Source organism: Siphateles boraxobius, unplaced genomic scaffold (assembly GCF_051911475.1).
Source record: "Siphateles boraxobius isolate OS27281-9 unplaced genomic scaffold, OSU_SipBor_1 66, whole genome shotgun sequence".
Lineage (NCBI taxonomy): Eukaryota > Metazoa > Chordata > Actinopteri > Cypriniformes > Leuciscidae > Siphateles > Siphateles boraxobius.
Genome location: NW_027509193.1, coordinates 29,593,134 through 29,654,081, shown reverse-complemented (window position 1 = coordinate 29,654,081; position 60,948 = coordinate 29,593,134). Strand labels below are relative to the sequence as shown.

Here is a 60,948-nt window from a genome sequence, read left to right as displayed (position 1 = left end):
TTTTTTCTTTCCATTTTTACAGCCATGTTGCTGCTTAAATGCAACCAGGCACCATCAAAACTTCAAATTTAGAATTAGCCAGCCAGGCATAATTTGTTGAAAATAAATTCACCTTAAACTTCTGAAGGCACACTTCTGTTATATATCAACTTCCAAAACCGTTTAAAGTTGGACCTACAGGTGAACCTTTTGTTCACTGGAGGTCGCCGGTAGCTGTCTGCCTCTGCACTCCCATTGGTGGTCGCTGCTCGACTTTCATCGCTGTTGTTTCTTTTGCTCGGTCACTGGAAATTGCCAACTCCCCTTTAAATTAAATAATATCCTGTTGCATTGTTTAATCGCAATGTGAACGCTCATTAAACGTCAATCAGATATTAAAATGGCTGCGCATGAAATCAACCCATTGGCTGGAAGTCCCTCAAGAAACCAAACCAAAACCTTGGGTTTCAAGGTTTTAAAAATGTATTTTAAAATATTTTTTAGACATTAAATATTGTAGCTAACACGGGGCTAATACCGTATACCACTTTCCAAGGCAAATCAGTTGCGAGAGGTTTTACTTCACGTTTTACTTCAACGTTTATAAGTTGTATAAAAAAATGAAATACCTATTTGTTATAAATAGGCAAGTCGATCCTCGTAAGTCGTGAACGACATAATTCGCAAATCCAGTAGGCTATTTGTAGCGTATGAGTTGCGCATTCATTTACGCGCAACATGTAGGCTACTTTATGAGAGAATGGCAGGACTTAAAATTGATTGACACATTCTGCTCTCTCTCCTCTTAATTCTTTTGCTGCTTCCTTTCATGTGCCCATACTTGGGTCCCCTCCTCCTCTCTCATCATTACGCATTCAGTCTCACTCAGCGCTCCGTTCAACCGCAGCTCATTGCGATCCAGGCGCTCCACGCTCCCGAGTGCTCAAGAACGCCGTTGTTTAGGATAAGATACATTAGTAGACAAAACACAGTAGTGTTTATTGGAATGCCATACTTGATACGATAGAAATCTCCATATTCAATCATTTGCATACTTCAAAACCTCTATAGACTAACATTGGCGCTGAAGTATCATCAAACATGATCATATTGGATGGCGGTGATGTTTCTGATGGAGATATGCGTCCTGACACTTCATGACAAAAGACACCCAACTCTGTCTTTCAGCGTCCGTTCAGCCGTGGCAAAGAAGAGGAGAGAAGAGAAGAGTGCAGGATGAAAAGCACTGGCTTACTACTGGGTTACTTTTTGATGAAAGTTCTTGTGTGCGACGCGGAAGGAGAACCTGGGAAGAACCTGGATGGTCTGGTGACAGCGTCAGGGTCTAACGACTCTAGAGAAAACGGTCTATCTGAGACCCCTCATACGGAGGACAGGTGTCGGGGCTATTATGATGTGATGGGTCAGTGGGATCCTCCGTTCGTGTGTCGGACGGGTAGTTACCTGTACTGTTGCGGAACCTGTGGCTTCAGGTTCTGCTGCGAGTTTAAAAACTCCAGGTTAGATCAAACCACTTGCAAAAACTACGACACCCCGCCGTGGTCCATGACGGGCAGACCACCGCCGAAGATGATGGACCAACACGATCCGACTAAGGATAAAACGAATTTGATTGTTTATATCATATGCGGAGTAGTTGCTATCATGGCGCTGGTTGGGATATTCACCAAACTTGGCTTGGAGAAGGCACATCGACCTCACAGAGAGAACATGTCCAGGTAAGAGAGGTTGAATAGCCTAAGTTCAAGTTCAAACGCGGTTGCATATTGTCTTAGTGGTTGTTATTGAGCTGCGCAGTTTAGAGATGGAAAAAATCAAATTGGATTTCAAAAAATTATTCTTCCAAAAGCAAATTAGGCCTGAGCTGTCTTTTACATATGAATACACTCTGACTGCATCAAATATCATTATTAGTTATCCTAATTTTTATTATGTTGTAAATTTTAATCTGTATAGTTTATCCCATAGGAAAGAAAGGAAATCAAATGGGATTTAACCAAATAACCAGGGTAATATGCAATCTTCATTTTACAGCTTTACAATGACTGTATGCATTCGTGTCTTGTCCTTAAGAAGTTGTAAATTGCTTGTGTTGTTGTGGAGTGGAACAGTTTATTCCATGGGAAAGAAAAATACAAATGAGATCTTATTACCTCAACTGTTTCTTGTTAACAACAATGATATTAAACAGAGAGAAAACTGAGTTGTTTACATAAGTCGCTTGCTTGTTTCTACTTAAGAGTTTCAGAAGAGATCTGACACAATCACAAACTGTTCCAAAATATGCAATCAAATGTCTAAAGAAGGTACAAAGGGTCTAAAGAAGCATCCCAGTGACTGCTTGTACCTTTTAGAGTGTAGGTTTCATTATGAACTCAAATATTTATCACACTCTTCCTAAATTATCAGAGCTTTGCTATTTGAATTAATTTAATTAGCTCAACAATCAGACTGTAAATCAATTATCTCAGTTGTGTCTGTTTTTAATTTTGTCCTAAGGAGATTTACTTATTTTGTTTATAAGTTGATATCAATAATGAAATGTAATGCTTATGCCTTCAATGAGCAAAACTCTAAGCATGGCAGTTTTCCTCTGGGTTGTCATTCGGCATAGCTCAAGGCTTTCAAGGATTACACTGACACAACTCTATCTCTCACCGTGACCTTGTGCTAGTTTTTCTAAAACTTCTACTGACTTCATTGTCCTGTCTATCTATTTATCCTTCAGGCAGTCTGCAACACTGACATGAACTGTACAGAAGTGCAGAATATGCTCCTTTAGTTTCACAGACAGGTATTTGTTTAAGGTTCAAGGTTTAACAATTTAAGTGGTGGAATGTACACAGTAAATTTATTTTAAATCAAGATTGTTTTTATTATTATTTTGAAAAAAAACTAAGGACAAGACATGCTTTTCTTTGAAGACACAATATAATGTGTTGATAATCAGAGAGAGCTGAAAGCAGATGTACTACAAAATATACAGACTAGCATTCAGGTCTAATTCATCCGTTGATCAGCAAACATTCATCAACATCTCTGTAAGTCTCTAATTATCTCCATGGTGAGGCACAGGTTTTGTCTGAAAAAGCGTCTGCTCCAAACAAACAAACACACACATATACGCGTACTCATCTGAAACATCAGTAGAGAGGTGTCCGTGACATTAGTAGGATAATGGACACTGATCTGTCAAGAACATTCTATTTGTGCACTGACCTTTCATTCTATCTTTCACTCTATTTAGGCATGAACACAATAAAAACTCACATGGGCCATAGTATCCTATCCACCTCCCACAACTAGTCATTTACACCATTTTAATTGAGTGCCTTTTGAATGTGTCACCGTGCTGACTTGCACCATTTTAATGCTTTTCATGATGGTTTAATGTTTCTCCACAAAATAGTTATTATTATTATTATTATTAATATTTTTACCATTTCAAAGCATGATGTGAATTAATCTATCAGTTTTATGTACATAAGGTTGTTTAAAGACCCCAGGACACCCAAATGGGATTTTTATAGCTTTTAGATCATGTCTGTTAGGTAAAGCACATGCTACTATACTCTTAAATTCTGAGTAAAGCGGTCTTTTAGCATATATAGACAATTTAAATATTTGTTTTCTGGGAACACCGACTTAAAGGAATAGTTCATCCAAAAACAAAAATACGCAGCACATTTGAGCTCAAGCTAGAACCAGTGAGGTTCATTTTTCTGCTACATCGCACATTTCAGCTTCTGCAAGAATCAATGTGGTTCATTCTCGTGTACGCAGCACATTTGAGCTTAAGCAAGAACCAATGAGGTTAATTCTCGTGTACGCACCACATTTGAGCTTAAGCAAGAACCAATGAGGTTCATTCTCGTGTACGCAGCACATTTGAGCTTAAGTAAGAACCAATGAGGTTAATTCTCGTGTACGCACCACATTTGAGCTTAAGCAAGAACCAATGAGGTTCATTCTCGTGTACGCAGCACATTTGAGCTTAAGCAAGAACCAATGAGGTTCATTCTCGTGTACGCACCACATTTGAGCTTAAGCAAGAACCAATGAGGTTCATTCTCGTGTACGCACCACATTTGAGCTTAAGCAAGAACCAATGAGGTTCATTCTCGTGTTACGCAGCACGTTTGAACTTCTTCTGCAAGAACCAATGAGGTTCATTCTTGTGTTATGCAGCACGTTTGAGCTCCAGCAAGAACCAATGAGGTTCATTCTCTTGTTACTCAGCATGTTTGAGCTTCAGCAAGAACCAATGAGGTTCATTCTTGTGTTATGCAGCACGTTTGAGCATCAGCAAGAACCAATGAGGTTCATTCTTGTGTTATGCAGCACATTTGAGCTTCTGCAAGAACCAATGAGGTTCATTCTCGTGTATGCAGCACGTTTGAGCTCCAGCAAGAACCAATGAGGTTCATTCTCGTGTTACGCAGCACGTTTGAACTTCTTCTGCAAGAACCAATGAGGTTCATTCTTGTGTTATGCAGCACGTTTGAGCTCCAGCAAGAACCAATGAGGTTCATTCTCTTGTTACTCAGCATGTTTGAGCTTCAGCAAGAACCAATGAGGTTCATTCTTGTGTTATGCAGCACGTTTGAGCTTCAGCAAGAACCAATGAGGTTCATTCTTGTGTTATGCAGAACGTTTGAACTTCTGCAAGAACCAATGAGGTTCATTCTCGTGTGTGGAGAGGACAGAAAGCTCTCAGATTTCATCAAAAAGATCTTCATTTGTGTTCCAAAGATGAACGAAAGTCTTAAGTGACAGAATCTTCATTTTTGGGGGAACCATCCCTGTAAAAATATTTATAACTCATCTTGCACAAAGGGGCGTTATCTAAATTTGTATCCATTCAGATGCTCTCCAGAATGAGAACGTCAATCCCACTAATACAACTTCTCAGGATGTAGCAAATCAGATTAATGGAATCTTATATGAAACTATTATTAATGGCTATTAAAAAAATAACTGTATTCCTTTTTCAAAAGGAAATGCGTCAACACAGGAAAGAAAACGGATGCAAGTTATTTTATGGTGTATTTAATGTACCACACTATCCTTTCGGTCTAGCATAATTGATCGTTGTAATTCCTCTTTGTCAACATTTATTTAAAATTTACAGAACAAACTTTTTGATGAGGAAATGTCTGTCAAGAACAGTATAAATATCTATTGAATTACTATACATCAATTTACAGTGTTTCTTTGTAAGATGAGTAAACAAAGCCTTTCTCCATAGAGCCCTGGCCCAGGTGATGCGCCAGACAGCTCCAGGAGAACACCTGGAGAGGGAGGAGAGTTTGGCAGTGCATGGACAACACTACGAGAACATGCAGGCCAGAGCAACAGGAAACAACCTGCGTAAGTAAATCTGCTCCTTACCATCAGAGCTTATGAACAACAGGTCGAATCCATGTCACTTAACGCTCAGTTTAGCTCGTTCTGGAAAACACTCCACTGTGACAATCCAATAGTAGCAGATGCATATTCTTCACCCCAGAGAAAGCAGCTGTGAGGTCCTATGGCTATTCATCAGTAAATATCTTCGCCTGCTTGATTCGACTCCTACTGAGAACAGGGGAAGTGGTTAGAGAAGCCCATTTTTGTCATGTCCGGTGGGCTGCAGTAGCACTTGTGTGGATCTATAGTGATCATTTAACATGCTGCGATAGTAATTACCACAGGCTAAGTGGCTGACTAACACACAGAAAGCACACGCACTCTCTCTCACACACACAACTCTATCTCCCTCTCTCTCTTTTCACCTCACTCATGCTGTTATTTCATGCAAATAATACAAATGTGCAGGAAAATATGATAACTAGCGAATTATCACCTTAACATATCCAGTTTAATTTGGCAAGTGTGCTAAGTTCTTTAATAAAATTGATAGCTCTGGTCTGCTGATTGGTCAAAACAATATTTTATAAAACATAGTTCTGCTGATTAGCCAATATTGAATATTATAAAACTGATCGTTCTGAGGCTGGATGCTGATTGGTCAATACAATTTATTATAAAGTGCATTGTTTTGGTCCTGTATGCTGATTGATCAATATAACATATTATAAAACATAGTTCTGCTGATTGGTCAATACGGAATATTGTAAAATGGATATGTCTGGACCTGGAGGCTGATTGGTCAATAAGAAATATTACAAAACAGAGAGTTCTGGTGGATAATATTATTTGGTTAATACGACATCACATAAAATGTATAGTTTCAGTCCTGGATGCTGATTATTCAGTGTGGAATATTATAAAACGCATAGTTCTGGTCATGGATGCTGATTGATCAATACAACAAAATATAAAACATATAGTTTTGCTGATTGGTCAATTAAGAATATTATAAAATGGATATTTCTGGACCTGGATGCTGCTTGGTCAATAAGAAATATTAAAAAACAGATAGTTCTGGTCCTGGACGCTGATTGGTCAATACAATATAAAATGCATAGTTCTGGTCCTGGCTTCTGATTGGTCAATACGAAGTCCAAGACATGATATAGTCACAGCTATTATGTGAAACAGATGATCACCATATCAAAGCTCTTATTATTTAGCAGATTATTTTTGTTGCATTGCAACATTTGTCAGGGACTGTATCATAAGGATGGCACTGAAAGTTTTTGCATAGTAAAATAACGAAAATGGGTGTTCTTGATATTTCTAATATGTAGAAACCATTATTAAAGTAATAAGGCATTCGAGGCTGTACTGTATTGTGTATATGGTCACTACTGTATTCATTAGCTAGCAAGGCCTCTCATACTGTATCTAATTGCAGAAATACAACTTCCCTTAATTTAGCTGAGGCAAAAAATATTAAACAATTCAAAACGATGTAAATATGCCATTTGCAAAAAGATATTTGTGATGAAAAACAATCACAGTGAAGTTTCCTCCATAAATAATGATTAAAATGAAATTTTACAAGATAGGAAATCTAATTCAATAAACTTCAGCCCGCAGACAGCGCTGATTTACTAACATTGTCTCATGGCATGTCACAGTGTTGCCATGGTGCTGAAGGATTCCCGATCTGTGTCCCAGTTGTATTCTGGATGTTTAGATCAATATGCCTCGTGTCGAGTCAAACAGTCACACTTTATTTGATAGCCTTCTAATGAAAGTCAGAAAAGCAGTTGTAGCAGATGTCGTATGCTCTTTTTCTGTGTGTTTCACACAAACACTCCGATGTGCCTGGTAAAAAATGTTTATGTATCTTAATTGCTGAACAAAGTCTGGTTGGTTTTTATTTCACCCCATTGTAATTCAGCGGCCTGACAGCTGTTGCTTTAACAGTGGACAGGGAGAGTAAATTCGGAATTTTGATGGAAGGGAAAAGCTCTTTGTTGATTTTCGGCTGTTATCACAATACATAATGCACGCTTGATTTTTTCCATTGGTCTCTGCTCAATCTCCGAGATTGAAGAAAGGGATTTCGTGGAAAGAAAACAAACCGAGCACTTATAGATAGCTGTCAGCTCTGAAAAAGAGGGGGAGAGAGAGTGAAATCTGTAGTGCACACCCATGTTTTTTCTGCAACAACACTTGAGAGGCAATGGGGAGTGTATGTTAACAGGCTGGCTGAGTGATTGAGCTTTCCGCTGAAAGTGCAAGGGAGCATAGCGAAGCGTCATGCAGGTGCTGCTCCTCTAAAGAGCTGTCTCTACGAACGCTTGGGAGAAAGAACGTTATGAGAGAAGGGCCATCTGCAGGGAACTCAAGACGTGTCGCTGAACAAAGCAGGGAAAACATGCAAACCTCTGGCTTGCTCACATTCAAGGCTCTGCGGCCACAAACCCATTAAAGTGTTTACTTGAGGAGGGCTGACCGGGGCCATACTGGGACCAGGGGTTGACTTGGTCTTGTTGTGTTAAACAAGATTACACTCAAGAAGTAAAGCAGTGAAAATTCAAGAACCATGTCATTCACGAAAGGTAAGAAGAGTGAAGATAGTGTAGAAGGTTAGTGACAGAGATTTGTGTGTGTGTGTGTTCCTGACACTGTTCTGCTCATGTGGGTGACAAGTTTAGATATGACCCTAAATGTACACTACTGATCAAAAGTTTGGGGTCAGTAAGATTTTTAATGTTTTACAAAGATGTCTCTTATGCTCAGCAAAGCTGCAGTTATTTGATCAAAAATGCAGTACAAACAGCAATAGGCCTATTGAGAAATATTACAGTTAAAGCAGTGCCGTGCAGAGGTGTTCTGAAATGAGAAGGCAAAGTCCTCACAGTTTTTTTTTTTAATACATAAAATGTAAATTCATGTCCCAATTACACTTAATGTTGTCACAATTTCCTGGTTAAATAAACATTAAATAAATCAAACACATTTCTATTTTGTATTTTAAGATTACCAATGCTATTAATGTTATATTTATTAAAACCAAGTATAAATCTCATCAAGTTAGTTTCTTTAAGCAGTTTTACATTTATTGCAAAATAGTGTCTAGTAATAATTTAAACAACACATTTTATTTGTGAAATGATGTCCAGCTGTTCTTTTTATAGTTTACTTATTTTCAGATCATCAGCAATCAAGCTTGTAAACACTGTCTGTCACAGGCACAAATATGTCGCATTCTAATGTCACATTTTGTAATATTTGTGTTGTTAGTTAACATATATGCATATAATATTTTCTCATCCGATTTTTTTGAGGAGCCACTGCCTCCCTTGCCTCCTCGGAGGAAACACTCCTGAGTTTAAGATGATTGTTTTTACCTTAAGATACTATAAAAGTCCGATTGATTATGCTAATGTCCATAACCATTCTAAAATTACTTTACGGCGAATTTGCGCTTAATCATGCAATTAATTATGTTCATTAATGTTTTTTAAATTACATTTTGCATATCAATATTGAGTTAAAAATGGCGAAAGTAACTATTCACTAATCGTTTTTGTCTTCAGTTAGCAAGCTAATACCTTAGCCTACCAGCTTAGCAGCACAGTTCCGTCTGGTTAAGAAAACCTCTTTTGATTAGGATCACAATGGTGCTACATTTTTGCTATCAATGGAGAAAGATGCTTTTATACATATAATGTTTTAGATAAACTGTCAAGCTGTGGCTAACTGACGAATCTAGCCAAATCTGGACTCCCTGGTCATTGAGGCAACTGGTTGATTTAACTGAAAGATGGGACTTCCTTATTTGGCATATCTTTCTATGAATGGTCCATCTCCTCCTCCTCAAACTGTCTCACTGCCAAAAAATTCCTGTCACTCTCTACTGTATCTACCCAATAAAGAGGCAAAAGCCCCAAAATACCTTTATTCCACAACACACAGACTTAACATTACGCTTGATATCCGTATTGACAAACCTGAGTCATCTGGTGACTGGAAAAACATAATTAACATGAGTAAATCGGTCACTGAAATGCAATTCATAGTCCCAATCCAACAATCCGGGTCAACCAAGCACAAGAAACTCGGTTTGGCTTGAGTGCTTTATGTATTTGCTGTCCAACCACTATAATTTTCCATTACCATACAGATCAAACTTGCACAATTAGTCTGTGAAGCACAGAGTTCTGCTGTAAAGCTCAGGCCCAAACATTTACCAGCACATGCTGAGAGTCTGATTTTATTTAAACAGGTGACAGCAATAATATATAATTAATTCACCCCAGAGCCAGTGTTTGTACAGCACACTTTTACTCATGAGAATCTGCTTAAACTCAGAATCCGATGGGCAAAGAAACTATCGGTGACTCATTGCTATGCCAGTTAACCTAATCAACTTTCAGTCTTCTGTTTACACACCAGATCTGCTTACAATAGTTTTTAGAGAGCTTATAGGACTAAATAACTGTTAGAGGTGAAAAGTGGCATAAAATGAATGAAAATGCAATACCGCATGGAGTTCGTAAGACTGCAGCTGAGTTAAAAAGTCATAGCTGATGAATCTGTATTGTGCTTAGAGTAGAGAAACACAACAGAAGAATTTTTTACCTGGAGTGAATATTCCTGTCAAAAGTCCTTGAATTCAGCTGTGGTTTAGTTACACAGACAGCTTTACCTGGTTTGCTGCACAGCTTGTTTCCATGGAGATGGTTAAAGATTTTGCTGACCATTGTTTTTCTTCCCCATGCATGGAACAAAAAATACAGCTGAAAAATATGGCAAAATAAAGCATGATAATGGGATCAGATGGCTAAGATTTATGCCAGATGCATGTTGCAAGTGATTGCCCATTTAGCAAGATGGGAAATAATGAGCTGCTCATAAACTTGTCCACATATTTGCCTCAATATGACAGACACCCGTCACGTAGTTTCATCATGTCACAAACTTTGCTTCCAAAATATTTGCCAAAAATGTGTCAATAGGAGGGCAGTGAGGAAATGGTGAGGAGCTACAGTGTTCCCTTTCGAGGGAACTCGCGATGCGTCACTTGACGCTTTGGGAACGCCCCCAGCGTGCATGCGTCTGAGCATCAATGTCAACTAGTCCAATGGAAAGAATGAGCGTCACGGGCGGGTGACGTCATGACCAGGAAGGGATAAAGGCTCACCCGGTGAAACGCGGCATTAGCTTCTGTGTCTCAGCAAGCGATCTGTGTCATTTTGTCTCTGTCTATTTACTGTTGTCTGTTGCGGAAAAGGATGGAAACTAAGCAAGTGTACAAACAGTGTGTTTCTCCCTGCCCGCGTTATTTAACGGGTGGGGACACACACGAGCTTTGTGTCGTTTGTTTGGGAGTGGAGCATGCGGTCTCAGCCTTCGAGGGGGCTGAGTGCCAGCACTGTGAGATGTTACCGCTTCGCATGCTCCGCTCTCGCCTGTCACTCTTTGATAAAGTGAGTGGGCAGGCTCGCGATCCACAGGGATCAGGACCCGCGTCTGCTGAGGCGGCGCGGAGAATGCATTCCTGGGGATCGCAAAAGGATCTTTCGGAGGGGTTGGAGACGGGTCCGAGGGCTCTTTCTCCTTCCTTACCCGAGAGATCCAGTGCTCTCTCCCCGGTGTCGGAAGCACGCTCTGCGGTTTCTTTCGCCCGGGGAGAGAGCCCTCCACTACTTTGTTGCTCTTCCTCCGAGGAGGTTGATGTGATGAGTGTGGAGAGTGTAAGCACACACATGGGGGAAAGGGATTCACAATTTATTTCCCCAGCATATGATGAGCTGGTGGATGTTATGTCGCGGGCTGTAGAGAAGTTAAATATTGAATGGCCATCTGAGAATAAGGGCGCTCGTCCTAAAAGCAAATTAGATGAGCGCTTTTTATCTTCAACCACATTATCTCCACCACGAGGGCTTCCATTTTTTCCCGATTTACACAATGAGATTTCAAAATCGTGGGATAAACCATACTCATCACGTCTTTTCAGCCCTCATGTTAACACTTATTCGAGAATAAGAGGGCTGAAAGAGTATGGTTATGAGGCGATGCCCCAGGCGGAAGAGAATTTAGCCAGTTATCTTTCCCCTGGTCCCGCATCGTCTCTGAAAGCCTCGGCTTTGCCCACTAGACCGCTTAAAGCCACTTCGGTGTTAGTGGGCAAAGCTTATACGGCAGCAGGTCAAGCTGGAGCATGTCTGCATACTATGGCAGTGCTCCAGGCTTATCAAGCTGACCTGCTGGGGGATCTGGATAGTAGTGAGGGAGTCAGTCATGACGAGATTCGTGAACTTCGTCGGGCTACCGATCTTTCTCTCAGGGCTACTAAGGAGACCGCCAGAGCAATTGGGCGGTCTATGGCAGCCTTGGTAGCTACTGAGAGACATTTATGGTTGAATCTGTCTGAAATCAAAGAAAAAGATCGAGCTTTTTTATTAGATGCTCCGCTTGAACCTTCTGGTCTCTTCGGCGACGCAGTCCACGCGGTCGTCGAGAGATTTCAGGAGTCAAAAAAACAAGCGGACGTTTTTAAAAAGTTTATCCCTCGCCGGGTCCAGCCCCCTGGGGCTGCTGGGCGTGAGCAGCCCCAGCCGTCAAGCTCATCATATCGTGTGCATCAGAAAGAGAGTGTTGCGTCTCGTGCACCTCCACGTAGAGACTGGAGACAGACGCAACCCTCTCAACCGAAGTCTTCTAAGTCGAAGCCGGATCTGAGGACCGTTCTTCAGGCGAAGAAGACTTCGGTTCAAAAAAAAAAAAGGTCCTGATGTTCACGCATCAGGCCTGTGAGGACAGCCCCGACCGAAGTGGAGCGGTGTACACCTCATTTTACGGTGCCCGTTCCATTTCGGGGTCCTCACGAGACCGTTCTGCCAACCCTGCCACCCTCGGTGCTTCAGGGCGCAGCGGTCTCCAGCGAGTCGCTGATGCTATGCTGCGGCACAGCATCGGTTTCGCGCCCTCTGAGGGGGGCCTTAGAGCGGCCAGTTCAGGTAGTTCCTGCCATTATGTTTCAGGCTCCGGAATTGGCTGTCTCGATAACACCAGAGACCAGCCTCGAGAGGCTGGTTCCCTTAGTAAATTTTCTGGCAGCGTGGAAGCTTCTGCCGAATATTTCTCATTGGGTCCTGCAGATTGTAGAGAAAGGATACAGAATCCAGTTTGGTTCTCGTCCTCCTCGTTACAACGGGGTGCTGCCCACAGTGGTGCATCCCGAGCAGGCTCTGGTAATGGAGCAAGAGGTAAAGGCCCTGTTAGCAAAGGAAGCTATAGAACAGGTGTACTCACCCGACAGAGAGTCGGGTTTTTACAGCCGTTATTTCATTGTTCCAAAAAAGGATGGGGGGTTGCGTCCCATTTTAGATCTTCGTCTGTTGAATCGTTCAGTACAGAAACTCAAGTTCAAGATGCTGACACTCAAACAGATTGCGACTCAAATCAGATCCGAGGACTGGTTTGTCACGATAGATCTGAAGGACGCCTACTTCCATATCTCCATCCTCCCTCAGCACAGGAAGTTCCTAAGGTTTTCTTTCGGGGGCAAAGAATACCAATATCGGGTTCTTCCTTTCGGTCTAGCTTTATCACCCCGCACGTTCACGAAATGCGTGGATGCAGCTCTAGCCCCTCTCAGGCTTCAGGGCATACGTATTCTGAACTACATCGACGACTGGCTGGTTCTGGCGGAATCAGAGCAGTCGGCGGTTCGGCACCGAGGTGTCGTTCTCGCTCATATGCAGATGTTGGGGTTGAGGCTCAACGCCAAGAAGAGTGTTCTTTCTCCAGTACAGAGAACCACTTTCCTTGGTGTGGTATGGGATTCAGTGACGATGCGGGCCACTCTATCGCCCGTTCGTGTAGCTGCTATCCTGACAGCCACCAAAGAGCTAAAGCTAGGCCAGTCACGCACTGTGAAACAGTTCGAGAGACTGTTGGGTCTCTTGGCGGCAGCGTCCAACGTGATTCCTTTTGGCCTGCTGTACATGAGACCTTTACAGTGGTGGCTAAGGACCAGAGGGTTCTCCCCGAGGGGAAACCCACTTCGTATGATCAAGGTCACGCGGCGGTGCCTTCGTGCCTTAATTATATGGAGGAAACATTGGTTCTTAACCCAGGGTCCGGTATTGGGAGCTCTTTGCCATCGTGTTACGATCTCGACAGATGCTTCCCTCACCGGCTGGGGAGCGGTAATGGAAGGCCGCTCGGTTCAGGGTCTGTGGAAAAGTCATCATCTTTCGTGGCACATCAATTGCCTGGAGATGATGGCTGTCTTCAATGCGTTGAGACAGTTTCTCCCAGACCTGAGGGGCCATCATGTGCTTGTACGAACAGACAACACATCAGTGGTCTCTTATCTGAACCGTCAGGGGGGTCTGCGGTCGCGTCCGCTCTGCAAACTGGCGCACCAGATCCTCCTGTGGTCTCTGGGGAAGGTACTCTCCCTGAGGGCAGTGTATATTCCTGGGGACCAGAATGTGGGGGCAGACATCCTGTCGAGGCAGGAGCTGAGGCCAGGGGACTGGAGACTCCACCCCGAGGCGGTGGAGAAAATTTGGGAGTTTTACGGCCAAGCAGAGGTGGATCTGTTTGCGTCTCAGCACACGACGCACTGTCCACTTTGGTTCTCCCTTACTCACCCAGCCCCCCTGGGGCTGGATGCTATGGTGCAGACGTGGCCGAGGCTACGTCTGTACGCATTTCCCCCTGTTGCTCTGCTCCCAGGAGTTCTGGAACGAGTCCGCCAGTACGGAATAAGCCTACTGCTTGTAGCACCACGCTGGCCGAGTCGGATCTGGTTTGCGGACCTGATCCATCTCTTAGACGGTCCTCCCTTGGAGATCCCGATCAGGAGAGACCTTCTGTCTCAGGCCGGGGGCACAATATTTCACCCTCGGCCAGAGATTTGGAACCTGTGGGTTTGGCCTCTGAGGGGGCCCAACTCATAGAGAGTGGTCTCTCAGCTGAGGCTGCTGAGACCATCCTAAGCTCCAGAGCTCCAGCTACTAGGAAACTATATGCGCTGAAATGGAAAGTTTTTTCTGTATGGTGTCACCGACATCAGTGGGATCCGGTTAACTGTTCTGTGAACACAGTACTCGAGTTCTTGCAGGAGCGCTTTACGTCAGGTTTATGTCCTTCCACACTTAAGGTTTACGTGGCGGCCATTGCGGCTTACCACGCCCTGGTTGGGGGTACATCGTTGGGTCGAGACCCCCTGATTACACGTTTCCTTCGTGGCACACTGAGGCTGAGGCCTGCAACTCGCACTAGGGTGCCAGCTTGGGATTTGGCATTAGTACTAGAAGGCCTGTCTAGGGCTCCATTCGAGCCCTTAGATTCGGTTTCAGAGAAATTTCTTACCCTTAAGACTATCTTTCTGCTAGCTATTTCGTCCCTTAAGAGAGTTGGAGACCTTCAGGCCCTTTCGGTTTCCCCCACTTGCCTTGAGTTTGCACCGGGGATGGTCAAGGCATTCTTATATCCAAAACAGGGATACGTCCCTAAGGTGCCGACCTTGATTCCGAGGCCTATCGTGCTGCAGGCTTTCTGTCCTCCTCCTTTTACATCTGCGGACCAGGAAAGGCTGAACCTCTTGTGTCCAGTGCGAGCACTGGATACTTATGTTCATCGGACATCTTCTATGAGGAAGTCCGACCAGTTATTTATTTGCTTTGGATCACCTAAGAAGGGTCTTCCTGCTTCTAAACAGACGGTTAGCAAGTGGATAGTCGAGGCTATTTCACTTGCATACGAGTACTCTGACCATCCGTGTCCCTTGGTGGTCAGAGCTCACTCAACGAGGGGTATGGCGGCCTCTAAAGCCTTGTTATTTGGGGTTTCCCTCCAAGACGTTTGTGATGCGGCAGGCTGGTCCTCACCGCTCACATTCGTCAGGTTTTACAGTTTGGACCTGGATGCTGCCCCAGGTTCTCAGGTGCTTAGTGCTTAGTTCCAACAGACTGACACTCAGGTACTTGGAATCCTGGCGTTTTGGGTATTCTCGTTCCCAAAGCGTCAAGTGACGCATCGCGAGTTCCCTCGAAAGGGAACGTCTCAGGTTACTACTGTAACCATAGTTCCCTGAGAAAGGGAACGAGACGATGCGTCACCCTGCCATACTTCCTGCTTCCCTGTGATCGGCTTGCTTCGACTTTTTGAAGCTAATGCCGCGTTTCACCGGGTGAGCCTTTATCCCTTCCTGGTCATGACGTCACCCGCCCGTGACGCTCATTCTTTCCATTGGACTAGTTGACATTGATGCTCAGACGCATGCACGCTGGGGGCGTTCCCAAAGCGTCAAGTGACGCATCGTCTCGTTCCCTTTCTCAGGGAACTATGGTTACAGTAGTAACCTGAGACGTTTTTTTTGTATATGAAAAGTCTGAAACTAGGAACGCACAATATATCACTAGCATATTGCTTACATGTATATATTTATTGGCTGATATTGTATAGTTAATTGTGCTCACTAATGTCATAATCTAATGCTCACTTACAGGTATTCTTTAAAAACATTAATAATTCAACAACACTGTTAAATGTAAACTTTTGCAGATCTCAAAATATTTTTTTGGTAACACTTTACAACAAGGTTCATTAGTTAACGTTAGTTAATTACCTTAATTAACATTAACTTAGAATGAACAATACTTCTTCAGCATTTATTAATCTTAGTTCAACTTAATTTAAACATTTAACTAATACCTTATTAAAATCAATGGTTGTATTTGTTAACATTAGTTAATGTACTGTTAACTAATATGAACAAACAATGAACAGCTGTATTTTTATAAACTAACATTAGCAAAGATTAATACATACTGTAACAAAAGTATTGCTCATTGTTAACAAATGTTAACTAATGAACCTTATTGTAAAGTATTACAATTTTTTTTTATGCTGGGCATTATAATGTTGTGACTTTTAGCATTTAAAATGGTTTTCAGGTTAATGGTATGAAAATAATTATCAGCTTATTGAGCAGTATTTTAAAATCAATGCTTCTTTATCTGAGATCTATCGAAGCTTGTTTCATCCATGAAAAAAAAAATCTTTTTCTCAGAATTGTGAGATATAAACTCACAAATGCGAGTTAAAAAGTCAGAATTTTGGGATATAGCTTAAAAGTTTATATCTTGCAATTCTGACTTCTTTTTCTCAGAATTGTGTGATATACTTTTTTTCCCCACACAATTGCAAGTTTATATCTCGCAATGTTTTTAAAAAAAGTCAGAATTGTGCGATAAAAGGTCGCTATTACCTTATTATTAGTTTTTATTCCGTGGCAGAAACAAACTTACTGCACATAAAGATCACATTGCAAATCTGGAGTTGAACATTTTATTTAAACCCGTGAATAAGCAGCAGGTTTTGGGATTTTGATTTCATATTTATTTTTTTGTTAATTTTATAACAGAAATGGTTATAGTTTATAATGTAGAGAAAAATAATCAATTGCAAAAAGGACGCATTTTCGCTGGTGATCTCAGACCTCCTGACTCCATTCTATATCAAAGTACCATGGTATCACCATCATCTGACACCTTCGCTATACCACAATGCGGTAATTTGAATATTGCTGAGAAATGAGTGGCCATTTAATTCTTTAAATTCTGGTGACTGAGTGAGATGTATCAGGGGATGGTTTGAGAGCGCAGCTGAAATTACTGTTATTGATTTTAATGAATTTAGGCAAGGACGGGTAGAGCCCAGGCAGTCAGATCAATTATCGCATGTTAAACAGAGTTCCCTCTTCCCTCTTATGCCCCCCCACCAGAATAATTATCAGTTCATTTCCTGCCAGTCGACGTGCTGACAGGTAGGTGGCTATGAAAATCAGCGGCATCCAAGGGAAGGCTGCGATGACTGGCAAGCAATGGTGTGGACTTCTCAGATCGCATAGGCTCTAAGCTAACACATTATAATTAGAAAAAAACCTGCACACCATCAAAAACAAGCAAAACATATAAATAATCCTCGATTGGAGCTGTGACATGAATCGCGCGTCTGGCTCGTCGGAGGGAGCATGGAGCTCACACTGCTAAAGCAACTGTTGAAAAGATGAGAGCTGAGAAAGCCTGCTTTTTCATCGGGCCCAAATTGGCTCTTTGAGAGCTATGTCACAATAGGGGGTGGATTGCTTCAGACCTTCATACATCCCACCATCAGTCAAACACTCCCACAGCTTGAGCTGAAAACGGCCATACATGATTGTAGAGGAGCAGTTGCCCAATTCATGTTAAAGAGGTCACGTCACTGGAAATGCAATTTGATCTTTTAAGATCTGTTTGAAACTAAGACGCAAAAATGACTCATTCTAAAATCCGTCAGAATCCCAAAAACTTACATGAGACCATCCACGTTTACACGTCAGCATTGCCTATTCTTCAAGGCTTTGAAATAATGGATGATGTGTAGCACCTACAGCTCTGCATATACTTCTTATGAAGCCAAAGAGCGGCTGGTCAGAAAAGAGGATCTTTTTGGTTTATTTCTAACAAGATCCTTGGTCATTCCAGTCTTAAACTATCAGTTTGTTTGGTACGGAGCCACTCATGACATGCAGAGGAAAATATTGGTATCGTGGCCATGAATTAAGTATTTGTTCCCATGACTTATGTATTGCAGATTATTATACTGTAATATACAACTATATACTGCACATAGAACAGAAAACAAAAACAAAAAGATTGTTACCACATTTTATTAATTCATTATATTGTTAAATCGCACGTCATGTGCATAGTAGCATAGCTAATTAATACAGTATGGTATCTTTCATTTTAGTGCAGGTTATTTTGCAATCTTGTTACATTTGATGCAAAATTTGTAAAGGGAAAAAGTAAGTAAACTATTAGGAACTAATGGAAGACAAAAAGTTGAGTGCGGGGCAGTTGAATCAATAATTCTAATTAATTTCCCATTGCTCAATAAGACTATACACACAATATTCTGTGCCTTTGCAGATTAATTATGTAGGTTTCTTATATTTCTTCTTAAAATGCTTTTTATATTTCAAGCGGAACTAAAAAAGTGAATAATCACCTATTGAACAGCTCAGTGGGCTAATTGTAGGCATATATTTTTTGATTCTTGCATTGCTTTCCAAATGTGGATTATTGCTGTGTAAATTTTCCAGTATTAGTCCAAATGTATTCTGGAAGCATAATGGCACCCTACAAGAGCTATTGTGCAGAGCCGTCATAAACGGCATAAAAATCATTCTTCACTTTGTGTTTGAAGAACAGCACAGTTAGAATGACAGAAGGGCATTCAAAGTCCAAATCAATGCAGACTTTGTCTGTAAACAAGACAGCATCATTAGAAAAAATAGCATCTTGAGAAATGCCATTTCAAAGAATGTCATTTCAAAAAGCCCAATTTCACAACCATTATACTGACTCCATACAATTAAAGGAAGGTAATGTAAAATAAAGCAAAACAAAACAAGACCTCTTTGTCCATTAAGGTCTGTCTGTGTTTATATTTAAGCATTTATGTCACGGTGCAAACATGCTTCAGACTGCGCTCAGCAGGGGGGCATTTATTTTCAATGGGTGGGCACTAGGTATGGGGACTTTTTATCGGATATCAGATATCCTATATTTATTATTGCTACTGCCTTTTCTGTTAGCTATTACCATGAAGTGATGCAACCCATACAATAAACACATAAACCATTACACATTGTTGCAAGACGTGCAACTCTTAAGAAATTTTATTAAATAAGGGTTAAATAGGCCTATACAAAAAAATTGCAAGACCGACTCTGACCACAGCTTTATTATAAACAAAGCTAACGAACATGCACACAGTCTCTCACTGACAGGATAAAAGTTTAACTGCTATCTCACTGGCGGAAGAGAAAAAAAGCTACACATCTTTATTCTGCTTTGCTCTAACATAAGCGTTTACAGTAGCCTACAATTAAAAAAGCATAATGTAGTTACCTTTATCAAAAAAGTTGACCAGTTTTCATCTGTTTGCTTTGTTTTGAATGCAGTCAGGAATCTCGCGCCAACTGAAAGTCATTTCATTCATGTATTAACGTGCAAGTGATTGGGGGGGCGGCAGGTGGGTTTTCTCACAGCGCCACACTGTGGTTTTAGGTCGGCTTTATTATAATTTCAGCTAATGAGCAGTTTGTAGATATATATTTTTATTATTTCTCACTGAAATGTGAATTAAATTAAACTGATATTATTTTGTAAATTATATCATAATTCAATTAGGGGGGGCATAAAAGATATTTGGGGGGGCATTGCCCCCTAATGCCCCCCCATACCGCCGGCACTGGCCATCCCCCTGCCGTAGTGGACGACTGACAGGTGACTGTGTGTTCCTGTTCCTATCATTTGTCCATGGCACAAGCCTCCCTCTGCAACTGGAGCACTTACGGGAGCATGGCCTCTTTTTACCGTAGGTGGTCAAGCAGGGGAGAAGAATTTCCTCTCAACTTAAAAACCATGTCATTGAGTGGATGTCAGACCACTTCCTCTCAGTCAAAATGTAAGCCCAGCGGTGATGTACAACTCCTGAAATGGGTCAGTCCAATCTGGAATTTATGGCACCGCTGTAAGAAATGGGTCTACATCACTTTTTTTTTTTTTATTGGTCTACATTCTTCAGTGGCAGAATTTAGTCCAGAGGGCATTTCATCTTCCAGAGTTTCTGGACTGAGTGTTTGAAGCGTTTACCTTCGGGGGAGGGGGGGGAGGGGGGGGGGGGGGGGGGACGGGGGGAATCAGGTTATAACTATGTTTAGCATTTAGAGAGTATTCAGAACAGACAAACTGAGGTGTTTATTAATGTATGCTGATTTTGAGCTTATTTTCAGTGTGTCGTCTGCCTGTAGTTAGTGTTTATTTACTGCGTCAATTCATTATAGTGAGTACAAATATACCCAGTGTGAAAGAAACACAAAAATACTATAGGGAATTCATTAAGAATTGTGTTGATATTGTCATTTAGCTGTCTGCAATGTTTTAGCATTGCTTCACTAAATGTTCACTGCGTACAAATGCTTGTTACGGAATTATGTGTAATTTCGGATAAAATGTTTTGATTCTTTATATTGTCTGTATTCTCCGTTATTGTTATTTCTGTGTGTGTGTGTTTTTTATTTTTTTATTGCTGTTTGTTCTAAGCAGGATCCTCTGATCAGCTGCGGGATGGCTCCAGCCCTTTGATTGATGCAGGTTTAAAACTATTGCTTCCACTGTCTGAAGTTGAGCTGTTGTGATTACGTGGCTTTCGCATTTCTCCTGTCTCCTCTCCCTCTCCAGCTGACAGACCTTTATTGTACCTGATTTAGATTCTGTTATTTCTTTTATTTTCAGTGATGGTGTTTTGTAGGGTTGAGCTGCCCTTTTCTTTGAAATCATATTCGTTCTGTATTTAGGGTAATTTCCTGGATTTTGATTTGGATACTTCGAGGGAAGTTAGTTTGATATTTTGTTAATTATCTGTTTTGTTTGTTATTTTGGGCCTGGGGTCTTCCTGAAGATTATACACCCACTGGTTTATGTTACTCTGGAAATACTCAGTTTTACCTATGTTTATTTTCTTCATCTTAATAAAACGTTTAGCGTTTTTCTTGAATTTTGGACTCATAGGTATCTTTTGGTCTGACGACTGGGCGTGGGAGTCATATCTATTTTCCTTTGTTACGATTTAACCTAGACAGATCGTAATAAACTGGGGGCTCGTCTGTTGCTTTTGATTCATTTTTGTTCGTTAGGCCATATTTTGTTTGCTCGTTTGATTATTATTTTTTCTTTTTCCTCTCGTCTCCGGGGAAAAAAAATGTATAGGATATCTTACTGGTGAGTACACTATTTGCTAAATGCATTTATTGTTGTTTCTGATTGGCAGTTTTTACTTGTGTAAAGGAGTTGGAAATAGTTATATAATGGAGTTTAGCATTGAAGCCTTTAGACTTTCACCTACTTTGCAAACATTAGAGAAATGACGTAAATCTGACTTTTTTTTGGTGGCTGATTTTTATGATATACCTGTTCCAAGAGCTAGGACAAAGGTTGACTCATATTTTAATGCGTTTGAATGTATAGGGGAATCTGTCCGCTTCTACTTCAGTGAAAGTTGCTTGGGAAAGAGCAGGATGTATGTGCCTCTGTCAATTGAAGAGAGTCTTGACTATGATGCATTAAAGGCGTCTGTGCTCAGAGCCTATGACTTAGTCCCAGAAGCTTATCGTCAGAAGTTTCGTTGTCATATAAAAGCTGCCAATCAGACGTTTGTGGAGTTCGCCCGTGACAAGGGAATTCTTTTTGATAAGTGGTGTCAATCCAGTAAGGTAAGTGATTTTGGTAAACTTTGTAAATGGGTATTACGTGAAGATTTCAAGAATTCGTTATCTGATAGAATTGTGGTGCACCTAAATGATCAGAAGGTGACCACATTTTCACAGGCCGCTGTTTGTGCAGATGAATTCGTTCTAACGCACAAATATATTTTTTCCAACTAATCGTTGGGAAAATTCTCAAATTAGTGTGGGTAAAAATGTGAACTATTCGAAAACCGTAGTCAGACTCCTACGGTGTGTGGGATACACTCCTGTAGTCGCCACCGTCACCTAGTGGATTGGCTGCAGACACACCAACAGAACTATAAATGTGAACAGCCGCGATAGCCAATGTGGAGATAGCAATAGTGTTAAGGTGCAGTCATATTGGTGAAATTTTGGTGGAATTTTGCAGCCAAAATGGTCCATGGTCTACTGTAAATAGTGTAGCACTGTATAAAGCTCAGCTCAGACAGAAGTCACTGGTCAACGCGGTTAATCTGAGACCAATTTGAACCAAATCTGCGTGGGGAAATCTGTCGACCTCCCGAAATTCACATATTTGTGGAAATTACTTGATTTCGTCTGCAAAATTTTTAGTTATAATTAGTGCACAAAAGTGACCTTAAATGGCATTTTCTCCAAAAACAACACTAGATTTACAAATGTGTTATGCATTTTTTCTTCATCAATGAAAAAATGTTATTGTTAAACTGTGAGCTCACCATTAAGTGAAACAACGTTTAATGGCACTTTGATGATATGAACCCAAAATTTGGGGGGTTTTGCCACACTTGAAAATGCAGTTTGATGCAAAACATCAAACCAAATAGCATCTGTAAACAAATAAACTGTAAACTCATATCTAAATCTACAAGGCAGTTGTTTTTAGCATTTTCAAGGTATTTTGATTGCTCCATTAGTTTTATGTAGCATACTATGTCACATTTTTCATTCCCATGTTATGCCCTCTGGTCACTGTGGCGTGGCGCATTGAAAATCAAATAACATGTTTCTGCTGTTATCCATTTTTTTCCGATCCCAGTCTGTCTGTCTCTCAAGGCTGCATCGGTACAATGTGAAGCCATTTTCCGCAGAGGAGCAAACAGTAGTACTAATAACTTTGGGAATATTTGAAGGTGGGTAATGGGTAATGCGGTGCCGATCTCTGTCCATTAATATTTATTGAATTTGAGGATGTGGGGATATTGAATATTTATGGATAATAACCACATGAGGCAGTACCATACTGATGATGTGGTACAGGCAGTCATGACTTTTGGAAAATTGCATTTGTTTGCAAAATAATTCAAGAAATACTGGTCATTTTCAATAATTGTGGCCTGAGACTTTTAACATTGTTGATCGGCACAATATCAACCTGTCTTCCAATTCATGGCAGAAAGTTAAGTTAAAAGCTAAGCTAAGAGTTTAAGTTCAGGTAAGCTAAGCTAAGCTTAGTTAAGAGTTTGGAAACACTTTATTTTGATGGTCCCTTTGAACATTCTGTTGACTATAAGTAACTTTGCAACTACATGTCAAAAGCAATCATCAAAGTATTAGTAGACTCTCTGCTTAATATTTGGTAACTCTTTATTGTGATGGTCCTCCAACAGACACTCAACTGACTATAAGTAACTTTGCAACTACATGTAAACTTATTCTAAACCTAACCTTACCAGTCTACTAATACTATGCTAACACTCTAATGAGAGTTAGTTGTCATAGGTGCAACGTTACTTATAATCAACAGAATGTATTAAAGTGGGCATCGAATAAAGTGAAACCAAGAGTTTAAGTTAAGTTGAAGGAGCTCTCTGCAGTGGATACATTGTTCTGCTGGAATACACAGAGGAAAAGGACAGGCTAAAAGTTCAAGGAATGCCAGAAAATGAAACATGTATGCCAAGGCCGCCACAAGGCAATATTACCAAAGAGTTGCAGAAGATATGCTCACAGTCTTATTTATATTTACCAAATACTCTATTATTTACCCTGTTTACTGGCATTTCTTGCTCTGACTGAACAGAGCACAGCACTGGCTATGAAAATAAAAAACATCTTGAGGCTTGTAAGGCTAGAGTTTGAGGTCTCCTCAGCCTGTCAGACCCAAAGCAGGGAACCTTTAAAGCTTTAGGAAATAATGTCATATTTTGTTTTCAGATACTTGAGAAAAACATTAAAAGACATTGGGTCCTTTTTCATTATATCAAATGTCAGATGATGTGTTGGGATGTGTGCAGTCCACATCCATGTTTGAGTCTGATACATATTGGGGTCCGTGCCCATATGTGGCATACTTATCCTAAACCAATGGGCCACTGACAGCACAACATCCAAATTTCCTGGGGAGAGATGAATATGCAGACGTGGGTTTCCAAATTTAAGATGGCTGCCCACGTGTGGAGTTGTGTTGAGTGCGTAATGAGTCATGTAATGGCAGATCAGGAAGAAATCAAAGTCAGAGCTTGTCTTGTTTTCTACTGGTATTATGCTTTTGAGTCACATGATAAGCTTTTAAAAAACACCAAACAAGGAATGGAAAGGGTATTCATGCATGACAGAAATGGCTTCAGGGAATTTAAGAAATACCTAACAACACAGTGTAGGTGCACAAAGCCTTCATTATGATATAGTGGTGGTGAAGATTGAACCACATTTCCACTGTTCAGCACCCAGAAAAAGCTTTTACACATGCTTTTGTGGATATTTTCCAATAATGTTTTTGTCATTTCGAACACTGCAGAAATCATTTTCTTCATCAACATTTTTGTCTTGTTTCCCCAGCCTACGTATCCTTAAAACAAGATACATTTACTTGAGATAAAAACTTTATTAGATATTAAAAACTTTTCTTAAAGTCCCCCAGTGGTGAAAATCAAGCTTTTAACGCTGTTTATATCTATGTGGTGTTTTTTTAATGTGTTTTAAAGGGACACTCCACCCATTTGCATTAAGAGGTCCATTGTTAGACAACCAGTCATACTATTGAATGGTCGTGCAACATTCTTTCATTTTCCCCTGAGACGAGAGAAATCTACTATTTACCTTTTTCACTTCCTCCTACAATGACGCAAAAATCGTCATTTGACATCATTGTAGGAGGAAGTGTAAAAAGGGGGGATTTCTGTATAGACTACAAGCACAAATTCCCACCCTTTCAAACCCGCCCATAGGGGGTTGTGCCTAATGCGCTAACAGAGCTATCACAGATCAGTGGGTGGGACTTCACTTGCAGATACTGAAAGCAATATCAGCCATCTTGTTTATAAGCTAAGCTAAGCGCTGTGGATATAGGAAGTTACGACAATGACGGAAGAAACTAAACATGATATGGAATAGAGGATTTTGAAATTCTGCTGCTCGAATCCGCTGTTCGTGGCTATCTTTACGAGCCGCAATATAGTGAAGAGCAGCTGAGGCTGATGGAGGATCAGGAGGCGGCTGCCTGTCGCGGACGAGGAGCCCGGACTGGGTCGAGCTGAGGCGGGCTGCTGGTGCGTGTGCTCTCGCAGTGCGCTACGGACACAGATAGAGTCCGTCTGCTGCAGAGAATTTCAACGATCGCAATTTCTCCTGGACGAAATCTCTGAATCAGACGACCACACGGACGTTTGTGTTGTGATGTGAACCATCCTAGTTTCGCCTGACTGAACATCCAGGTATCATGCAATAATTCACCATATAGAAAGAAATACAAACGAGTAATTCACTAATGAGTTTGCCAATGTAACGGGGTTCGTTGTTGTGGGAAGAAGGAGGCTGGAACCGGCGAACATTTGAACGTTTTAATAGTAAAATAAACAAATACAAAACAAAAGTATAAGCCAGCTGGCCACACACAACAGAAACAAAACATAAAATCAGGCCTGTTCCTTTTGTGCTTCCGCTCCTCCGTGAGAGATATGAGACCGCTGCACAGGTGTCATTCATTATCACTCGCGTCGTCCTCTCACGTCCCTCGCCCTCGTCCTGCTCGCCACAGCCAACTAACTAGACATTTTTTGTGAAATGAATTTCAAACTCATTTGGCAGCTAGCCTTCTTGTAGACGGAAGAGTGATTACTCTGATGTTTGCGCTGTTCTGGATTAGTGGGAGTGGCTTGCGGAGCTGTGGCTTGCGGAGCTGCATTGTGGGAGTTGTTGTCTTACATACAAATGCGCCCCAAAGTTATTTTCTGTCTTTTCTCGGTCAAGAGGGCACCAAATTCAAAATTTCTTTTACATTTGGACTACATATATAACCCACTTTCAATAAAGATTAATGTTGAAATGGGTGGAGTGACCCTTTAAGACAAACCATGTGTAAATTTATAAGCCAACAGCATTGCTGAGTATTTTCTCCTTAAAACTGCAGTGAACCAAAGACAGTCTCAAAAATGCGCTTTGAAATCGCTGGTGTTTCTGACGTCACAAACTACCTTGTAACCAATCACGTGTGATCGTCAACGAGTGTATCTCTGAGCTGGTGTGAGTGAGTGGAGGCGGGGCTAATTTGCATATTCACAGAACGTAGTATACTATATGAGGCAAGGGTGTAGAGTTACATTCAAGCTATTTTAAGGCATTAATCATTATTGTGATCAAATATGAGTTTTAGGGGTTAAATGATTGACTACAGGGGGACTTTAAGAGAGTGCATGTCAGAGAATATAATTGTTAATTGGCAAAAAAAATAACAGTAATAATTTTGAAACAATCTTGCTATCGTTGTTAGATTTATGCTTAAAGCAAAACCAAAAATGGAAAACAAATTGGTAGAATATTTTTTTCTTTTACAGCAAACAAAATATTAAGTTGATGCTGCCAGTAAAATGTTTCTAACTTGTTGCAGGGTTAAGAAACTGACAAAATGTTAAAATAACTTTAAATTGGTTTTATTGTTTACTCCCCCTTATTTTATTACAAACCTGTATGATTTCTTTCTTCTGTGGAACATAGTTATCAAAACTGTTTGGTTAGCAACATTGTTCAAATATCTTCTTTTGTGTTTCACAGAAGAAAGAAAGCCATTGAAATGTTGAGTTTTGGAATGATATGAGGGTGAGTAAATGATTACAGTATTTAAATTTTTGGTTTTTTTTGTTTGTTTTGTAACATTTTAGTCTGGTTTTCCAGAAAAAGTATCGAAACATGCTTACGATAAATTTAACAACTGTTGTTAGGCTAATACGTTAAAAAAAACACACAAAAAAAATCAAAAGTTGTGCTTGAGTAAAATTATTATTAATTTTAAAGATGTACATATTTTTACCGAAAAACAAGTCAAAATACTGATTAAGCTGATACTGCCAGTTAAAATGTTTCTGCTCTGAAAAAAAATTGTGGGTTTATTTTAAGGCAGACATTTGACAGTTAGCCCGCCATCTGTAAGAGGAGATGCTGAAGGTCATAACACACCTGAAATTAGAAGAACCACAGACGAACACCAGCCAGCCTTTCAAATGTCCCTTACATACACGTATCGTAGCAAGATATCCACATCCTTTCATATGAAAGGCAAATGTAGTGGAAAGATGATAAATCCATTATTTCTGTTTCAGGTCGGTTCCAAAGTTTTCTTTGTGTGACAATGTCTGTGCCCTTCCCAAGTCACTATTGTGTTTAGATCCCAAAATACTCTATTGCATTTTTAATGAGGCCTTGCAGACTATCTGTCTGTTTTTGACACACTTTGACTCATTTGAGCAGGTATTTTTGTGTCCTTCTACTTTAAAGGAATAAATTCAGTTATCGTTAACTCACCCTTACAAACCCTATAAAGGATAATTTCCCCTTTTTAATGGCATTGCAATTAATAGGCACTAGAGGTTTCAAAAAGGATCATTTCACTCGGCTAACCTTATTATTGATAACATTTTGTTGACGTCTCCATTAGAAAGATATGAGCTAAGAATCTCATTTATTGGTGTCTTACAGCTACAGAAGATATTTCGGATATGTCAAATGTGCCTCTTCATCCTATTTAGTTAAGACTGTTTTTTATCAGACACAACATGTGTTTTCATGCCCCTCTCTAAAGTAATTAGCTTGGCACTGATATCTGTTTTTGACCAGTGGGAAATAAGGCTGTAATTAGCCCAATTTCTGTATTCATTATCTCTTTTTATCACTGAGATACAGCATTAAGTGGGCTCCCTCACACTAAAACTTGAGACCACAAATATTGGATTTGGATGGGTTTTTTTTTTAAGTTCTTTTGAACTTAAAAAAAAAAAACCTCCTGTTTGTGCGGTGTAATGTACTTTAAGTACATCCCAGATGCAAAATTAAAGGAGGAATTAAAATATGCCATAAATTCAGAAAGTATGCAGATTATAAACACAAACAAAGTCATGATTTTTTTTATATATATGAATCTGAATTTGTGTGTGCAGTTGTAATGTAGAGTAATTTAAGTGTCTATTTATGTCCAAAAACCTGCTCAAAAGATGTTTTTTTGTAATATTAGATGTATTATTTATTGGAGAAATGCAGGCATATTGATTATTGTTTTCTTCATGAAAAATTCAGCACAGGTCTACTAACATTATCTCCTAGGGCCAATGTTTCTCTTATTGCAATATGCACTGAAGCATGCTTTTCCATTACGTATTGACGAAAATGTCTCATGCACTCTACAGCCCCCCCCCCCCCCCCCCCCCCCAAAAAAAAGCTGACCTCAGTCATTCATTAGCGATGTTAGATAAGGCTTCTGAATCACAATCCAGGAGGGAATAGAATTGTGCATGTAACATAACTAAAACTGGCATATTCATTAAGTGCTCTCTTCAAAAATGGGCTAAATTCCAATCAGACTTCTTGGCAGACCGAAACGATGAGAACCCAAAGCTGGGTGACATCTCACGCATAGCTGACATCTCCTCCCAGATAAACGGCCACTCGTTTTTTCTCCATCTCTCTCTTTCTCTTCTCTCTGAAACGCTCACAGATTATAACAATTTCTGTCAGTCCAGCATTTATAGTTTTGTCACTTAAATCTATTTTTAGCCAAATACAATCAGATTTGTTTGCTATTTACTTTAGCTCCTGGCCAGCCAAGAAGGTCTGTAGTACCTGGAGAGAGCAATCTGTCAGCATTTCCATTGAACTCCGTGGCAATTGATATCTTTGTTCATGGATGCTTCAAAACTAATTTTTGAGACAAACACCTGAGCCATAACATAAATTACTGACTTTCTTCTGTGTACATACAGTATATATAGTGTGTATATATATATATATATATATATATATATATATATATATATATATATATATATATATATATATATAGTGTTTGTAGTTGTAATGTAATTTGGATGTACTACATTCATTATGTTATAATTATCATTTGACCTACCAGCGTCAGTTGTGTCGCTTCACTGTCATTCATAAATCCTCTCCTGTGGCCTCATGGGATAGGAACGTGTATATCATCTGCACACTTTAGAATCTTGCCGAAAGTAGTAGGTTATCTGGTTACTTTATGCCTACTTTTTTATGAGTGCTGTGAATTCGGACATACTACTTTTGTCACGTATTGTTTTATCACCTACTATATAGTAGGGAATTATGTGTGATTTCTCCTCTATTGACAAGTTTTTCTAGCAATCCCGTAGACTGTAAAAAAATATGTTTGTGGTGTCCATGACGTCACCCGTAGGTTTCTGAAGAGCATTTTTGAAGCCTAAGGTGAAGCCGGGCGTCGCCATCTTGGCAGCGTGTCACCATGTGTCACTACCGGATAAACGAAAATGGGCAAAGAGGCGGGGTGTGGGAGGAGCTGAGGTGCCTGGTTGCTGAAACCACTTCCGCCTAGCTTGATGTGATCAAGTTAGCTCAGGCTAAGGAGGTAAATAATGCTATATGCTACTGGCAGTACCTTCACTGGCTGTGCCAAGTGTGCGACCGCATAGGACCTCAGGCTGAAGTGAACGCTGACTTGATGATGTAAAGCCAATTATTAAAGTTCATATTTTTGCCCTTAGACATAGCTAAAAGTGAGACTATGTGTGTTGTGATGCTGTATTATTCTACTAGTTAAAAAATTATTAATATGCAGTAACTTACGATATTGATCTGAGCTTATGCGTGTGACAGTGATTCATGCGCATACATGTCAGTCAGCGCAGCATCGCACGTCAAGTTAGTAGAGAGCTTTATTCAGCCCATATTAAATTCTGATTTTGGCCGCCTCTCAAATTAGTCAAACCAAAGATATTACCTAAGAAGTTAGGTAAAGTTAGGTAAGTCTTGCAGTAAATGTGCTAGAAATACGCGCTCATTCAAGGATGTGCATTTATTGCATGGACGCAGAAAGCACTGACACCTGCAGGATTTCATCTGACCGTAAATAAGCATATAGTCTATCTGTTCCATGAGAGCAATGGTACGGCAGAGTGAAGCCTCTATATCTATAGACGTTTTTTTAAATTTGAAAACTCCAAAAAGAAATGAAATTGTCAGACATCCATGACATGAGTGCATGTTCACAGAGGAAAACAACTGAAAAACAGTGCTGGTTGTTCTCTTGATACTCGACAACAATGCAATTCAACGACATGGGCGAAGGTATAATGTGTGTATTAAACTGGATGAAATAATCCAGAAAAAAAGCAAAAAACATGGAAGAGATGCCAAGTTCAGCAGCTGGAATTAGCTGAGGTGAAGTGACGGCTAACAGACAGCAGACAAATGTCTAGTAGTGACAGCAGCGGCAATCCACCTGTAACTCAAGGGGCCATGCCCTTAAAGGATAACTAAACCCCTGGTGAGAGTCTGACTCCACCCACTGGCAATATTTGAAAAATGCTGGAAAAGTGGGCAGAGCCCAGCGGAGGGGGGGCGTGCACCTGAGACGCATCTCTCTGTAGGCAAGGGCGTGGTTAGCTGCACAACTTCCAATAGGAAAATTCAACTGCAGTAGCCACCGTTCAACCTGAAGAGGGCAGCACTCAGACGTTTTTACACCATATATTGTAGAATTAATACACTTCAACCCAAATGTCAAAAAATTTACTCAAATCAATGAACAGCATTTATGAAGCTCCATTCTTACAGATCATTAACTAAAAAAAGTTGTTTTAGTGTTTAGTTACCCTTTAATTATACCGACATTTTAGGCTTAATCTCCAGATCAAAACACTGAATAAGAAGCAGAAACAAGCGATATCATATGCATATGTAACGTGATCATCAACATTAAACAGCATATAAATCAAAACTGCTTAATGTTACTGAATGAAATGTTGACCCAGGATGGTGTAGGATTGTGAAGCTTTGGGGGTGTTGGTGGACTCGATCTACTCCATCTATGTTTTGATCATCATTCTGAATCGGATCCAGACGAAGTCTTTGATAAAAACAAGATTTCTTTTTTGTATGAAACTTACCCACATTCAAGGTTTAATAAAAAGAAAAAAATGAAGCTAGAATAAAGTTCTACAGGCCATGAAAGTTTTGTGAATATGATCGAAAATGCTACTGCTTTTCTAGAAAACGCCAGTGGGGAAAAGAGTTAAGGATGTTTATATATTTGTTCCTTAAAAACACAAGACAAAAATACGGATTAAGATTTTATGCAGTGTATGAGTTTTATCATCTTTTCATGGAATGATTGTCCTCCACAAAATATTTACTTTCAACTGTATCCATCCAAATGAGGGTCCAGACAATTGTGAAAGATGAACCGCTGTCCTTACTGCATCCAAAATCAAGCCTACTCATTACTGGATTGGAGGTTGCATGGCAACGCTATAAAAGAAGGCCAAAGAAATTAAAGCTCTGTACAGATGAGGAATCAGAGGCTAGTTATTCCCATGTCGTTTCTGGTGCGTCTTCTCACAGGGTGTGATTGTACTGTATAAGCAGTGAGCCAATCCAATTATCTGAAAAATGGGATGGTTTGTGTGCCACAAATAATAGGAATCATCTCCTTTCCACCTTCCGGTGCTTTTTTCAAGCTGGTTAAATACGTGATTTAGACACAGGAGGGACATATTCATTTACCACAGTCAATATATGATGTTAGAAACTGTTTTGTATGCTTCTCACATGCTGCACATAGGATAAACACACTGCTAATCAATTCTTGGCAATACTGGAACACCCATGTGAAGAAACACAGACTGTGTGTAAATGCATGAGGTCTAATAAGGGCTGGGTGATAAATCAGTATTGATATTTGTAGAAAAAAAATATGATTGGTGTGTTGTGTTGCCAAACAGTCTGCATGTTCAAGTCATCTATCTATCTATCTATCTATCTATCTATCTATCTATCTATCTATCTATCTATCTATCTATCTATCTATCTATCTATCTATCTATCTATCTATCTATCTATCTATCTATCCATCCATCCATCCATCCATCCATCCATAAATCCATCCATCCATCCATCCATCCATCCATCCATCCATCCATCCATCCATCCATCCATCCATCCATCCATCCATCCATCCATCCATCCATCCATCTATCTATCTATCTATCTATCTATCTATCTATCTTGCCCATATCAACCAGCTCTAGGCCAAATATGAAGCGTACATTTCAGGGTTAATGGTAATAATGTGAATCAATTGCAAATCAGCATTGTGTCTTGGATAATGCCACACGTGTCTCTCGGCATCAATACTAATAAGCAGGAGGTCGTATCATACTCTGTTTGACTAATGACCTTGTCAAAAAGAAAATTCGTCACTGTCAGCAGATATTAAAAACCATTACCTGCCACCATGCCTACAGCTGCTCTGTCAGACCTAGTGGATGCCACAATCGAGTTAGACTGAGTCTGCAGGAACAGCATTTCAGGAGTTTGGTGTGAAGAAGCAGGTTGCGTTAGGTTAAGCTCAGCGTCTGAAGGATTGATTCTAGAGACACTCAATAATCATTCAGGAACCGCAGGACAGGCATTTCATTTTCTGTGAAAGGACCTTCTACCCTGTCTTTATTACAGTTCCACTGCATAATGACTTATTTCCATCCCCTCTTTTGATTATCAAAATGGAATTAATCTTACTGCCTAAGAGATTATGGATCACAGTGTAATTAATTTCCTCACATTTAATTTGATATTCTGCACACCTGGTTTATAAGCACATTAATTGATGCATTTATGGGAGCTTCATGTTTAGGAGACTGGAGTCTCAACTGTCAAACTGATTCTAATTGTCTGGGATTATTTTCTTTATGGTTACAGTAATTTCCTTTATGAGCTAAACTTCCAAATTATGTAGGTGATTGATTATATGAATCGAAAGATGATGTGATTTGCTCAGTTTCTTAATTATCACCACGGAAAATACTCTTCAAAATAAAACTAGTTAGAAAAATAACAGATTCTTGCACTTTTATCTGTTACTTTAAAAAAAATATTGACTCATACCAATACAAGTCCATCTAGTTTAAACGGTAACTAAACCCCTGGTCAGAGCCGGACTCCACCCACTGGCATTATTTGAAAAATGCTGGAAAAGTGGGCAGAGCCCAGCGGAGGGGGGGCGTGCACCTGAGACGCATCTCTCTGTAGGCAAGGGCGTGGTTAGCTGGTACCCTCTGATGTCAGAGGGTACCACAACTTTCAATAGGAAAATTCAACTGCAGTAGCCACCGTTCAACCTGAAGAGGGCAGCTCTCAGACGTTTTTACACCATTTATTGTAGAATTAAAACACTTTAAACCCAAATGTCAAAAAATTTACTCGAATCAATTAACAGCATTTATGAAGCTCCATTCTTACAGATCATTAACTAAAAAAAGTTGTTTTAGAGTTTAGTTACCCTTTAAGTAGACATCTTAAAAACACACTGGGTGGATTTTAATGAAGACAAAATGCCATTGTAGTGTCTGAATCATATCTAAGGGACTTAACTGATTTAATAAGTATCTGTTTGATAAGAAAATGCTAATAGAGTGCTGTCACAGTGCCTGGTTTGTGTTCCCCGGGTGTCCACTAGAGGTCTCTTCCCCATACTGTCACCATTCACTCTGGAACTGCATCCCCCACAATCCTTGTCTGTACCAATCACTGTTCATTGCACTCAGCTGTTCCCCGTCATGATTGTACCCAGCTGTTCCCTGTTATTCATTTTTAGTTCTTTGTTAGTACTTGTTTGATGTCTGCGCACTTCCATGTTTCCATGCCTGTACTGTCTCGTGTTTTCTGGACTGCCTTTGTTGGATTTTGACCTTTTGCCTAGTGATGGCGAGATGAAGCTTCATAAAGCATTGAACCGTTCCATCCAATTGGTTCACTCATGTGCCGAAGCTTCATGGTGCTTCATTTGCTCTATTGTGCCATCAAGTGGACAATAAATGTAAAACGTGCAGTGTAATTATAATGACATCGCATGGTTCCATCGCAAAAAAAAGAAGCTTGAATAGATCGCTAACAAACTCGCAAAGTCCCAAGTCCACAAAATGTGAGGGGGAATTCATTGCATTTTGCTGGCCCTTAAAGCCGTACAGGCGGCTCGCGAGGCTTCAAACGTCACCACATACGTCACCGACACAAGCCTCGATACGCGCTTCACAGCAATCATCCCGGATTACTCGACACACGCTTCGAAGCCTCGATACGGGAGGACACATCACTACTTTTGCCTGACTTGGATTATGATTACGGATTACCCCAATAAATTGCTATTGGATCTTACATTTCCTGTGTGTGTGTCCGTGACAGAAGGACTCCATCATTTATAGATCCAGTATTATGGGGTTTCGTATCCTTTCCCCCAACACGGAGAAGGAGAGGAGGGAACGAGTCAAGAATTTGATGACACTACGTCAGCAGGGCCAGACGGTGGGTTGTCTGGCTCAGACATTTTTGACTCTTTCAGAAGGCATGGGATATAATGATGCAGCTTTGAAAGACCTTTTTAATTGCTGCCTTGGTGATCCCTTGCCAGATTGGAAATGAGGAGACTGGAGATACTGGACTTTGACGGCTTTGTCAGATATCTTCATTCCTGCAGCAGGTGGAATATTTCAATTGGGCTTCGATTTCCAGAAGGAGTGGCCTACTCGTCGCCGGTGTCACCAGACAATATGGCTTCCACACTGGAGCTTCCTACCGCCATTCCACCGCTGGTTCCGGTGGTCCCTAAACGGAGGAGGAAAAGGAGGATTGCACTCAGCTGTTCCCCGTCATCATTGTACCCAGCTGTTCCCTGTTATTCATTGTTAGTTCTTTGTTTTATACCCTGTGTCAGTGTTTGTCATGGAGTACTTGTTTGATGTCCGCGCACTTCCATGATTCCATGCCTGTACTGTTGCGTGTTTTCTGGACTGCCTTTGTTGGATTTTGACCTTTTGCCTAACTTGGATTATGATTACGGATTACCCCAATAAATTGCTATTGGATCTTACATTTCCTGTGTGTGTGTCCGTGACGTGTGCTGCAATTATGGAAGACCAATTCTCCTGTGGTTTCCTTGAGAATTTCCTATGGGTTTGTATGAGTAAAATAAGGTCTGTGGTAAGCATATATCTTGACAATACTAGAATGACTTGCTCTACAAAGTAAATTACACACACCCTTATAGAAAATGTAAATTTGGAAGCTGTAGTGTTAATTTGGAACCTTTTCCCGCTAACTTTTTTTTATTACTGTTTTGTGAACAGTACTGGGTTTTTTTTACTGTTCTGTGAACCTTTGGAGGTGTTGATGGACTTGATCTACTCCATCTATGTTTTGATCATCGTTCTGAATCCAATCAGGATGTTTTGTGAAAACTATATATTTTTTTAATGCTGGTGGTAACTGGCAACTTAAAAAAAATGCTGGTGGAGAAAGAGTTCAAATTAACATGATAGCTTCAAAATTCGCGTTTTCAATATGGGTGTGTGTAATTTACGTTGTAGAGCAAAACGTTCAAGTATCAAGTTATTTTATTTTACTCAAATTGAAAAACCCCATAATAAAACCCTATAGGATTCATATGATCAGTGGGGTGTATGTAACATCTCACTGTTGCTTGTTGTTCAGCACACAGAAATATCTTATTTATCAGTGGAAGGTGTATGATCTAGATCCATCTAGACCAGTGTTTCCCAATTCTACCACCATACTGCACATTTTGAAAGTCTTTCTTATGGAACATGGCTGAATCAACTCATAAGATCATTAGAATTGGCTTTATGAACTGAATTGGTAGACATAGGTGTTAAATGTTTTAATGATTAGGCTGTTCCTTTAGCTCAAACAAAGACCATGCTTGATTTGCAGGGAATGTATGTAGTGAGAAAATGTATAGCTTGAATGCAGTATAAGGGTACGTACACGAAAACGATGTGCTAATATGGAAACATTTTTTCTTTGTACAGAGGACACCGTAATCAAAACGATCCCATACACACGGAACTGCAAAAACGACTAATAACGCTGTATTATGCATGCCAGGCAAGTAGTTGGTGATGCCACATGATGAAAGACGACACGCCCGGGCACACACGCATTCTTTTACCACAGTGCACTCGAGCCGAATGCACATGCCTATGATTTCCATTACACGAGAGTAGATGTTAAAACTTCATGCTGATTTGTACTCGGCTTTCGCCAAGATAATCACCAACTAAGATGTAGCTTTACAGTAACCTATGCTTCCCCATCCATTTACGCTTCTTTCCATCTGGTGACGTGAATCTTCTGTCTGGTGTTAATACAGTGTATTGCGCGTCAGCACACACAACGGCTGCAACCACAGTGCGGTCCCCCCATAACAACCCTCTGGATTGAGCGGAGTAGGGAACATCTCTAGGGTCATCAAGTGGGCACCTTCCATCCTCAGTGTTTCGTCGACTAGCCCACGACACCTCAAGAGGGCTCGACAGTGACTCTGGCGTCCCAGAGTCACCCCCCTCCGTCCCCCACTCAACTCAGCCCAGCTTACTGACCTCTACTTCCCTCTTGCTGCTGAGACCTAACCACAATCTCACAATCTCTCCGCAACCCAACCATACGCGCCAACCCGTTTGACTAAGGCTGTCGAGCCCCACTGGTGCGTTAATATGCAGTTTCAGGGGCAACGGTTCCGTATGGCATACTACAAAACACAATATCTGCCCAACCACCCGTCATTCACGCAATATACACAGGAACGTAATGACTGTAAATACTATACAACCTATACAAATAAACCAACAGTTGCTGCTGAGAACTAACCACAATCTCACAATCACTCCGCAACCCAACTATACGCGCCAACCCGTTTTACTAAGGCTGTCGAGCCCCACTGGTGCGTTAATATGCAGTTTCAGTGGCAACGGTTCCGTATGGCATACCACCTACCGCAATACACAATATCTGCCCAACCACCCGTCATTCACGCAATATACACAGGAACGTAATGACTGTAAATACTATACAACCTATACAAATAAACCAACAGACCTTTCAAGTTTTCAAGAATTCTACGAAACCGTAGCATGGCGGCCTGTACACAGCCAGCTAGAATCTATCCATCTCAACCACAGCCAGTTGCTGCTCCTTTCTGCTGCTTCAGATAAGTTCTTTACTGTACGACGCAACTCTTGGCCACTGAATCCGACGTCTCTGAGGAACCGGGTTGTAGAGTGTGCCACAAAACCTCGACAACCCACTTCCACTGGATAAACCTGGACTCTCCATCCTCGCTGTTCTGCTTCAGTGGCCAGATGAGCATACCGCAGTTTCTTCCTCTCATATGCCTCATCTACCGCATCCTCCCATGGCACTGTTAACTCTATCAGTTGAACAATGCGTGCTGATCTAAAACAGGCGGCAATTTATTGGTCATACTACGCTTGCCTTTCAATGCTAAAGCCAAACATCGCAATACTTGGTCATGGCGCCAAGTAAACCGACCCTAGCTAAGAGCCACCTTACATCCTGTCAAAATGTGCCTTAATGTGGCAGGTGATGAACACAAAGGACAAGAGGGATCCTCTCCTACCCAGAGGTTTAGGTTCTGCGGTGATGGGAGAACATCATATGTTGACCTAATAAGGAAACTGATCCTACTCTCTTCCATTGACCAAAGGTCTTGCCAGCCCATTTTACGTTGTTCCACACTCTCCCATCTCATCACCTCTCCCTGCTTGGCCTGGGAAATGGCCTTTATACATCTCATCCTCTCCTCCTGCTTTCGCACCTCGTTGACTACCAGCTTCCTCCTTTGGGCTGGGCCTGCCTAAACCCCCTCTTCCATGCTGTACCTGTCCCACGATATCCCCAATTTGAAGGTCAGCCTTTGCCTCTACTACAGATTTCTTTGCTGACCACTTTCTACCAGTTTTTACCACAGGGGCTGCCTCCCTTACACATTTGTAGCGTGACTCTGCTAAAGTCATTTCCAGTCTGACCTTGGCACACTTAAACTCCTCGGTTAAAGCAGAGACTGGCAGCTACAATACTCCTTTACTATAAAGTCCCACTCTGCTGAGGCAGCGTGGAACTCCCAACCATTTCCTGATGTATGAACTTATTAACGCTTCCAGCTTATCCACTGTTGTCAAAGAAACCTCGTACACAGTCAGTGGCCACAGCAACCTTGGCAGTAGACCAAACTGAAAGCACCAGAGTTTCAGTTTGCCTGGTAGAGCACAGCTGTTTATGCTCTTCAACCCTTCCACTGCTTATCGTCTAACTTCTCCCACTCGAACTGTGTCCTTTAGATCCCCATCGTACCATCTCCCTAGACTCTTCACTGGCTTCTGAGAAACTGTTGGTATTGCTCTCACCATTAATGAAGAATATTTTATCTACTACCTTGCCTTTAATTATTGAGATGCTCCTTGATTTAGAGGGCTTAAATTGCATTCGTGCCCATTCAATATTATCTGTTAACTTCCCCAATAACCGATTAGTGCAGGCTACCGTTGTAGTCATGGTTGTCATGTCATCCATGTATGCTCTGATTGGTGGTAGTCGCATCCCAGAAGCCAAGCGCTCTCCTCCTACTACCCATTTTGATGCCCTAATGATTACTTCCATTGCCATGGTAAAAGCCAGTGGAGAAATGGTGCATCCTGCCATTATTCCAACCTCTAAGCATTGCCATGTAGTGCTGAATTCTGGAGTTGAGAAACTAAATTGCAAATCTCCAAAATATTCTTGATAATAATTGTTAATCTTGATAATACTGTATTATTACTTTGTCTTCTGGGTAAATTTCATCTTCACAAAGCCAGAGCCAATTTTAGAATGTTCTCCTCTGATATAAAGTCCCGTTTCACTTCCTTTAAGAAAATGTAAAATCCTTTAAACACGATGGCTTCAAAAAATGTATCATCCTTGAGTCTGTTGTAAGGAACCTTACATTTTTCATGATGACAAAATGTTATATTGTGTTGATTTGTGTAATTCTTATAACCACTTGTGATGATGTCCACCCTTATTTCTTACTGCTACACTACAGTTTACACGGAGATTATAAGGGTGTCGTTTTGACACCTTGCTATTTGAAAACCATTTTAAACAATTTTCCTTTTTTTAGGCCCCGAAAACAGCATTGTCGTGTAAACGAAGGACCAAAACGATAAAAAAGTATTCAATTTTTAGTTGAAAACGGTGTCGTGTGAACGGCCCCTCAGTCTACCTAAAGTGTAAATGATTTTTTGTTGAATCCTATATTTAATTTCATGTATATTAGATTGTCAGAATTCTCTAAAATGAGAAATAATAGTGTCGTTATCCTTATCTAACCTAACACAAACATGGATGCTCTTCATTTCTGCTTAGTTTTAAGCAGCAGTTGTTTTCCTGACAGCTCAAACAGTGGAGCATGTTAGCAATGCCAAGGTCAAAACATATATAAAATGTATATCTTGAATGCTGTGTGAGTTGCTTTGGATGAAAGTCTCTGCCAAATACACCACCGTTCAACAGTCTGGGCTCAGTAGGATAAAGATTTATTCCTCAAGGACACATTAAATTGATCAAAAGTGACAGTAAAGACATTTAAAATGTTAAAAAAGATTTCTATTTCTGAACTTTCTATTCCTCAAGGAATGCTGAAAAATATGTATTACCGTTTGTACAAAATATGAAGCAGCACAACTGTTTTCAACATTGATATTTTATATATTGATATTTGGCTTCAGTCTAGTGCCTGAAGTGTGTATTAAGGCAAGAGCCCTTCAGTAAGTCCTGTGATACAGATGGTGCAATCTTGTAGCGAACAGCCATCCAGCTAGAAGAAATAGACTTAAAAGAGGTTTCCAAGACAACAATAGATCAAGGAGGGTTCAACAACTAAAACACACGGACACAAACAGACTCATTCACAGTGAAAAAAGTGGATGGATGGTGCCCGTTACAGCTAGTATACATTAGTGTTTCCTAATTCCTTTCCAGCATTTGGCGGTACTTTCTCTGTCTCATTCGACTCATCAGAGTGGTTAGAGATAATACCCACAACATCTGGTTGGCCCCTCATGCCAGCCGGCAAAGGGCCAGTCAATTTGCCATGCTCCTGCGCCCCCATTCAGCTGGCCAGATGTCTACTAATGCAATCTCTAGAAAAGCGTTTATGATTTACAACATCTGCGACCCTCAATAGGAAAGTCTTTGCTGTAATCAAGTGTGAAAACTTGTGAAACAAACAATTAATTTTCCATTGTGACCATCGCTTGCCAGTGCTTTTGGCATTAACATGTTTTGACATTAGCAGTTCAAACGGATTCGATTAGTAGCCCAGGAGAGCCTGGCTGGAGCTCCAGAAATCCATGACTAATGATCTGCTTCCTGGGGGTATAGAGTGAATCACCAAAGAGAAAACTCACAAGTTGCGTTGATGGGTCGATGCAACAGGCCTCAAGCAGCTTAAGATATTGTTAAATGTTAATTTAGCGGTCTCTGATGGTATCCCAACTGCTATGAGCTTAAACAAAAGACAAAGGCACAGAGAAAAACTTCTTTGGGTGTTAATGTGTAGAAGAACAACAGATTCTCATACAGCATTTAGCCTTCCCGAATAATGTGTGTAATGCTCGCACAAAAACAATAAGTAATGCCTAGAAGAGTCATAGTCATTCAGCTGCTTGTGCCCCCTCAAGTGGATTTTAATGCTACTTCTAAAAAATGGCTTTAGGCTGAATGGTTATTGTAGGTAACTGAAATAAATTACCCACTCACATTGTTGGACTAAATTGGAGTGCTTGTGTGTACATACAGTATATGCATACGCTACATTTTGCATACATATAGTACATGCATACATACATACATACATTATTTAAATTAATTATAATTAAGCCAAAAACTTGCAGTATAATATATAAGGAATATATTTGGTCTGATTTTAAGGTCCCCTTGCACACTGAATGAAACCTTTACCACTGGACCAACACACCCTGCTCTAACATGAACAACGTTTTTTTCTTTTCTTCATTTCTCATTTTGGTAAAACATTTTTTTGATAGTCCACTTTAGACATTCTATTAACTATAAGTCATCAGACTTTGCAACTACACGTCAGCTAACTCTCATTAGAGTATTAGACTTTCTGCTTAATATCTGCTTATACTTTATTTTGATGCTTCACAACAGATATTCTGACTATAAGAACATTTTGCAACTACATGTCAACTTATTCTACTAACACCTAACCCTAACCTAACAGTCTACCAACAGTCTACTACTACTGATAAGAGTTAATTGACATGTAGTTGCAAAAGCTACATATAGTATCTGTAGACCATCTAAATAGTTCAACCCTTGTTTAATTTAGAGCACCAAATGAACCAATACACTTATTCCCATTCACACACACACACACACACACACACACACACACACACACACACACACACACACACACACACACACACACACACACACACACACACACACACACACACACACACACACACACACACACACACACACACACACACAAATACATAAACGGGTGCATGATCCCACATGGATTCCTTTTATATTAGAATAAAAATATTTATGAAAAAACGGTAAGATCCATTGTGATTTTCCACTCATATCTGTTATTCATTCTATTTCTATAATATGAAAAACTACAAAGATATGAAAAGTTTTTTAGTCCTGTCTGTCTTCATGTGTTATGTCATTAAGAGCACCAGATGAGCCAAGACTGACACTGATTCACCTTCAAATTTAAAAAAAAAAAAATAGATAGTCAGATCCACTTGAAGTATCGCTTTTATTTTAGAAAGAAAACACTCATGGAAAAATCATTTACCTTTCATATCGGTTATTCGTTTCTATTTTGTGTCTCTTTGCTTTAGAGTGTGCCCAAATGAACAGTGTGGGGTCTGGTTCATCTCTGATGCAAGCCATGACACAATACCCTTCGCTTGGACCGGTACCTGTAGCCCACCCCTATGAGACATCTCAACCTGGAAAGGAGTTCAACAAGTACGCTTCGCTCAAGGCTGTGGGTAAGACGGCCATTCTTAAACCTGCCTGTATATGGGTTTGATCAAAGCCTGTTCTCCTCTGAAAAACAAACAAACAAACACTAAGTTTCTTAAATGTTATATCTAATTTTTAAAAATGTTATTTTATCTATATGAGATTTGGCTTCCATAAAGCTACCATGGTCAGGAATTACAAATGTAAATCCCAGCAAGTCATCAAGTATTTAACATGGCATTCTTTTCTTGTTGTGCATTACTCTAAAATACAAGAAATAATGTTTGAAAGTCTTCAATATAGCCACCTTTAGTCAGAGTTCTTGATCATCTTGGTCTGAGATCTGGTTGTTGGACTGGCATGCTGGATGTTAGGTGGTCTCATATTGGTCTAGATCTGGATCGTAGGGTCTTGTCTTGACATAATGTCTGTCCTATGTCAATATTTAGGGTCACTTACTTAGTATTTAAGTATATGATATTTAAGTAGCTTTTATAAACATGCCTTTGAGACAAAACAATAGCACTGACATATTTTAAGATATAACAGTGCAAGTTGTTTTCAGTTAAAACAGCTCAAACATGTATTTTTGTTCTGGACTAGGCGTAAGTTTTGTCTCTGAAACCGGGGGTCAGTGTTTTTATTTATTTAATTTAGAAATTCTGCTTTCAGATTTTGATTTCAGGAGAGCTAAAAACTCTCATTACTCTTTCACAGTCACATAAGTATCATTAGTACTTGCACCAGTGACATTGCTAGCTTGTTCTAAAAGCAGAAACCAGGAGATTATAGAAGCTTCTTGTACGGCTTGTGATCATTTCAATTAATTAATTTATAATTTAATTAATTATTTAAGTTGTGTTTTACAGTGGTTACATTGGGTAGTAATATAGTTACTTGTTACTTTTCACATCAGTTAGTTTGGCATTAGAGTAAAGCCTATGAAAGACGTCAGTGAGATGACAGCTAGGAAACAATAGACAAACAACCAGCAGAAGTAGCGACGTGTGATGACAGTCTTTCTCTTAGACTTTCGGCCACAGATGAAACTACTCAGTTGCTAATCCACTGAAGTACAGTCTGTACAGACCGATCCCTGGGAAATCAAAAAAAGGACAGTTTATAGCGACAGAGGCCCAGGAGACGAGCCACACAACAAGCCGATGAGTAGCCAGAGAGCCGAAGTGCCTGAGTTCTTCTGATGTGCGTTAATCTCAACGTATTGATGTTAATGAAAGAGTCGCACCAAAGAACAGCACTTCTCTCGGCCGGCTGGCTTATTTTGCGCTCTGCCTCCTGGTATGAGTTTTTATATCTGTGGTTTGTTGTGACTCTTTGGGGTGTCAAGGCTGTTAAAAAGGTCACCTGAAGGATATTTAATTAAAAAGCCTAAAATGTCATGCTGAAATGAGATGGATTTCAAGCAGAGTTTAGTCAGTCCCAATTAAGGCCTGGCTGAGTTGGAAGGCGATAGACCGTTAGCGACATTGCATGGAATTTATGGGGGGAAAAAAAGATTAGTGACACGCTAGGATCGTTTATACCCGTTTGTAGGATCTGGTCTTAGCAAGTTGTGATTCACACTGTCAGTGATCGACTAGCACTGGTTAAAAAAAAATACAGTAGTCAACTTTTGAAGTGAATCAAAACCTTTCATCAAAGTTATTCATGAATTTTGAACAATACCCATTCTTGTCTTAGGACAACTTTGATGAACTTTTTTGATCCACTTTAAATGGTGAATACTGTATTTGCATCAAACAAAATTTATAACACCTTTTTTTCTAAGGAAACTGTTGGTTGCCGTTTTAATGTCAGTGTTGATATGGCTGTAAACATTATTGTCCAAAAATAACAATTACAGTAATAGCGGCAAAGTAACAGTGAGATTGCTTTTTTATGTGCACAATAACTAAAGGTAAAAAAAAAGAAGTAGTTTCAACAGACAAAAAAAAAACCTAAAACCAAACCATCTTCTGGAAGAGCAACAAGCTGCATGTTTCCATTTAATGATGGAAGCAATCCAGGCTAATTTGTATTCAAAGATACCTCAGGCGAAAAGAAAAGCATTAGCATGATGCAGACTAACTATTTTGGTTGCCATTCACAATGGAACATTAACTGCTCTTATAAATATTTGAGGCACTCTATTTGCATTTTACAAATTAAAACAAACCCAAGTTTTTAATAGTGCAAAAATAATTGAATATGTTGACATTATTTACCGGTACTCACCTTCACGTCATTCCAAAAACATAAAATTTATACTTATACACACAAAATGATTTGTAAAAAAAGTCAGGATTCTAAATAAAAGTTTTTAAAAAAATGTTTTATTCATACCGACCCCAAACCTTTGAGTGTATGTGTACATGTTTGGCTATTTACAAATGTTGTATGAAAAAGATATGTGTGAAGCTCTTCAAAAAAATTAGGAAATAAAAAACAGGTTCAGAATGACATGGAGGTGAGTAAATAGTGGCAGAATGTCACTTATACCTCTACAAAAACATCCGGTTCTATTTGTTGTTTGTTGAAGGAAACGATCGGGTCAAGTATTTTCTGAGAAAAATGGCTCATATTGGGACAAACAAGTGATTACCCTTGATCTATTAAATGTGTAATTCTCTGGTGGGGAGCAAATCAGCAATCAGGTTGTTGTGTTTTTTGCATCTGACTAATGAAGTGTTGTTGAATTTACCTCGCTTTTGCTCTCTCTCTGTTCCAGCTGAAAAAGCAAATGAAAACTTCTACACTAACAGACGGCACTTAGCCGACCTGACGGTGAAAGGCGCTCTTCCCATGCACTCGGTGAGTCTGGAGCAGGAGCCCACCAACCCTTACAGCCCAGAGCTGCCCTGCCAAAAGCAGAACGGACACAAGTCCAAAAGCACCAAGATCCACAGTTCCCACCCACTGGCTTTTGGCTCGAACACAATCGCCAACCCCGGCATGCTGAAGAGCTGGGAGGGGACAGAAACGCTGGGCCGCCGGCAGACGTACGGCCCCAAGAGGCACAGCGCCACCGTGGAGCAAGTGAACGAGTTGACGTCCGCCCAGAGCCAGCACTACCTGCCTCCACATCCGTACTTTGTCACCAACAGCAAGACTGAGGTGACCGTGTGAATGGGGCCGCAACAGCGGGTTTATCAAGCCCAGGCCTTGAGTGGATGCGTGGAACGAGGATAATAAAGGAAGCCTGACGGAGGAAGAAGTGTGGATTAGGAGCCCGTCCTGCTGGAAGGATTGACCGAATGGTCTGGCTTGAGATCTGCATGGCTGTATGTGTGCTGTTTGTCTTTGAGCGGTTGTGCATGGAAAAGGCATGCATTGGACTTCAGTCTCATTTGAAAGGGAAAGCGTAACATTACTCAAATGAACTCTTTCTGTGTCCATTCCGTCACAATGCAAATGGATCATTTGACTTGTAGTGATGAGTTTGTCACGAGGCCATCCGTCAATATGACGAGGGACATGTTCAAACACGAAACAATCAATGCAATCAAACGTTCTAGATGGTACCACTGTCATGATTCGCAACAACTTGAAAGCTTGTGAAAAAGTCGCTCTAGTCCTAAACACACTTTGTTTTTCTCAGAATCTTGTACATAACAGAATGTTACAAAGGACGTATAATGTCAAAAGCTTCCTCGGATAATCACTGAACATCGATCTGGAAGATTAAGGTCGATGTGAGGACAATCGTGTCTCTAGTTGTTCTCATCTCAACTATCGAGACTTTCCAGAGCGTGTGCACCAAAAGTATCCTGTAGCAATGCAACACGCTATATCCTGACAAAACACTGGGCTTGTGCCTTTCTAACAGAAGAACTCATTATCTAAGAGCTCTTGTGCTTTTCAGCAAGCACATGGTGTTTCTTCAAAAACAAAGATGCATAAAATATAAACAAATCTATTGTTTACGGCTGTCATATTTCAGTAGAAAATGTTGATTGTCAGTGTTCTGAAATACACATTTCTTCTTTCTGTTCCGCCATTTTTTCTCTGATGTGTTCACATACTGTACTACCCAATCTTTTAGTGCAACTGTAGACTGTAGTAAGAGGAAGTGTTGTAGGGTTAATGATAGACATTCATTATCTTTCAATGTTAGATATGATAAAAATGAATGGTTAATTATGATACCGAACAAGATTGTCAAAACACTGCCATTGTTGGATTCCCAGTAGTTTTGGTATTGAAAACTGTTTCAGTAGTTTCTTTTGTTTTTAGCATCATAATGTGAACCATTTCAATTAGCATAAGGGCAAAAGGCTGCATTCAATTTCGAAAACTTAGTGTTTTGTCACCTACATCCAAATGATCCCAAGTACCCTGTATCTGGTTGTGAATAAAGTGGGTCACATAAACTTTAATTGCTCTGAAACAAGTGGCTTTACATCAGTGCACTTAAAATGGTGTTGACCTTCGTCATTTACTCTTTATCAACCCTAATTGAGCTGGGAAATTAGCAGGCTAACGCATACTGAAAATAAAATTACATTTGCATATCTAGTAGCACAGCTTTCTGCAGTGTCACGTTCTCTAATTTTGAAAACTCATTCTCAGTATTTACAGTAGTAAACTTAAGGGGTGGTAACACTAGATTTTGTGTTTGCATTATGCTATTTTTAATTTTGGTGAACTCTTTCTAGCCTGCAAATTCGTATGGTGATGCTTGACCATTAGAGCATCTAAATTCAACTTTAAATTAAGCTATGTGCAGTTTCGCTGGACACAGGACTTGAATTTATAATGTATTATTATTAAGGCTATCAAAGTTAACAACACATGGAGTTAACAAAATTGGAGTTAATTTCTTCTTACTAAAGAATTCATTCAATATATCGTCAAGCTAAATTATTAACAGTCAGTTACATTTGTTTACAGAGTCTACACTGTATGAAAAATATTCTCAGAAACATTTTCTCCTTTTCTGTTAAATTTACAGACATTTCCTTCTACCTTAAAACACAGCACAATGTAATGTATATTTGAAAATATGGTTAAAACACCAGTAAACAATCAATACAGAACATTTCATATTAACATGCTACATTGTGATATCTGTCAGCTAATAGCAACACTGTATGTGTGATACTTTGCAATACAAAGTATTTTACAGCACATTTAAATATCATTAAAGCATAAAAATATTTGTACAATATTGGAGAATTGCAGCAGCAAGTCAGCAACAAAAACCTCCTTTGTTTTTTATGTTAAATATGTTTTTGAAATCGTGAGCTTAGAATTATACAATTCTATCTCCGTTTAGGGTAGTTCTGAGATATTGAGCATCAAAGTTTTTAAATCCCTGCTGTTTTGTGAGATGGAACCTTTTTATTTTATTAATAAGTGGAGAATTAGAAAAAGTGGAGATAGAACCAAATAATTCTAAGCTCACAAAATGTTAAAAATAATTTATTCAAAACAGAAGACCTGGAGTGTTGCATAATATCCTTTTGCCCATGTGAATTGCAGGTCTGAAATAATTCTTAAATCTAGTGCGACCACCCAAGCTACATATTAATCCACAGATAAGAGTTTGATTCCATGTAAATGGAATGTAAATTTGGGGCTGAGTATTTATGGCTTTCCTAAGAATTCCCTCTAAAAGAAAAACAATATATAGCAAACAATACAAGTCCTTCCTCCAGTTTAATCGTTTTTCTTCTTCACACCATTGAATACTGTCTAAGTGTGTCACTGCCAAACAGCTTGTGACAAACCAGTACTTAAGAATACTCCCGTAATTGCCGCCGGCCTGTCAGTCTCTGAGTCCACTCAACATCTATTAAACCTGAATGTTTCACTGCAGGTCACCTCATGACTCAGATCGCACTACAGAATCACTCACCGGGGGGGACATTTCTTGGAATTAAATCACGTAGTGAATATCTTTTCCATTGAAATCTCTGAACACCGCAGAAATGGATTAACACAGATAATGTCAAGATCCGCTGTGTAGCTAAAAAGACCTTCACAGCTGGATTCTTTGGTCTGGCTGCACAATCTAACATATGAAATCGGGATATAGAAATCAGACACGGTGAAATAATCTAGGTTGGCAGTCGGGAGATAATTTACTAAGAATTCATTGCACCTGCTGATTAATCAATTAGCATTGTTTTAGCGCCCAAGTTAAGGAGTTATGCTAATACATGACCAAGATACTAGTGGTAAACACAATTTGCACAATATAGAATAAAGCAGACGGTAACACTTTATTTCGATGATCCACTTTAGACATTCTACTAACTATAAGTAACTTTGCACCTAGATGTCATCTAACTCTCAGAGTATTAGTAGACTGAAAGGTTGGTTAGATGCTAGGGGTCAGGTTAGAGTAAGTTGACATGTAGTTGAAAAGTCTGCCTCAACTGTTTAGTAAATTCAGCTTTCAGAATATTGAAATGTATGGAACCACGTGTTACTTTGAGACTACATAGGGGGTAGTTTAATCACTGATTGCTGTTTCCACCTCGCATTGTGCCTTGCGGTTCATTAACAGACAATAGGTCTCGTTTTTATGTTTCAATTCATACATTTGTTTCCTTTTATCAGTTTTATGGAGGATTGGGGTTGGCCTCAGATGAATGCATAGAAAGAACACTTGTCCTAGATGTTTTTATCATTTGCCATCAGCACAAGGTCATTTTAGATAGAGACATGATGAACTAGTACATAACAGATGCAGTCTTGAACAGTCATCTGTACATTATACATCACTAAAGGGCTGAACATTGGCAGAACAACTTTAATGCTGTGATCATGAAGGTTAGATGTTGAGTGAAAGCATTCTGACCCTCACTGAAAACACATTGAAATGTACAGGCAGATGTTATAAAATGATTTTGCCCTTTATTTAATGTCTAAAAAAACTCACACTGCAGTTGATATTGATGTTAGTTTGTGTATTTGTATCTGTAACTGGTTCATTTTAAACACACAAATGCGATTAAAAGTAATACCTCAAATACTTTTGACAAGTACAAACCCACTGTTTTATTAATTTAATTATTTGTTATTTATTCTGGTAATAGCTATGCCAATGGAATACTAATCTTTTATGATATGATATTGTCATATTCTCCACATAACGCCGGAATAGTTACACAATAACTTTATATTTGTAAGTAGTAGCATAGTAGTTGCTGATCAGACCAAGTTGTCCAGTTCAGTGGTTTATATTGTGAATCACATAGACGAAGCATTGAGGGTTAAAATGATACCCGCCAAACTAATACCTGCACAAGCTCAAATTATACTGAGAAACTGTCATTTATTGAAGGGTTATTTTGTGATCCAGGTTTATTTAAAAATGTATCAATATAGTATTCAGTCATCATAATATTGTTCAGTGTTCTCTGTATTGGCGATGCACGAAGCATCTGGGAAACAGAGACAACTTTGTCACATCCTACTGCCCGTGGATACACTAAGGTAAATTTTTCAAACAACGTATTCTGTGTAACATTTCTATGTGGAAGTTAAAAGTTTAAGCACTGTTGTACCATTCACATCACAAAACGTATTTTAAATAAATGTCTCTTCTCTACACATTCTGTGTATTTTTGAGTTAAGGAATTGAAAGTGTTTGCTGTGCTGATGCAGGTTATGTTTAACATGTAGACACAATAATATTAGACAAACAAGGAATATTTTGTCATCTGGGAAGATGTGCATTATCCTACAGGGAAGATGAGGCATAACATTCTGTTTTGGGCTATTAGGCACAGAATGTGTCATTTTGAATATAAGGATAAATATATTGCATCTGGCCATGGGTTAAAGATTTAGCTTGTTAGCATGGCTCTGTTAGCTTTCTTATTGAAAATAAGCTTTACATTCTGACTACCTTTTTTTGAAAGGCTCTTAAAAGTGTGAAATGGACCCTGTGTGCTGCCTTGGATGTCACAGAGACCAGAATTGTCACATTGACCTGATCGAGATGAATGAGAGCGCTAAAAAATAGCTTTCTCCAGGTAATATAGACCTATAGCTAAGCTGATTCTGGCCAAGATCACCCTCTTAGACCCAAAAAGGAAGATTCTGTCATCATTTACTCTCCCTCATGTCGTTCCAACCTGTATGACTTATTTTCTTCTGTGAAACTTAAAAAAAAAAAAAAAAAACATATATTTTGAACTGAGTTGAACTGGACCCGGGGACTTACGTTTTCCAGCTTTCATGCAAAAAGAAAGTCATTTGGTTGGGTGAGGAAACCATGACAGAATGTCAATCCATGGTGACCTATTCCTTTAAATAGGGACATTTAATGTATTACTTTAAAGGGCACCTATTATGCTCCTTTTTACAAGATGTAATATTGGTCTCGGGTGTCCCCAGAATGTATTTGTGAAGTTTCAGCACAAAATACCCCACAGTTAATTTATTATAACCATTTAAAAATGTCATTTTTGGGGCCTGTTTTAAAAAGAGCTGTTTTGGTGTGTACCACCTTAAATGTAAATGAGCTGCATATCCCCGCCCTGCCTTTGGATGAGGGCGTAACTTGCATACCTATGGCAATAAACAGTCGGTAGAAGCAGAATGGCTGAGAGTGAGGGACGAGACCCGCTGTTTTGTATGGCATTCAGCCGTACATGTTTGAACCGGAATCAGACCCAGATGATGAAGAGACTCCGGCAGAAGAAACACAAATGAGAATGGACCAGGATGTCTCGGAATGGTTATTTGATACATTTATGTACTTATAGAGTTGTAATCGCGTCCCCTGGATGTGCAACACACACACAGACACACACAAGCTATGATAACGTTGGCGCACTGTGATAACGTTTGCTACGTACAAACGAAATTACATTTATGAGAGGGACCTCTGTTGCGTCTTGTTTACATTACTTGTCGTACAGGTGCTTATGTGGCAAATGTGAGAAGATGGCTACAGAACAAGAAAATATATGCGGCAGGGAGATAGAACAGGTATTAATTTATTGTTGCAAAAAATAATACGTGACATAAAACTGTCTGACGCTATTTGTTTAACGCAAACAAGGTTTAAATTATATACAAAGACATCCTACGACGACGACAACAACTTTAGACGCATTTGTTGTTGAATTGGCTGACATCGACTGAAATTAATATTTGCTCAAAAATCATAAAATACACTTACTTCTACTGGAGGTGACGTTGGATCGCGAACAGTAGGCAACGATCCACACTTGAGGATTAACTTTGAAGCAAGACCTGCTTTGAATTGACCCTTGTTCACAAAACAGTGTCAGAAAATGATTCGCGCAAACATAAACGTATTTTGGAAGTTTAGTGGCGCCTTTCCTTCGTAAATAAAATCCATCCACTGCGTTTTCAGTGGCTCTGATGTGGGAAGTAAGTGAAAACTACTATGTACATTATTACATCCCACAACAGAACACTTATGTTTCTTAAGAGACATTTTCGACAAGGCAGCACAAATCGTCAGAACACCGGCTTTGTTGAAACAATGGAGGCTGGTGTACAGATCACCGAGGGCGGGGTCTATGCCAAAACCACAGTGTCAATCAAACCACGTCGGTGGGGCTTGCTCAATTCTACGTCACATTGAGCCGAATCTTAGAACAGCTCGTTCTGAGACAGTGCTCATGATTTATTGAGATTGTAAAAAAAACACTGGATGGATTTTTATCATTCTAGGGCGGTTTTGCTCACACACTGCCAACACACATTTATGTTCAAACACCATGTAAAAGTGAATTTTGCATAATAGGTGCCCTTTAAATGTTCTTGAAATAAGACATTTTACATCTGATAAGGATGAGGGAATCTGAATTTTGGAGGTATTCAGAAAGCCTTGCCAGAATTGTTCTTTTGGGAAAACGATCGAGATGGCGTGAGGGTTTAGATCTGCATCATTGATGTGCTGAACAGAGATTTTGCTGAAGGCTTTGCTGTAGCCAACTGTGATCACCGTAAGTTTACAAAAGCACAGTTTCCATCATGACTTCTCCCGAATTATAGTTAATCAGCTCATCTTCAATAATAACCATTAACATGACTGTCAGCTTCTTCACTGAGTACGTGCCCTTTATCCACAGAAACAAAGGCCTTTAATTATTGTCTAATGTGCTCCTGGCCATTTTATGAAGAGAGACCTCACTGACCTTTAATATGAAATGATCCATCTTCTTTAACTCATTTAAAGAAGTAATTTCCTGCGTTTGAATATGCCTACTTCCATTTTATATAGTAGGCGAAAAACAGTATGTGAGCCAAGTATTATGTCCAAATTCATAGTATTCATTAACACAGAATTGGTGAAAAGTACACTCGCTGACTGAAATGCGCATTTGATGGACACTTTACTATCCCATGAGGCCATGGGAGAGGATCTGTGAATGGAAGTGAAGCGACGCAACTGACGCTGGTAAGTCACATGTTAATAACAACATGACGGATGTAGTACGTAGACATTTTTATTCACACATTCGTACTATATAAAATGGCGTTTTTAACAGTCAGGATTAAGTTTCAAACCAGATGTAGTTTCTACTATACAGTATGCGATTTCAGATGGAGTGAATGTTTGGCATGGTTAGCATAGCCTCGTTAGCTTCTACCAACCTAAACTCATTAGAAAATTTAAGTATTTTATGAGGTGGCATTTTTTAAAGAATTTATGAGGTAGTATTCACTCCTGCTGTTAGATGCCTCAACTACACCATCTGGATAGCTTTCTAAAGTCGGCATCAAACGGAAGTTACGACAGTCTTTTGTTCTCAATTGGGTTGTATATCCCAGTGAAATGGCTTTTCAAACAAGAAAAGAAATGTAGGCTAGGACTTGATTTTGTCCATGGGGAATTGATTTGATGGTGGTGGTTTGCTCTTGCAGTGATGTCATGTGAGTGACAGGTTGCCCCGCCCTCACACCAGTAAACACATCATCAGAGAAGAGAAGAGATGTCACTGCAAGCGGCAGTGGAATATATTTTGGAGGACACATGAATTAAAAAAAAAATAATAATGTGCACAGATAAATCATTTATAATAATTACATCAATATTCCATAAATTTGAATTGTCCATATAGATTTCATGGTGACTTCGATTCTAGTAAACACTTTGGAACACAACTGAGATAAATGTTTAGGATAAAAAGACTCTTGAGTTTGAACAAAATCTAGTAGATTGTAAGATATTTCATTATGTGCTTGTGAAAAAGAAGTGCGCTTGAATTGAATGCATATAGTGTACTTCAAATCCTAAAATATATAGATTTTTTTTTAAAGTGGCCAAAACTTTACATTCACTCTTTAAAATAAAGATTTATAAGAAAGCTTTTTACAGCGACGCCATCGAAGAACCATTTTGGGTTTCCCCAAAACACCTTTCAGTGAACAGTTCTTAAAATAACCTTTTTCCCTTAGTGCAAAGAACATTAAAAATCTAAAGAACCTTTTCCCAATATAAAGAACCTTTTGTGTAATGGAAAGATTCCATGTATGTTAAAGGTTCTTCATAGAACCATGAATGCTGATGAAAATATATATATATATATTTTTAAGAGTTCAAACTTAAAGGTGCTCTAAGCGATGTCATGCGTTTTTTAGACCAAACTTTTTTTTGTCACATACAGCAAACATCTCCTCACTATCCGCTAGCTGCCTGTCCCCTGAACACACTGTAAAAAAACACGGTCTCTGCAGACACCCCAGGCTCCAAAAACGGCAACAAAAACAAACTGGGCTAACCCGCACCACGAATCATAACAAACTGTTCCAGCCAATAACTGACAAGTACCCCTTTTCCACCAAAGCATTTTGAGAGCCGGTTCGGAGCCGGTGCCTACTCGCGAACCGGTTCTTTGTGTTTCGACAGCCAAAGAACCGGTTCTCGGCCAGGAAAACTGGTTCCAAAGCGGCACCAACTCTTTGCTGGACTAGAACCAGAGAACCGTTCTTTTACCACCGTGTCATGCTTACGTCGGGGGCTGGGGGCGGGTTTAGATGTGTCCTAAACATATTTTATGACCGCAAAGCCAGGAGAAACATTTGCAGAAACACGATGTAGTCCACCATTGTAATTATTATGCTTGAAGTTGGCGCAAGCGTTTCTAGCTTTTTTTAAATTTTATTTTTTTATTGAAAACATTATGTAAGCAAAGAAGAAAACAGTCAAAACATAGAACAAATAAACGGAAAGAAAAAAGACACAAGACAGAGGTACATAACTAATCAGAAATGATTACATATCAAAGGAAAAGATTAAAAGACTTACTTATTTCAATTGTTTTTAAAGCCTTCATGGTACACAAGTTAGAGATAATCCCAAAATAATGTACTTGCTAGCGTTTCTGTATGGCGACGTACACAGTGACGTAACGACGTCGTTCGCTGGGCGCTCTAGTCAGTGGGAAAACAAACCGGTTCTGAGAAGGTTCGCAAGTTGAACCAACTCCGAACTAACTTTGAACCAGCACCAGTTCCGAACCAGTTCTTTTTTGGTGGAAAAGGGGTATAGAAGGATTTGGGGGTGGGGTTTGGGGGGTTAGTGTGCGAATGAGGAGGAGGGGGGGTCGAGCTAGCCTCAATTTTGTTTGACAATACTTCGAACATCAACAAAAAGTGACGTCACCCAACATCGCTTAGAGCACCTTTAAGTATATTTTTCCATTAGCAAACTTTTAAAAAGAGTGCTTAAGTACTTGAATCATAATGATTTAATGAATCTAAATGATTTAATTAATTCATTATTAGGCCATATTTCCTGGAGAAAGAGCCCAGCAATCAAATCTTTACTGAAAGGAGAGAGCAGTTGCTCTTTTTTACTTGGTAGCAAATGCAGGATGGACAGAGAGAGAAGCTATGCGGGGATTAAAGTATTGACATGCCGAGTGTGGCCTCAGAGCAGACAGACTCCCGCCGCTAACACAAACCTTACACAAACCATCCTTTCTGAGGAGGTGGTCAATAACGGCTTATCTCCCGCCCCATAACTTTGAGAAGAAAAAGCCTTTCAGGAAGGAATTAGCTGGCGCGACTCAATTCGCAGGCAACAAATGACATGAGAAATGGAGCGTCTGCAACTATATTCTAATTTTTTAATGCATGAAAAAGGTTTTGTCCTAAAGCAATGCTATTTTTTGCTTCAGACGCTTGAGTATTAACCTAGAAACCGAGGTAAAATTGTGTATCAACAGTGCGACTGCCTGTTGTAATTTTTAAAGTTCCTATCGAAAGTGACAAGGACATAACAGCGTCCTGTTTCTCCCATGACACATGCTGTTTCAGGTGTAAAAGTGTCTTTCACCTGCTTAAAGCGTGGCCTCATTATTATGGCTGATTAAAACCTTCAGTAATTAAGGCCAATTATGCTAATTTTCCAGCCCTCTTGCAGACAGGGTCTCCCTGTGCAGCAGCGATTCCAGTACAGAATAGCATTAGAGAATGGAATAGGGCACATGCGAATGCCTCAGCTTGAACGTTTGACTTTTAGACAAAGTATCCCCATGCTTGAATATTCCGTAAAAGCAGGGCGCTGAAAAAATTTATTTGCAGATGATTCCTTTGGAAAAACAAAGCAGAACAAATCCACAATTCAATGTTGGAAGAGAAGGAGGGGGTCTTACATTTTTTACCTCTGCCAGCAGAAGGTTTTATTGATCTTGTGATCCACAGGTACATGATGCCACAGCTGCATTTTCATGTCAGAGAAGAAAGCACCTTCTGTTTTTTGGCATCTGTCTCAGCTGTCTAGTGCATTTATGGGAGAAGAAAGAGACTTGGGCTACTGAACCTGGATGAAAGGCGAATGGAAACGCAACTCTGATAAAATCAAAATGACAAATGTATTTTTGTGGCTTGACTTTTGGTGTGCTTGCATTTGCAATGTATTTGCACTGATAAAATAAAAAACAACAGAAAAAGTATTATAGTATTAAATTGTTGCAAACTGCAATGATAGACTACTGTTCAAATGAATACTTTTATTCAGCAAGGATATTTTAAAATGATTAAAAGTGACAGTTGTCACATGTTAGGTGCAATCTATGCTCAGCCTCAGACGTCAAACCCACGGAAAGTATGGCACAAGAAATGACGTGTGTTGCATTCTTTAATGTTCCATCTGGAAACAAAGCCGTCGCGAAGCCAAACCCCCTTATGGAAGAAGGAAGCCATAGCTTTTACAACTGTGACAAATTTGCGCCAGGTTTTCAAAAATATGAGAAATTCACAGCTTCATTGTTGCAGTAAACTTGCTCACCGTTCTTAAATTAATAATTTGTTAAATGCACAACAGTCTGTTATAGTAGGGACATCGACTTTACATTTTTATTTTACATGTTTTTCAGATATCTTCTTGAGCGGTTTTTGGTCAATAAGCTGCGATGAGTCCAGACCTTCTGCCGTCAGTCTGGCTGCGCGAGACAATCCAAACTGGAATTAATCAGGTAGATACTTTAATACACAAGCCCAAAACACATGGAGAATCCACAACGCACAAACTATAATACAGACGATAACCGAAAGTGAACTAAACCAAACGAGGAGTACTTATAAACAGACAACTAAACTAGACAGGTGGGAATAATCAGTAACCTGGGTAAGAAGAATTAGTAAATAGGAAGGCGTATTTCAAATAAATGCGGTTTGTTTGAACTTCATATTCATAGAACGCACAAGTTCTCCGTGGTCGAGGGTTGCAATCCGGGCTCTGGGTCTGGCTGTGTGCTGGATCGGGGTGCGACGCTCACCAGACACCTGATGATGGCCTCCTTCCAGTTCAGGTTAGAGGTGTCTGGGAGGTTGATGCGTTGATGGAAGTTGGCCCTGATCTAGAACAGATTTTTCAGGGTTTCGTCGTTGAGGGGGCTGGTGACTGCAAGAACAAAAAAGTCTCTGGTGAATGATAAAAAGTTTTTGCTCTTCTGAGCGAGCAGGATGAAATCGATATTATCCATTTTGTGGTCCAGTATTCTGTCATGGGGTGGTGCAGGAAAGACCTAATGGTGACATGTATATTTGATTTGAGTTGAAATTAAGAAAGCATAGAGAAATAGTGGGTGAACTTCAGAATGTGCAACCCCAGTTTGAGTCTGAAATGTGTTATGCCCAATCCTCATTCATCAATCCTAGTAATAAAATATATAAAAAGTAAAACAATAAATGAACCAGAATGCAAAGATTTACGTGCACCAAGATGCCTAGCTACAATAACCATATAGAAAATCTGATCCAGATATTTCTTCCACTATGACACACAAAAAAAGATGCCCTACATGACAATGGCAACATAAAGACAGACATTTACTCTTCTTTTGTATCAGTAAATGGGTCATACACTATTTTAGATATTTTAGTAGCACCAAAACTTCAGAACATGTCCATGTTTGGTGTGTGTTTAAATGGGCCAGTGCCACTCATTTGAACACTTTCCTTTTCAAACTATTGAAAAGGGAATTTATTGCATTTATCTCCAGCAGTTAACCTACTATTTGTTGGTTTGCAATTGACACATACAAGATATCTTGCCCTGCAGAGTCCTGCAGTGATCTCTCACAGTGATTTGGGGAAATGCACATTCGATTAGCTGAAACTTTGTGCTAAAGTTAACAATACTGAAACATACAAGTACATAAAAAAACAGGCTTTGTAACGGTATGTTATTGTCTGTATGCGAATTGACAAACATGATTTATTCAAACATAACAAACCCTAAAATTAGAAACAACCCATGTGTTTGATCCATGGGACGATCTATGTTTCTGATCATGGGAGGTGTGACAGAAACAGTTAGACTGACTTAAATAGGACATCTTTCCTTTGAGACATCTGAGTTGTCTTTTTGTTTTTCATCTACTTTCAACTATTACCCATATTGGTTGTGTGATTTGAACTAAATCCAAACTACAGTAATAGAATAAAACAGACACCAAACTTCTAGAGTAATAAATGAAGGTTGTGATTTAGGACAGGCCAGACTTGCCCTCGGACTTTCTGTACAGTTCTCTTCATTCTTTAACAGCAGGTAACTTATCCCCTTAGACATCAGAACATCTCCTGCTCCATGTGTCTCAGAAAATGGATGGTCTGGTGACAGACTCTCAACATGAGGGTGCGATAATGCAATACGATGTCTCCTGATATGCTGTTTTCACATAAATGGGCAAAGACCATTTATTTACTATAGAGGATGACAACAATCTGTGTTACCAATCCATTTATGATTAGGCTAAAAATCTTAGTTTCAAAATCTGCATGAGGAGAGGAATAATACAGTTTTTTGTTGTTTATATTAACTTGCATTAGTAGTTCAACCAATTACATAATATAATTGATATTCATTTTAATTTTAAGTTAATATTTTTTTTAAATAAGTCTTTTATGTTCAATTCAATTCAATTCAATTCAAATTTATTTGTATAGCGCTTTTCACAATACACATTGTCTCAAAGCAGCTTTACAGAAATTGCATTTCGGAAATGTACATAGAAAAATACAGTTAGTTAATCAAGTATTAATTTATGGCATAACATATCGCCGGCTTTGAGTCGTCTCTTCACAGGCGTCGAGTCGTCTCTTCACAGGCGTTGGGGCATCTGAAGTCTCCGTGAGAGGCTGGATACAAACTGGAGCTGACGAACGCTATTTACCTCGGGACTAGCGTCCTGAGATAACAGCAGAAAGGCAGATGGGAAATAATTAGCATAGCTGATGTTCATAATGTTAATGCATTCGAACTGATTCAGCAGTATCAAAGGTTAAGCATTAAGTGAATGCTTGGTTAAAGAGATGCGTCTTTAATCTAGTTTTAAACTGGGACAGCGAGTCTGAGTCTCGTACAATATCAGGAAGGCTATTCCAGAGTTTAGGAGCTAAATGCGAGAACGCCCTCCCTCCTTTAGTGGACTTAGATATCCTAGGAATGACCAGAAGCCTCGAATTTAGTGATCTTAAAGAGCGCGATGGATTGTATGGCGATAGAAGGTCTGTTAAATACACAGGAGCTAAACCATTTAGGGCTTTATAGGTCAGTAGGAATACTTTGTAATTGATACGTAACTTAATAGGTAACCAGTGTAGAGATGATAAAATAGGTGTTATATGATCATATTTTCTTGATCTAGTAAGAACTCTAGCAGCTGCATTTTGCACTAACTGTAGCTTGTTGATTGAGGATGCAGGACAGCCAGCTAATAAAGCATTACAGTAATCTAGTCTCGAGGTCATGAATGCATGAACTAACTTTTCTGCATCAGAAACAGATAGCATGTTGCGTAGCTTAGCAATGTTTCTAAGGTGGAAAAAGGCTGTTCTTGTAATATATGAAATATGATTTTCGAAAGTCAAGTTGCGGTCTAGTATAACACCCAGGTCTTTTACTGTAGTGGATAAAGTAACAGGACATCCTTCTAAATTAAAGTTGTATTGTAAGGGATTTTGTGGGTAGTTTTTTGGACCAATAAGTAGTACCTCCGTTTTATCTGAATTTAATAGCAGGAAATTACACGTCATCCAGCATTTTATATCATTTAGACACTCTGTCAATTTAGATAAGTTAGTGTTTTCATCTGGTCGTGATGAGATATATAATTGAGTGTCATCAGCATAACAGTGGAAATTAATTCCATGTTTTCTTATAATATTACCAAGTGGCAGCATATATATTGAGAATAGCAGAGGGCCTAACACCGATCCTTGCGGCACTCCATAGTCTACTGACGTTATCTTTGATTTTTCCCCATTTAGACAGACAAAATGGTAACGGTCTGATAAGTAAGATCTAAACCAGCTTAATGCCTGTCCCTGAACACCAGTGTAGTTTTGTAGTCGATCCAGGAGTATTTTATGATCGATAGTGTCGAACGCAGCGCTTAGATCGAGTAGAACTAGTATTGAGATACAGCCTTGGTCAGAAGCTAAAAGTAAATCATTTGTAATTTTAACTAGCGCAGTTTCTGTGCTATGATGCGGTCTGAATCCCGACTGGAATTTTTCATAGATATCATTTTCTTGTAAGAAAGAGCACAATTGAGCGGACACAATTTTTTCTAGTATTTTAGACATAAATGGAAGATTTGAGATGGGTCTGTAATTTGCTAAGTTATTTGGATCTAATTGCGGTTTCTTAATGAGAGGTTTTATTACTGCCAGCTTGAATATTTTTGGAACATGACCTAAAAATAAAGACGAGTTAATAATATTAAGAAGAGGCTCTTCGACTACAGGTAACACTTCTTTCAGTAGTTTAGTGGGTATTGGATCTAATAAACATGTTGTTGGTTTCGATGCAATGATAAGTTTATTTAGCTCTTCCTGTCCTATAGTTGTAAAGCGGTGTAGTTGTTCTAGAGGGGCCATAATTGAGGCTGAATCATAAGACATCATAGAGGATTGTATATTTACAATTGTGTTTCGGATGCTTTCTATTTTCTCATTGAAGTAATTCATAAAATCATTACTACTATATTGTAATGGAATATTTTGCTCTGGTGATGTTTGTTTATTTGTTAGTCTAGCCACGGTGTTGAATAAAAACCTTGGATTATTTTGGTTATTTTCTATTAGTTTGCGGAGATGCTCAGCCCTTGCTGCTTTTAGAGCCTTTTTATAACGTGACATACTGTCTTTCCACGCGATTCTAAAGACCTCTAAATTAGTTTGTTTCCATTTACGCTCTAAGTTACGAGTTTCTCTCTTGATTGCATGCGTAGCACTGTTGTACCATGGTGCTTTAGTTTTCTCTCTTACCTTTTTTAATCTAATTGGTGCAACAATATCTAGTGTACTATAGAACATGGTGCTCAAACTGCTAGTCATTTCCTCTAGTTCATCTGTTTGTTTGGGTGCACTGCGCAGCTGAGATAGATCAGGTAAGCTATTTGAGAATCTATCTATAGTGGTTGGAAGGATTGTTCTGCCTGGTCGATAACGTGGCGCAACGTGACAAATTTCAGCAG

The 60,948-nt window shown here is 39.6% G+C and overlaps 1 protein-coding gene across 1 annotated transcript; it reads left to right on the top strand.

The window, feature by feature from the left end:
• The first annotated feature begins 952 nt into the window (after window positions 1–952).
• shisa9b (shisa family member 9b) lies at window positions 953–49,585 on the top strand. The gene is given in 5 exon segments (XM_077213487.1): window positions 953–1,210; window positions 1,213–1,718; window positions 5,249–5,370; window positions 41,899–42,051; window positions 44,754–49,585. Coding segments are annotated over 5 exon segments (1,296 nt in total). The 5' UTR covers window positions 953–1,093; the 3' UTR covers window positions 45,152–49,585.
• The last annotated feature ends 11,363 nt before the right edge of the window (window positions 49,586–60,948 follow it).